At 36.4% G+C, this 72,089-nt stretch overlaps 4 protein-coding genes and 2 long non-coding RNA genes across 6 annotated transcripts in view; 3 read left to right on the top strand and 3 right to left on the bottom strand.

Moving 5' to 3' along the window:
* The window catches only part of LOC120347370 (uncharacterized), a 1,477-nt gene extending 654 nt beyond the window's left edge, over positions 1-823 (bottom strand). Inside the window, exon 1 of the long non-coding RNA XR_005570096.2 lies at positions 733-823. This is a non-coding gene — a long non-coding RNA (uncharacterized LOC120347370). The remainder of the gene's footprint in view (positions 1-732) is intronic.
* A 1,534-nt stretch (positions 824-2,357) lies between these two features.
* LOC120347328 (uncharacterized) lies at positions 2,358-4,159 on the bottom strand. The gene has a single exon (XM_039417249.2). It carries the CDS (start codon positions 4,122-4,124, stop codon positions 2,730-2,732), a length of 1,395 nt encoding a protein of 464 aa, XP_039273183.2. The 5' UTR covers positions 4,125-4,159; the 3' UTR covers positions 2,358-2,729.
* A 19,267-nt stretch (positions 4,160-23,426) lies between these two features.
* On the bottom strand, positions 23,427-26,525 carry LOC144429769 (uncharacterized). Its single transcript, XR_013479070.1, has 3 exons — positions 26,412-26,525; positions 25,805-25,876; positions 23,427-25,716 (listed from the first exon to the last, which is right to left on the bottom strand). It is a non-coding gene; the product is annotated as an uncharacterized LOC144429769 (long non-coding RNA).
* A 17,870-nt stretch (positions 26,526-44,395) lies between these two features.
* Positions 44,396-46,291, top strand: LOC144429800 (angiopoietin-4-like). Its single transcript, XM_078118009.1, has 5 exons — positions 44,396-44,414; positions 44,558-44,782; positions 45,217-45,362; positions 45,918-46,014; positions 46,164-46,291. The coding sequence occupies exons 1-5, from the start codon at positions 44,396-44,398 to the stop codon at positions 46,289-46,291; spliced, it is 615 nt and encodes a 204-aa protein (XP_077974135.1).
* A 2,068-nt stretch (positions 46,292-48,359) lies between these two features.
* Positions 48,360-53,101, top strand: LOC144429799 (ryncolin-1-like). The gene is made up of 6 exons (XM_078118008.1): positions 48,360-48,438; positions 50,443-50,670; positions 51,105-51,250; positions 51,806-51,902; positions 52,054-52,150; positions 52,736-53,101. Exons 1-6 carry the CDS (start codon positions 48,360-48,362, stop codon positions 53,052-53,054), a joined length of 966 nt encoding a protein of 321 aa, XP_077974134.1. The 3' UTR covers positions 53,055-53,101.
* Positions 53,102-59,645: 6,544 nt separating this feature from the next.
* Positions 59,646-71,557, top strand: LOC144429884 (uncharacterized). The gene is made up of 11 exons (XM_078118106.1): positions 59,646-59,820; positions 62,151-62,212; positions 62,493-62,532; positions 62,834-62,959; positions 65,564-65,689; positions 67,076-67,201; positions 67,415-67,540; positions 69,091-69,248; positions 69,796-69,892; positions 70,042-70,138; positions 70,619-71,557. Exons 1-11 carry the CDS (start codon positions 59,751-59,753, stop codon positions 70,932-70,934), a joined length of 1,344 nt encoding a protein of 447 aa, XP_077974232.1. The 5' UTR covers positions 59,646-59,750; the 3' UTR covers positions 70,935-71,557.
* The last annotated feature ends 532 nt before the right edge of the window (positions 71,558-72,089 follow it).

Raw genomic sequence — 72,089 nt, 5'->3', positions numbered from 1 at the left:
AGTTTGTCCAATATTGATAATGCGTCTAGTTTCAAATATCGATTTATCAAGTGACATATTATACTAGATAAAAAGAAGACTAAAACCGACCCACATTCAGCAGCAATCAGCCATTTAACCTTTCAGGCACGACAATAACGAGTTGAAATATAATAAGCCAATCAATTACTGCGTTAAGCTTCTTTTAAAAATATCGGTACTGGGAATGGTTCGATTCTAAAGGTTTCATATACTAAGACTTTTATACTGGAGACCAGATTGCTAAAACACGAGGTAATTATAAAAGGAAAGACTCCTACAAAATAATTGTACTTTTATCGTTGTTCAAAACTCAAAAAGATTGGGACTTTTGGGACCCAGAAATGTTAAGTCGCTTTTCCAGACTTATTTTATTAAGAATATTCAAAACGGTTGACTAAAATACAAGTGAAATGAATAGCATCAAATAAATCAAAGACAAATGATACAGAATATAAAACTAAGGGGCTCCCGAAGTATGCGAACCAAGATGGCGGACATCGGAATGTAACATGTGTATAGGTTAGGGTTAGGCCATAATTTTAGGTATAAATACTACGGGAGGCTCTTGGCTAGTCTTCGAACTGATAATAGGACTAAAATAAGGGAAATTGGAAAGAAATTATCGCCTAACCCTAACCTGTTACCCATGTTACGTTCCGATGTTCGCCATCTTGGTTCGCATACTTCGGGAGCACCAAAACTAATACTCACACAAAACAACTCCATATAACAGAATAGTCCCAAAACGACAGATATACAACCAAGGTAAAACAGTAACTATAAATGCAATACAATACGAGCTGTAGACATGCAAATATCATATTGTTATATCGAACAATTCGAAATACAGTATAAATGGAGACTAATAAATGAATTCAAACCTCAACGCTATCTTAAACTGCCATAACAAGAAATGAAATCCTGAACTGCTACCACCAGAAATGCAATCCTAAAATCTCACCGAGCTTAGAGGGATGATGGTGTAAACTCAATACGTAAAACGATGACACGTGAAAGACAACAAAGGCGACACGTCGGATGCAAGAAAAGCAACACAGTAATGATGACGACGACGAAACAGCGGTAATCATCACGATGACGATATACAATAGAAGGAACCCGAACTAAACTAAAACTTAAGACCGCACAGACTGCCGACAAATAAAATATTCAATTCACGATTTGCGGCTTTCTCAAAGAATTTTTCTTTGGTGCTCCCGAAGTATGTGAACCAAGATGGCGGACACCAGAACGTAGTATGTGTACCAGGTTAGGGTTAGGCCATAATTTCAGGTACAGATACTACGGGAGTCACTTGGCTAGTCACCGAATTTGTAATAGAACTAAAATAAGAAAAATTGGAATAAAATTATAGCCTAACTCTAACCTGGTACACATGCTACGTTTCGGTGCCCGCCATCTTGGTTCACATACTTCGGGAGCACCAATTTGTTTTGTAAAAAAATTTTGCAATATACAAACCGAAATGAGACAAACATGAGTCATATATTCCTGGAAGTGATAACCACGGCCGATCCTGCATCTAGTTCGATTCTTGGAGTCTTCTGACTGACAATTGGAAAAAGCCAAACTGCGCCGTTTTTCCTTTTATGTACGCTGTTTATACGTCAGTTACGCTCCCCACGAATCATGTATACGAAGAATGCTGTCACAGCTTTCGTTTACCACAATATTTGCACATCTTGGCCTGAGCCACCCACTCTAACGTGCAATATTATTTTATTATTCTCTAAGAGACCTAGTTACCTCACAATGGTATGATTGTGAACCTGCCTCAGAACTGTTATCTCCAGGGTTACTACTTAGATTGTCGGTGATTGCCTCATCTAGTTATACCAAGTCGCGTTGAAGTATTTAGTGCTTATTTTATTTAACATATACATCTCGACCTTTTTCTATTATTTCCTGTTAGAATTTTTTAAAAGTGTCGCTGCTCGATAAACAGTATTGATTTTCCGCGTCTCCATCGTGAAATGCGGTTTTTAATAAACTAATTGTAATTTATATGTCTGAAACGTATTTTCAGCGTGGTGAAAAAATAAACTACTGATTACCGACGGTAGACAACATTTTGGTATAATATTGTAGTAATGCTATCTCTATTCCCGTTTAAAAATTTCAATATCAAACTGTTGTTTAGTTTTGCTTTCGAATATGGAATATCGTAAAAGATTAGAAACAGTACACAAAATGTGCTAAGCAAAAAATTTATATTGCTTCACAATAACAATACAAATGACAATTACATTGCTTATTTAATATTTCATAGAAATAATGTATTGCCATTGGATAACAAAATCAAATCAAGATCTTGTTAAATGCTAAACATTGCAACAAATACATCAAAAAGATTGGCATGATGTGAAATAATTTGTAAACTAATGTAGAATGGTCAATTTCTAACAAAACGGAGGGATAAGTGATTCAAACGACTCTATCCGTGTGTATTCAATTAAGTACGGGAATTACGAAGATGTAATTGCTTCAAATCTTACAAATACAGTTTATTGTTAATTGTAACACGTAGGAACTGAACTGAAAACTGCCACTGCCACTGATGATATAATAAACATCACTTTATTGTATACAAATCTCTGGACTAATCGAATTAAAGGGAACATGTGTTCCTAGGTAAAGTCTAATCTACAAATGTTCGTGCTTTAAGCTCAGCTCTGTTTATGATTACTTTAAGATACCACGCATCCCACAGCTTCCATTGCACTATATGTTTCCGTGGAACCAGTGACGCCAGCAGCAATTTCATGATACGTTTGCGTGGCATCAGTGACGCCAGCAGCAATTTCATGATACGTTTGCGTGGCACCAGTGACGCCAGTAGCAATTTCATGATACGTTTGCGAGGCACCAGTGACGCCAGCAGCAATTTCATGATACGTTTCCGTGGCACCAGTGACGCCAGCGGCAATTTCACCATGCGTATTAATTTCTGAAAATCCATTCTGTGATGCGGAATTTTCCTCATTGCCACGGAAAGCATTGATTACGTTGTCAAAGTCAATATCATTATTGTTCTTTGTTAGAACTTTGTGTTTCTGGATACATTTTCCAGGATTCTTTCTTTTCTGATTTCGCTGCGTTTCTGCAAATTTTCGAAGTTGTTCTCGACGTCTATTTTCCAGATATCGCTTCTCCTGTTCAGCTCTTCGAAGTTCGTTCAGACGTATTTCCTCCTGATAGCGCTTGTCATCTTCTGCTTTTCGAAGCTTTCCTAAACGTATTGCTTCCTGATAGCGCTTCTCTTCTTCAGCCTTTTGAAGCTCTTCTTGACGTCTTTGTTCTCGAACTCGCTGTTCTTCTTCAGCTTTTCGAAGCTCTTCTTGACGTATTTGGTCTCGAACTCGCTGCTCTTCTTCGGCTTTTCGAAGCTCTTCTTGATATCTAGCTTGATACTGCTGCTCTTCTTCGGCTCTTTGGAGTTCTGCTATATATCTTTTTTCTTGATATCGCTGTTCTTGAGCAGCTCTTCGTTCCTCCCAATATCTCTGCTCCGACGCTGCCCATCGTTTAATTTTGTCCTGTTGATTTTCGTTTTTATCTAGTATTTTATTTTCCGTCTGATCATTGACCTCATTGGTCTCCGGTACGACGTCATATTCTATAGCTTTTTGTATTTCTGTAATATCATCTGTTTCATTTTCTTCACCTCTCCGAAGTTCTTCTAGATGTCTTCTTTCCCGATATCGCTGCGCTTGAGCAGCTTTTCGTTCCTCCCAATATCTCTGCTCCGATGCTGCCCATCGTGTTAGTTTCTCCTGTTGCCTTTCGTTTTCACGTAAATTTTCTTTTTTATCAGAAGCATCATCAGCCTTTCGGGCAACCTCTTCTTTTATCGTTTTCCTTCGTTCCGCCATAGTTATTTTATCTTGATATTTTTGTTCTTTATTAGCCTTTTGCATTTCCCAATATCTTCTCTCCGATTCTGCCCAACGTTTGAGTTTTTGCTCTCTCGTTTCGATTTTAGTTGCAGACGGCGAATTATTGCCGTATGAATTATTCTCCCCTTTTTGCTCCCATCTACTTTTGATTTCTTTAAATGAACCCTGCTCGATCTCAAAATTCATATTTTCTTCTTGTTTGTTTATGATCACTGACGTCAAGTTAGCCTATGCCCAAATGCTATTTTTAAATATTAATACATTAGCATATTATAAAACTCGTCCAAAATACAAATAGTGAAAATCACACCAAACATCACAAAAAATATCAACGTATGCTTATCATTCACACTTTAAAAAATGGCCTGTATTATTTTATCGTACTAGACGTTGGTACGAATAAACCACACTTGGAAAATATTATGAAATGTCAGCAGTTGCATCGTTTAATTAATATTCGTCAAACACTTTTAAAAATGTATCCATACACTCTGGATAAGATGCAAACCAATATGGGATAATCTAGATTGAAAATTATTTTCTAATTAATGGCTAGCAAAAAACTTTATAGGCATGAGGTTAAATATTTATTAAATAACTTAATGACCTAAAACCATAAAAATTCCAAACACCTGATTTAAATTCTTCGACAAAAATCGCACAACGTCGCTACGCTGTCATTTTAAAGTCAAACTGCTTCATAGTTTAATGTGTCATCCTCAAAACACAGTTAAGCTATATTTTCTTTGATAAATAGATACGGTTGACACTTTTATAAACACGAGGACGACATAATGGCTCTATATCTTTGCAGAGATAGCAATTAGTTTGTGTTCTTTCACTTTAATGTTTATCGACAAACAAGGGTAGCAAGTACTGTTGTCAGAAAATATGTGTGTACACAACGCATATGGAAGTCAAGTTCTCAAGGAAGAAGTACTTCGATTATCGTACTCAATTTATTAAACATCGACAGTATCGACTTCGATTTGCTTAATTTTTTCTGTACTGCCTAAAATACTGCTTTTGTACTGCTCACAACTACAAATCGTTGTAATTGTATTTAATTAATTTTCAAACAATATTTACAAGATCCATGGCATCAAAAATATAAGCATATAATTATAATCAATTTTTCGTTGCTTATAAGTTGTAAAAATAATTATTTTTCATTTAATCCAAAGTAGTAATGAATAGGAAAGAATAATATTTTGATGATTTGAACTAGATTAGTAGATTTGACATTTAACTTTATTCTACTTGCCATGCTATTATAAACAAGAGAAAGCAATGATCAACTATATAGGTACAAAAGTCAAAAAACTGCGGCAAAGGAACCTGCTTTGCGATGAAATTATCATATTTTCAGCGCCCTTTTTGAATATGCTTTGGTTCTAATGACAAATGTGGTGTTTGTTTAATATATCTGATATATTATAAGTGTGCAACACTGGAGTGAGACATTTATCGGGTCTATGTGACGTCAAGTCTACTCAGTGCGATATTTGTTAAGTACTTATCATTTTTATGCTTGCTATAGAAATAGAAATAAATAATGTATGTCGTATTTTATTCAAGAAATATCGCTTGAATTGGATAAAAACGGCAAAATGAGGCAATGTTGCCTGCGGATCATGTATTTTTCCGCTGTCATGATCGCGTATGAATTTTATTGCATTAGTCTGATTTGAATTCTATAAACTTTGACCTTTGAGACTGACGGACATGACATGTTGCATCCACATTGGTAACAACGACCGGTCGAGCATCAGGTTCGCAGAACAAACCGACGGGCTAGTAAGACGGAGGCACTCACGCTTGACAAAATACATCATTTTATAAGCACGAAGTTCAAATTACTACATCAATTAGCCTTACAATGTTACGCTTTTTGCAAGAATAACGTCGCCATTTATTCACAAGTGGCGGCAAATTTACACTTTACAATTTAAGCTACATAACGAAGCTACGCAACAAACTGAAAGAAAAAAGAAAGAAATGACCCGGGCTTGGTTATATCAACAATTTTCAACAATAAGTGCCCAGCTGATCAGTGGACAGTCTATCATGACCATTCAAGTGAAGATGGCTATACTGTGTAATTAATATCGTTTTGCTGCGCTTTAGTTGCAATGAAGATGAAAGCCGACTTTCAAGCATTCATAAATATTTGCGAAAAAAGTTCTGCGTATTTCTAATTCAATATTATTATTCTCGCAAGCTAGTCGTTTCCCATTTTTTAAAATAAACCGAGATTTTGCAAAAAAAGCAGCCAACTTATGAATGTTTTGGAAAATGAATTAAGTGTAAAAAATTGCAAAAATTTTCTGCGAATTTCTATTAACAAAATGATTGTTTTCGCTAGCTAACCGTTTTTATTTTCCAAAATTAGTCGAGGCATTGCGAAAACACGCCCCTAAATTATGACTATTTTAGGAAATCAAGTTTTGTGTTAAGTACTGCTTGAAACGTTGCGCGAATTTCGACCTCCAAAACAACTGCTCTCTCTAGCTAGTCGTTTCCAATTTCTAAAATAATCCGTTTTTTTAAAAACAGCTCACAATTTATGAATCTTTTGGAAAATAAAATAAGTGTGAAGAACTGCTTAAAATTTTCTGCGAATTTCTATTAACAAAATGATTATTCTCGCTAGCTAGTCGTTTTTATTTTTCAATTAGTCAAGGCATTCCGAAAACATGCCCCAAATTATGATTAGTTAGGAAATGGAATTATGTGTAAGTACTGTTTGAAACGTTCCGCGAATGTCTATTTCCTCAAATGTTGTTCTCGTTAGCTAGATTCGAGCCAAAATTTTGCAAGAGCAGCTTCACATTATGAATATTTGGGAAAATTAAATAGGAGATTCTCTTTATTTAAACCTAATGACCCACATCAATTTCCCCCCTTTCCAATGATTGATCAATGCCCAAGCTTAATAATATTAATTGGGGTTTTTTATTAATAATTGTTCATTTTTTCAAAACTGTTGAATCCCGTCAGTCGCCAAACGCCTAAATAGTATTTCACCGTAGTTTCAATACCGTTAATATTCGATTTCACTGAAAGTATTAGTTTGAGCTACAACGCGAGATCTAGACTTGATCTATTAATTTGACAGATTTGTATTCATGTAAACTAAATTAGCCTCCAATCAGTAATGAAGTCTTAAACTTGCTTTTTCAACGGAACAATAGTTACATTCCTAATATTACTATGTTTTATATATAGGACACCAAAGTCCTAGAGACAATGATCCGGGCTTGGTTATATCAATAATATGTCCTCAGCTAATCAGTGGGCAGCCTATCAAGACAATTCAAGTAAATATGACTGTGTATATACCATATAATAATGTATACACATACATACTGCGTGAACAATAGCGTTTTGCTGTGCATTAGTTACAATGTAGAGTAGAGCCGACTATCAAGCATTAAGAAATATTTGCGAAAAAATTCTGCGTCCAAATAATTGCTCTCGCTAGCTAGTTGTTTCCCATTTTCTAAAATGACCCAAGTCTTTGCAAAAACAGCTCACAAATTATGAATGTTTTAGAAAATAAAATAGGTGTAAAGAACTGCTTAAAATGTTCTGCGAATTTATTGTATAAAACGATTGTTCTCGCTAGTTAGCCGTTTTATTTTACAATAGAGAGGCATTGCGAAAACATGCCCTCAAATTATGTTTTTTTTTAGGAAATAAAATTAACTGTTAAATACTGCTTGAAACGTTCCACGAATTTCTATTTCCGCAACCATTGTTCTTGTTAGTTAGACGCACTCCAAAATTTTGCAAGAGCAGCTTCACATTATGAATATTTCGGAAAATAAAATAGGAGATTCTCTTTATTTAACTCAACCTAATGACCCTCGTTAATTTTGCCCTTTTTCATTGATTACCAAATGCCCATGCTTAGTAATAATAGATAGAAACATTTGCTCATATCAAGGTTTTCTATTTATATTCATTTATTTCCTCAATGCTGTTATAAAGCTTCAGTTTAATTACTTTTAATATTTGATTTCACTGTGGGTATTAGTTTGAGCTACAGCAGGGGATTCTATCTAGTCTTGCTGTATTAGTTTGACAGATTTGTAGACGTATAATAATGCAAGGATGTTGTAGCCAGAGATAAATTGAACTATTAAGCAAAATAGGAACTAGTCCAGGGCATCAAATTAATGGGGTACCGAAGGGCAATTCAGACCCCAATAGCAGCCCGTTTGAAAAAAAATTCTTGTTTTTTTAGCTATCGCCACCCATCTATAAATGTTTGTAGGTATGAGATGAGAACTATTTCGAAATAATATAGTGAAAATTAAATTAGAATTCAATCACTAATGAAGTCTGAAACTTGCTCTTTCAATTTCATATAACACGAAAGACTAGTTACATTCCTATTTTCAGTATGTTTAATATAGCACAAAGTCCTAGCTATAGGCAATGACTCGGGCCTGAATATATCAACAATATGTCCCCAGATAATCAGTGGGCTGTCTGTCAAGACCATTCAAGTAAAGATGACTGTGTACATACTATATAATAGTTATACTATACCTAATAGGTAACTATTAATAGTAGTTGATAGCGTTTTGCTAGTTACAATGTGGAGTAGAGTCGACTAAAAAGCATTCAGAAATATTTGCAAAAAACGTTCTGTGAATTTTTACCTCCAAAACATTCGTTCTCGATAGCTAGTCGTTTTCAATTTTCTAAAATAAGTCGAGTCTTTCCATAAAAGCTCACAATTTATGAATGTTTCAGGAAATAAAATCGGTGTAAAGTACTGGTTGAAACGTTCCGCGAGTTTTTACCTCCAAAACAATTGTTTCTGCTAGCTAGTCGTTTTTTATATTATTAAAATGGTCCGAGTGTTTGCAAAAACAGCTCACAAATTGTGAATATTTAAAAAAAAATCAGTGTAGGGTAGCCTACTGCTTGAAACGTTCCGCGAATTTCCATTTCCGCAACTATTGTTCTCATTAGCAAGACTCGCGCCAAAACTTTGCAGGAGCAGCTTCAAATTATCAATAATTCGGAAAAATGAAATAATTCGCTTTATTTAACTGAACCTAATGACTCTCATTAATTTTGCTCTTTTTTAATGATTACCCAATGCCCAAGCCTAATCATAAGTAGAAACATTTGTTCATATAGATGATTCATATTTGTAATAATTTATTTTTTTTATGTTACTTTGTTTCGCTCGTTTTAACTAAACTGCAACAGTGCATTTGATTAAAAAGAAAGAAGCGAACAAGAATTATATATTCTCGATACTTCGAGAAGGGAATATCAGTTTGCTTGGGGGAAAAAACTTGTTGAGGTTCCTGGACCGAACTCAGTACTTTTCGAACTGTTTGTTATATATCAGTGAAATAGCAAAATCTTTTCTATGTCCTATACATAGCTTAAAGCTTTAGCCAATAGGCCATCGCGCAAACATCTTAAAAAAAATAAAACTTGTTCAAATCAGAGGCATTAGTATATCAGAATCAGATTTCATTTTCTTCTGCTAAGAAATTCGGTCACAAATTGGTAACCCAACCTTTGACCAATTTATTTTTTGTCCAGTAATTCAAATTTGACACGATCGCGACAAAGATGACAAAACTTTAAACTCGTACATACGAATAATTAAAAGTTCGAGCTAAAACTTTAGCAAATACCCAGTCTTGGATTTTTCAATAATTTAACTGAAAACATGATGTCGTGTTTATGGAATGTTACATATTTCTGGTAGTAAAATCCTCAAGAGTTTATTTAAACATTACTTTGATAATTAGCCTTTTCTTGAAAATAAAATTCGTGATAGTCAGCGAACCCGTTCTTGACTTGTGATATTCATACGTTGGAACCTGCTGTTAGCAAGTTCGATACATAAGAGAACCCGTTCTTAAGACTTGTAAATTGTTGTATTGTACGACGACACACAGGATTGAATACAGGATCGATCAAAATCTTACAATTTCTATACAATGAAGAGACGTTAATTATGTCTTCAGTGACAGTATTTGTAAGATTTGGAGCAATTAAATCTTCGTAATTGCCGTACTTAATTGAATACACACGGATAGAGTCGTTTGAATCACTTATCACTCCATTCCGTTAGAAATTGACCCTCTTACATTAGTTTACATATTATTTCATATCATGCCAATATGTTTGATGTATTTGTTGCAATGTTTAGCAATTAATAAGATCTTGATTTGATTTGTTATTTAATGGCAAATTACATATACATTATTTACAACATTATATAGAAATACATTATTTCTATTAAATATTACCATTGTTAAGCAATGTAATTGTCATTTGTATTGCTATTGTGAAGCAATATATTTTTTGCTTAGCACATTTTGTGTACTGTTTCTGATCTTTTACGATATTCCTTATTCGAAAGCAAAACTAAACAACAGATGGTATATTGAAATTATTAAACGGGAATAGAGATAGCATTACTACAATAATATACTAAAATGTTGTCTACCGTCAGTAATCAGTAGTTTATTTTTTCACCACGCTGAAAATACGCATCAGACATATAAATTACAAATAAATAGTTCATTAAAAACTGCATTTCACGACGGAGACGCGGAAAACCAATACTGTTTGTCGAGCAGCGACACTTTTAAAAAAGTCGTAACTCGTAATAGAACTAAAATAAGGAAAATTGGAATAAAATTCTGGCCTAACCTTAACCTGGTACGCATATTACTTTCGGGTGTCCCGGGTGTCGGTTACTATCTTGGTTCACATACTTCGGGAATACGCGCAATTTGTCCTTTCAATTTTCAGTCGAAAGACTCCAATAATTGAATTAGATACAGGACCAGCAGGAATATGCGACTCAAGTTTGTCTCATATCGGTTTGTATATTACGTTTTTTTAACTTTGAAAAAGCTGAAAATCGCAAATTGAATTTTTATTTGCTCCATTTAATTTTTTTGAGTTTTGAACAACGATAAAAGAACAATTATTTTGAGTTTACCTCTAACAATATTGGACAAACTGTCTCGATTACCTCTCTCAATTACCTAAATATCTTACTCATTCGAGCCCACATGCGACGACAAGTACTAGGTGCTTAATGAGGTCGTGGATATTTTTCATTTGCTGTTTCAGTTTATTTGCCATTTCAGACTCTTATATGTTCGTTTACCGATACTTACAAATGTTTTATAATATTTCTTTTATTTCCATTGACATGAGGAATTCTGATAAAGCAAAACTTTTAAAATCTGATTTCTGTCAGCAGAAGGGAAAAAGAATTCTTACATTGATAGTTTGAACAGCACATAAAATGGCAGCACAAAATATTGTTGTTATATCTGCATTCAAAAATAGGATAAAAAAATTTTGAAAAATTTTCTTCGCATCCTGCTGCTTATGCAAATTACAACTATTCTTGAATACATATTTAATAAATGCAGTCGTTTCTTTTATATAAATATCTAACTATGTTGACAGGACTGAAGTTGCGTGTTTCAGAATGGCGTTCCAGCAATTTCTAATGGCATTTTCGTTGCATGCAGTAACACCGGTAGCTACTCGAAGAAAATAAATTCCTTCAACTTCTGATGAAATCAAGAAGATATCTTTTGAATCATTGATATGTTTGAGAAGTTGTCTGTTGATCATGTTGCTTTTCTGTAATGAGTAAAATATGGTCGACAATGATATTTGTTACTAAAACAGAAAGAAAACCACTTTAATCATTTTTGAAACTCCGGACATGACACAACAAAAACTAAAAGCATAAGAGATTCATTTCAATATGGTCGGACAGTAATAATTCAAAAAGCCACAGCTTAATCAACATCAAACGCTGAAACATCACAACATAAGTTCCTTTTCAAAGATTGAATAAACGCGAGATTTCATATTAAAAGGTATGCTTCTTGTTGCCGACGATTGTTTATATCGCTTCCTAGATTTAAGGTATTTTCAAGTGGAGTAAATCGGTAAACTTCCACCTTTGTATCGTCTTTGTAAATTATCAATCGAAAACGAAAGACTCCCAGTTTCACCGGAAAAACAACTTCAAACCGATCGTCGGTCTTGACGAAAGATCAGAACAGTTTTGCCATTTCTACGTCTTTTCTCACTCGGTAGCGAAGACCTTCAATTCCAATTAGACGAAAAACAAACCACGGTTTGAGCGAACGAAATCGCCGACCGAATCCAACACCTAAATGCTAAATGCAAACAGTTTTTTAGTTAATGAATATATAATTCAGAAAACACGGAATCGTAATTTCGTAACGTAACAGAGTAAATATGTTTCCTTACCTTTTGTTAAATATAAAACTCAACTAACGCTTTCACATTTTTTGATGTCTTATTATTTGTTTCTGTTTAAGTAAAATGCAGCCAACATTTGGCAGATGTAACTTAGATTGTAATCAAATGAAAATTAATTTAGAACACCCACAAAGTCAATAGATTCAAAATATCCAAAATGTTGTTTTGTCATAAAATTTATTATATCATAGCACCATACCCGGTAATCAATTACGACGTCCTCATCGTCATGTCGAACGTAACTCGGGTCAACTTTAAAAGGTTCTGAGTACATTTTCCTGTCTTTCACCCGAGTGAAAATATCTTTATTATCATAACTCGAATAATGAGTTTTAATTTTGAGAATTTTGCAGCATTCAGAGTTTTTCAAACCGAAAATTTTATTTTCAAAGAGCAGCGGGTAGGCAAAAATTATTAATTTTTGTCCATCGAAACGAATTGTCTAGTAACCACTACAAAAGTATATACTGTACTGTACTGTACATACTACATAACATGGTTTTTTAAATTAGAAACTTGCTGAAACTTCGATAAGCTAGTTTGACGTTTGATATAAATTTGATGCGACATATTAAACTTTCCCACTATATCATCCATGCCAGTGTTTCCCAAACGATTTTTTGTCAGTTCCCCGTTTGGACGACTTTTTAACCAGCAAACGCCCCCCTGACAAAAAAGTCAAAGCAACTTTATTCCTCATTTATCATTAGTCAAATGTGTGACGGTTGAGCCTAGTACAATGCCCTTTAGCTTGATAATATCTGGCTTTATTTCAGTCAAAAACAGTCTTGAGTCTACTCGTCTGACATTGTCATTGCACTAAATACTCGCTCTACCAAAAATGAGCTGACAAAAGCAATAAAAAACTTTTCACCCTATCTCACTCGTGAAGATATTTCAATTTGTTTCTGTTCCCAAAAGTTTGAAACATTGAACATGAGTTTGAAAGTATAAAGCCAATGAAAGTGGTGCATTTTCGCTTCTGAAAATTCAGGGTTATCTGAAAAACGGTAACCAAAAATTTCTTTACTATCTTCAAAAAAATGTTTCATTTTATTCGCGCTTGAACTTCTGTTTGCGTATGATTATACTCAGAAGTTTCGCAAAATATTCAATCACTCACTCAGTTTTCTGTTGAAGCGCACCTTCTTCTATCGGGACATGGAAATGAAAGAGTCCAATCATGAATACAAAATATTACGTGGTTGTGCCGGGAAAAATCTGGACGTTACTTGAGGAATTGATAGAAGTGACCAGCAGTTATTTAAAAGAGTACATCGATACGTGCAGTACATGGTAAAGCTTGCCCTATGTGCTATGTATTATTGTGAAACAATACGGATTAAAAAAAAGTCATATTATCTATTCTACATTGAGCGAGAATTTTCAACACGGATATCACAAGCAAACTAGTTTGAACCAAAACATAGGAGTAAAAGGCATGTAATATCATATTTCTTGTGAGCTCCCGTATTGATGTCAGCTCCCCCCAAATTCCTAGTTTGACAGCCAGCGCCCCCCAATTGACTAAATCGCCATCAGCGCCCCCAAGTTATGGCAATGTCGCCCACTTTGGGAACCGTTGATCTATGCGAATGTATTGAATATTAATTTAAATGTCATATTATATAAAACAAAAACACGACCGGACTCTTTCTAGCTTACTTACCAAAGAACGGAACATTGATTGTTAATTATCAAGCACTTCTGTGGATTACATGTGATAGAATCCGCGTACTAAAAAGAAAAAACAAGAGAGCGATGTTCAAATATATCGGACACGAAAGTCATAACGAAGTTGTATACTATATACAGTATATATCAAATTTTTTACGTTACCGGTAATCTGACCATCTGATAAGTGATCACGGAACCTTGGCACGCATTTTCATATTTTGATGACGTATTCACACAAAACTTTGAAGTGAAATACGACAACAAGAAACTTTAATCAATAAAAATTTAATTTAAAGCCATTATTCCAGTAGTCAAAGAGCGGGCCGCAATCGGAGAAAACCCATAAGTAATCAAAACATCACAAGTTTACTCACTTTAAATATATTCAAGAATAAAAGTTTACCGCTATGATAAGTTTTTTAAGAAAGAATTATAAAGTCTTTTGTTATTTTTTAATGGTTTCCCGAGAAATACTGTGGTATTTTCAATACTTTTCTCGTGTTTGGTTTTGTAATGTCGCTTAAAATTACATTCATTCGTGACGGATATTATTTGTAAACACACCAGACACTGTGGTTTAACGTTGTTGTGGGTAGGGAAATACGTTTCCTTCCAATTTACCTTGGTCACCTATTTTTTATTACACTCATTATATGATGAATTGTTATGATTGACTAAGTTTGGACTCCGGACCCAGGCGACTCTCCACATGAGGAGTTAGTTGACGCGAGCTTAAAGCACGAAATTTAGATAAAGGCGCGACTCATTTCATTGGATTGGTTCAGTTTTTTACTTGTAGGCAACAAGTCCTACTTGTGCAGAATTGGAAACCTTGATGTTGGATTGGCTGGCTAAAGCTATGAATCTTCCTAAAGATTTTCTTCATGAAGGTGTTGGTCCTGGGTGCGGAGTGATTTTAGGTAAGATGAAAATATGATTTTCGTGTACTCAATCCTTGTTTAAATATATAATTATAATAATAAATATCTAAATAAAATATCGTCAAACTTTAAATTTTAAGGAAAAATTCTTCAGTATCATCCGCTATGTATGTGTCATACAGTATGAATATTTAACTATTGTGTGCTGATTTGATATCAAATTTTACAGGATCTTGCAGTGAAGGCACATTGATGAAGCTGTTGTCTGCAAAAAGTAATGCACTGAAGACACTTAGCTTAAAATATCCTGATGTTTCTCAATACGAACTTGCATCAAAGTTAGTTGCATACACTTCAATACACAGTCATTCTTCAGTCGAGAGAGCCTGTGAGTAGAAATTTAAAATTTAAATATTTATTGAAAAGTAAAACATTAAAATATCCAACATCGTGAATCAAAATTCCTTCAAATTTATATAGGTTTATTGGGATTCACACAACTCCATAAAATACCAGTGAATAAGAACGTGTCCATGCGAGGTGATAACTTGCAACGTGCAATAACAGAAGATAGGAATGCCGTTTTATGTGAGAGATCTTCTAATAACAAATAAACATTCTTATGCTAATTTTAGGTCTTTTATTTTGGGTGAAATGGTCGAAACAAATGTGCAAAAAAGAATTGGTTTTTATAAACAAAACAAAACTGTTTTTCTGATATTCAATTTTTATTTATATTTTTTTGAAAAATTGTTGAAGTTGACTGATCTGTTCAGAATCATTCATGTTAGTGATGAAATCGGTTTCATTGTGTCAAATTATAAAACAAATAAACAAATATTTTTGAGGTGTGTGCTACCCTGGAAACAACGTCATGTGTTTCATTCGACAATCTTGACGAAATCGGACAAGTTTGTAAGAAATTTACTTACTTTGTCTCATTTTGGTTTACAATATTTAAAATCTTTTTATAATATATAAAAAGTATAGGAACATTTTTTTCAAACTTAAAATTATACTATCATAGGGGTGGGCAACCTTTTTCGGCTCGCGTGCCAAAATCGGCTAAATTTAATGACAAAATTCTTCCGTGTGCCGACCAAAATTGTCGATAGTTTACTCAGTTGTTATGTCATAATATATTTCTTTGTAGGCATATGTCATGAAAGGACAAAACGAGTTTGAATATATATATAACGGATTTTAAACAAACAATAATGAAAAACAGACACATAGTTTTGTCGGATAATTCAGAGTCTTGAAACTCTTGTGAAGGAGAATGATCTTGTTTCAGTGGCCTCACTCGCGTGTCACACGTGCCTGGAGTTGCCCACCCCTGCACTATAATAAATTTTCATATTAATGGCCAAAATATTTAAAAATAAAAAAGGTTTAATTTTATTTTTTAAATCATTGGAAGGGTTGATATTGCTAATTTCAAAAATAAAGCATTTTCATATAATTTCAGGCCAAGCAGAAGATATAACCTAGTTGCATGTCGATGCCGCCTATGGCGGATGCAGCTTCATATGCCCGGAATTTTGTCATCATATGAAAGGATTGGAGGTATGAAATTATCTTTTGCTTAAATGTTCCATTTGACTAAACTCCAATATTTCGTCGCAAATGTATCAAGGCCAAATCAAAAACAAATTACTTCATTCACTTCTACTTTGCAGATTATTTTATTTGTGGTTAGTTTATTTAGTAAGCTTACAAACCTAAATCAATCAGCAGTCTTTGTTCCCCTGATATGTCTCATAAAATTAAATCAGGGTGGTCAAACCGCGGCCCGCAGAACAATTTTAGCGTGCACTGAACCTTTGGCAGATATTTATATTTATTGAAAGAACATGTTTTAGTTATTTTTGATCACGGAGTTTTAATATTGTATCTATAAACGTCAAGACGGTGTCAATATGAAAATGACGTTCTGTGATAAGTAGAAGGAGAATGAATTGTCTTGTGCAGACAGAACCAATCCAATGAAATGAGTCGCGCCTTTATCTAAATTTCGTGCTTTAAGCTCGCATCAACTAACTCCTCATGTGGAGAGTCGCCTGGGTCCGGAGTCCAAACTTAGTCAAACATAACAATTCATCATATAATGAGTGTAATAAAAAATAGGTGACCAAGGTAAATTGGAAGGAAACGTATTTCCTTACCCACAACAACGTTAAACCACAGTGTCTGGTGTGTTTTCAAATAATATCCGTCACGAATGAATGTAATTTTAAGCGACATTACAAAACCAAACACGAGAAAAGTATTGAAAATACCACAGTATTTCTCGAGAAACCATTAAAAAATAACAAAAGACTTTATAATTCTTTCTTAAAAAACTGATCATAGCGGTAAACTCTTATTCTTGAATATATTTAAAGTGAGTAAACTTGTGATGTTTTGATTACTTATGGGTTTTCTCCGATTGCGGCCCGCTCTTTAACTACTGGAATAATGGCTTTAAACTAAATTTTTATTGATTAAAGTTTCTTGTTGTCGTATTTCACTTCGAAGTTTTGTGTGAATACATCATCAAAATTTAAAATCGCGTGCCAAGGTTACGTGGTCACTTATCAGATGGTCAGACTACGGGTAACGTAAAAAATTTGATATATACTGTATATAGCATACAACTTCGTTATGACTTTTGTGTCCGATATATTTGAACATTGCTCTCTTGTTTTTATTCTTGTTAATACGCAGATTCTATCACATGTAATCCACAGAAGTGTTTGATGATTAACAATCAATTTTCCGTTCTTTGGTAAGTAAGCTAGAAAGAGTCCGGTCGTGTTTTAGTTTTATATAATATGACATTTAAATTAATATTCAATACAAACAACATAATATTGAAACGATCGTTATGTGCACTAAACGTGTCCGAAAACAAATTATATATGTAAATTTAAATTTATATGTATTTATATATTTTATTATTTATTGGACACGTTTAGTGGCCATAACGATCGTTTCAATATTATGTTGTTGTTGTTGTTGTTCTTTGACACGTTTTTAAAAAATCGCTTTTCTCTTCGAATACTGGACCAATTGCTTTGAAATTTTCAGTGGTTAAAGATTAATTTCTTCGCTAGAAGGCTATTACTTTTATTTATTTCAAAATTTGCGTGAATTCTATGAAATTTCATATTTCTTCTAAAATTTTGCTGTATTATTTTTTATCCATGGGAACACGGATTTTAGTCAGTGTCATGACTGGCTGTACGTTTTGATTCTGCAAAATTCTTGCTACTGGAAATTCAGAACTTTTTTGAGGGTACCGGTAGCGTCAAAGGTACCGGTAAAGACTGATTCGCTCTGGACTAACGTGTCCATATATTTGTGCGTAGCTCTCTTGTTCTTCTGTTCTTATTGTTGTTCTTAGTGTCCTTGTTCTTTGACACGTTTTGAAGAAATCGCTTTTCTCTTCGAATACTGGACCAATTGCTTTGAAATTTTCAGTGGTTGAAGATAAAAATTTTCTCCAGAAGGCTGTTACTTTTTTTTTCGCTATGACGTCATAAAAATTATTGCCATCGGTGGCGCTACGTGTCCATATATTTGAGCATAGCTCTCTTGTATTTAAAGAAGACGCAAAGCTATACAAAATATAGTATATGTCCATAATGTTCCACTCAGTTATTGTCTAAGATGATTTACATCGGGAGTCTCAAACTCGCGGCCCGCGGGCAAATTGCGGCTCGCGGGATGATAGTTTGTGGCCCCCGCCTTGGTATTAAAGTTTAATGTTAGTGCGGCCCGCAAGTCACTTAGCTCATTTAGCACGATTAATGCTTTCAAGATAACAGCGTTTCCTAAACTGTGTTCCGCGGAACACTAATGTTCCGCGAGCATTTCCCGAGTGTTGAGTGGAAAGGAATGGCGATCTGAGAATCACGAAGGTTTTGCCCGACTGACCGTTAAAAATTGCGTCACCGTCGGCCTAAATTGGACTAACTAACAGTTATTACAAGATGAAATTTTATAATTTCGCACATCCCTAAACGTGTCGTTGGAAGTGAAGTTTCAGTAAACAGAAAGGTTTGTGATGAGCACAGACAATTTCAAAAAACTGGGATATGCAATATTTCTTTGTTGAGCATAGGAGCATCCAGACATGTTTTATCTGCACAGTTAAAGTTGCAGTGCACAAGGAATACAATTTAAACGAGTTGCTAAGCTTTTATTATTAAAAACCCGATGCGGCCCGGACTCATCCAGACTCTGCCCCAGCGGCCCCCAAGTAAATTGAGTTTGAGACCTATTTACAGTCTCTTACAGAGTCTACAAAAAATTTTTATTTTATTTCACTGTCGCAAACACGTCATCAAAATCTGTTTTTTTTACCAATGTTTCTCTTTCAGCACTTAGAAGTGCAAGATCATTGAGACGATCCTGTCCCATTGATGCACGCGAATACGACAAAATAAGTTTCAATTCGCTGAAAGACCGTTCACAGCTTGCAATTGAAACTGATATTTTTGACAAATTTGTAGAGAAATTCGCAGATTGAGTAAAACGTCGTCTCCAAACGACACAATAAAATTAAGAATAGCCAAAGGAGTTTCAGGTTGACCTTCAGTTCTGTTACTGAGCAGCATTCTGCAATCTTTAATTTCGGTGAAAAGTTCGTGGAAACGAAATACAACCACGTATTACTCAAAACATGTATTAACATCATTCAACCAAATACCGTTGCAATTTGTCTCCAGCACAGAACTAATATCAACTTACATCGGAGTGCGCAGGCAAGACCTTAACGATACAGAACCCCGTGCATTTTGTTACCTAACGTTACCAAATCAATTTTTGCGTTGTTTCCCGGCCAGATTTCTTGGCCATGTAATTACGATGGAAATCTGACCGTGCGCGAGCTATGTGCCTGATGACGTCGGCAGTCGACGTACGGTAAGTGGTCTGACCAAGTGTGCAGTTTGCCATATACTAAGGCTAGATGTCTGACGCCATTGCAATCTTGCTTGTGACTGGGGCAGGGGCAAGCTACTGCGGGACCAAGTCACCCCCATCTACGGGGACAGGATGAGCGCTGTAAGTTCTCCCATCATTTTATGAGTATTAAAACCATTCCATCGGTAACAACCAATCGGCAAAAGCGACAATTTTTAACGATAAGAAAGTGTCTTTAAAACCGGTCCAAGTCAAGGGATTAATAAATATAGACATAGTTTATTTTGAAACCTCTTTCAAAAGGAAAGGCAATATTTACCCAGATAAATACAATGACATATTAACAGAAACTTCGGGAAAGCAGACAAAACCTAAAACAAGGTTTAAAACGTTACTATGAAGAAAGGAAAGGTAATGCAAAGATAAGGACATGCGTCGCTCACTCATAGATATATATTCTGCTAGACTTCTACTGCTTGAACATATATGCAACACGCCGCGGTTTCTTGGAAGCAAAATGCTCAATAACGCGCTGATTAAAGTCATGCATCCCAGAAACAACGTCTCTGTGAATGGATAAAACAGCCAAGGAATTTAATCTATCTTGCTTCATTGTGTTTCTGAGATACGTTTTAATACGCTTCAGCGTGCTGAATGTTCGCTCTGCGTCGGCGGAAGAAATAGGCGTCGTCAAAATGATGTCCAGAAATTTTGCATACGCCGCAAAGGTAGTTACTAGAGTGTTACCTATGAGGAACCCATAGAGCGCGCAAGTTGAAGTGATGTTCAAAAAAGTTTGATTGGTGTATATACATCGCAATTCATTTTTCAATTTACCAACGTTTATCATGTGGTAAAATTTGGAGACAGTAGCCAACAAATGGATGGGAAATTGACGTGCAAATTTTGAAAATTTTTGGGGTTCATCAAAGAGAACGCGGCAAGGTGTTCAGTGCGCAGACGATCGCCTATTTAATTCACCAGAATGTCACAGCATTCCTTTGCAGACAAAATCAAACGCTGCGTTGTTTGCCCGCGGCGTAAAGAAGCACTCCATGTGTCGTCGTATTTTATTGTTTCCCGGATACGAGATACAGCATCGCAGAAGTCTGAAATACACGACTGCACATACGCTCCATCCATTAGCCTTGACTGCAATGCACCGTATAATACATCCACGTAATAGAATATTGTGGAGAAAAAAGCGAGAAAAAATGATAACTCACCATCTTCTAGCAGACGCTTTAGACCTGTCGCCTCCCTCACAGAGCGTTCGTCCCAAACCGGAGAGCTCTGAATGCCATTGAAACACTCAATGAGCTCAGACCTAATTTCGGACACGCCCTGCACCACGCGTGATTGGAAGTTCCAACGTGTTGGTGCACAAGCTGGGAGACGGCGGCTACATATCTTGCGAAGGAGGTCAGAGCGCTTCGGCGAAACGGAAAAAAATGAAGAAAACCCCGAAACATTTGCAAAAAATATACGGACGAGAGGGGTATCAAGACACATATTTTTAATAACGAGGTTAAATTGGTGTGCATAACAATGTAAAAAATGCGCATGAGGAAAATCTTCTTTTATATAAACTTGAACACCATGTTTCGACCCACTCATGACTGCCGCGCCGTCATGAGTTTGAGCTATCAATTTTGACTTCGCGTAGTAAGGCTGTAACACTTCTTTCAATACAGCCGATATCCCGCAAGCCGTGCGATCAACGATTGGTACAAAGCTGTGAAATCTCTCGGTAGGTTTACCATCTTTCACAAACCGAAAAATCACAGCCAGTGGGAAACGCACGTGATGTCAGTTGTCTCGTCAGACTGAATCGAAAGGAACTGGCAATTCTCAATTTCCAGAGCCAAATGTTGTAAAAAATTTTATACATTGAGTCGAGCAAATCATTTTGGATATCCTTAGATGTCCCTTTCGAAACAGTTGCGGCATCAAGATGATCTCTCAATACTGTATCTAGGGATGCGGTGTATTCCACGATATCCAAAAATATCCCTCTATTAGAAGAGCCAGCCCGTTCATCGTGCCCACGGAGGGACAGCTCGTGACAACCAATGAACTTCAAACCATCTATCAATCGACCGAGAACATGACGGTTTTTCTCGACGTTTTGGTTGTGCCGACGAATAGAAACCGCGCGTCCTTCATCCAACTGTGCTGCAAGCCTGCAATATTAACATTGCCGAATGTTCGGTATTTTACTGCATTGTCCAGATGCTCCATAGAAGATTGATGATCCCTGGCACGCTCGGAAAGATGTTTAAGATCTCTAAAACCAAATTTACACCAACGTGAGTCACGGGCGGTAGCAAAAAGTAGGCAATAAAAACAAAAAAGTGCATTTTTGTCCTCGCTGTAACACAACCATTCGTGTTTTTTATACCAAGTTTCTGCGCAGAATGTACGCCGACGCTTTCCTCCGTCATGGGATTGTTCCAGTGAACAATTTTTTGGTTGATAAGGCCCAAGACGTCGTACCTCTAATTTTTGTTCCAGCGGCAGCTGCGAAAACGGAGTGGGAAGTAGTGCATCAACCTTATTCATTATGAGGTCTAAGGCTAAGAAATGCAAAGCCGGAAAGAAGTGAGGAGCTCTCTAACTGATTCAAATAGCGAAACAAGCGACAAAAACGAAGGCGAGGAAACTATCAACTCTTCAAGCAACCAACGAACGAGAAGGAATGCGTGGATATGTTAACACGTTGTTGTAAGAAACGTCGGCATTGTGTCGTCATAATTCCGGGGCTAGCCCCGATCGGCCCCGATGATTTGGTAAAAGAAACAGAAAACAAACGAGACAAACGCGGCGAGTGGAAGATAAAAGAGAAAATACGATATACAATGAGCGACCGGGGCAAAATCGGCGTCGCCCCTTCGACGTTAGGCGAAGGCTTTGCGAGCGAAAAATGAACCATGTCGGGAGAATATGGCTAGTGTAGACAGTCTGTGCAACCGATATTGAGGTATTTTTCGAATATTTTTTATTATACCAAAAAAACAACCGGGGCATTGCCCCGGTTGGCCCTATTGACGCGCCGCCACTGCTTGCATTATCATACGCCTACAAATCCGTCAACCTAATAGAGCAAGAATCTCGCGTCGTAGCTCAAACCAATGACATTAAACAACATGATAGGCAACTCTGACGTCACTCCATAAGACTACAGGCAAAACATTGTATTTCATGATACGCTCCAATGCACATATTTCTCGTCGCCTTTGCGTCCGTTTTCCGCTCGCTTTTGCTACTCGGCGTCTTTTTTACGTGTAGTACCTGCCTTTTTGCGCCTGTAACGAAACAAAATAATCTCTATATCTAAGAAGTTTTGCTTACTTGGAAAGCTGGAATAACAGGCAAGCTGTAAAGAGCAATTCTGGACATCATAGACTTTTTTTTTTATCAGAGAAGATTACAAACGCGATAGCGGAAAGATTTGTGTGGAACATTTTGCAGATAATGACAAAGTTAGTAATTTTAATGTTTGCGCTTAATCATTGAAATTTTATTTAAAGAGGGTGTCATACAAAACTGTGCTGCGATACAATTCCATAACACAAAGTTTGCACCTATCGAACTTGCTTTTGTAGGTGAATTTATTAGACATATTACATATCCAGTTAATCGTAGGTAACATTGCTGGTACATAATGCATCGTAGATAGGTTTGTTTAAATTTAGGAATTTAGCTCATAGCCCACTAATTAATATTATCTTCTATGCAGGAGGTTGCAGGGCTGAATTCAACTTGCAGCCTTACCGATCACCTGACGATGCTCATTTAGTTTGGCTCGAGCAAGTCTTCTTGAAATGCTTGTGTGGATGGAAACTACCTATATTTTTTGCCTTCCTCCGATTTTAGACAAATTTATTCTGAGGGATTTCGCATATAATTCTCACTGATTGTTGGCTGTTTATAATTCCTATTGATTGTGAATTCTGATTATAACAATGAGTTGAAAATTTTTTTACCTAATTTACTGGCACCTTTTTCTTGTCAATACCCCAAGCTGAGGTAATAAACATGACAATACATTTATGTCATCTGGAAGCAAAATATGCACACTAATTAATAGTTTGGCACATTGAGATAATACATCATGATAGAAAATACAAGTTAAAGATATGTATGACCATCACATGGTAATTAAAATTAATAGGGGCTGTGGAGTATGGAAAGTTCAAGACAAAGAAAAGAACAAATGTTCATAGCTCATGAACTCTCAATTTTGCCTCCATTGCTTTGTGAAGGCCAATATATTTCGAGTGGCTGAATTGGTTTACCTTTATGATAGCAACGATTTTGTATTTAATATAGCGAGATTATTTCAATTTAATTGAAGTGATATAATTTCCCAAAGCAATGCTTGAATCGTCTAGAATAGATCAGTGGTGTCAAACTCATGGGTTTTCGAGAGCCGCATTGCATTTTGAAAATTGTAAAAAGAGCCGCAAACAGTTTTTGATAATGTATACTCAAAAGATATTTTTAAGATAGTTTTAGTTTGTGACATATATTGTGATGCAACTAAACAGTTGGATTAGGTTTTATTATTTTCTTCAATTTCAAATGCAATTACATATTAATATTTGCATTCCACTATTATTGCAACATTTGCAAGTTACAGTATTTATTATAAAAAATCGTAAAATTCTATGTACAACCATCAAAATCATTTTTGAACAAGCTTTGAATAAGGAAAGAATAATACATACACTAAAAATAACTTAATCTAAATATATGAACCTAAAATTAACAAAAATACTACAGTATAAACTCAATGTTTTAATAATTACATTTGTCCTGGCGTTTGGCATCTTTTTTGTGTCACCAGCATACTAAGGCCAGTCTGAAATGATTTTATAGTACCAAATCTAACTAACGAGGCCACATGATCATGGGTTTATCTGGATCTTTACGAATGTTTAATTAATTCCAGTAATGCAAAAAAGTTACTTTTATCATTTCATGTATAGATCAGTAAAAAAACAAATGACAGATTTTTTCGACAAGACATTTCGCACTACATTGCGTGGCATAGGATTGCTTGAATTATTATTGATATTGATTTTTAGTAACTAAGTCGTTGTATAATTATATTAATATACAAACACATGGAAATTTTCTGTTCGAAGTTGGTCTTCGAATTTGTCATATTGACTGCTGAGCTTATTGTGTTTTTTGATTGTATTGATGGAAATATGACAAATTAAACAATGTGCTTCAGAATTTTGTGAAGAGCAGAAATGTTACAACTCCCATTTTCTTCGAAAATGTCACATTCTTCATGTACTTTGCGTTTAATTTAATTACTCAAGTGTTTTATTCAAGTATTCTTTTGCTAGCTTGATGTGTATTCTTAATTGGGTCAAAATGTGGACAAAAAAAATTAATATTCCAAAACTACTTTCAGTAAATTGTTTCCTGTGTGAATAATCAATTTCACTTTAGAAGGTTTGAAAAATCTATTACATTTAGATAAAAAAAAAACTTCCAAAATACTATTACAATTATTGTTAAGCGTTCGAGGGCCGCACTGGAAGTTCTCTGGGGCCGCGAGTTTGAGATCCCTGGTCTAGATTGAAGTTGTTCAAAAAATATATGATAGTATTTTATCATGAATGATGATTATACCCCTTCCGGAATTTCTTCTATAGTACTACCAAAAGTTGATGAACCAAATATAACACAGGTTCAGTGAGGTACCCGTAATCCTCATTTCCAAAGCTGTTTTAAGTATGTCTGGCGTGTTTTGTGCCTTTTTACAAATAAGACCGCTTATGCAATCTTACGCTTTGGAATTTTTAGTTATTTTTCTCAAGCCCTGCAGGATGTGGGGGCCATACACAACTCTACCGGAGGGTCAAATGTCTTTGCATGCCTCCATAGGTTGTTTTTCTATTGCAATTTTCAATTGCATTATATTTCTTGGAATCACACTGTCACTGATATGTCGCCAGACTTCTGATATCTCCCCGTCTGCTATAGTTGTCCTGTGAATAAATAATAGGAAATTGAGATTAGACGAATAGTTGAAAGTTTTGCTTTATGTCGGCTTAATTTCTTGATTGATATACTTACTATTTCTGCTATTGCCTCTTGTGCTGCAAGAGTCTCACAATGCGTAGACAGGTTTGTCCACAACTTTCACATCTGAAGAAAGAGAGGAGATTTATTAATTTTCGTTAAGAATAAATAAAGCAGTCTATATGATTCAGAATGGAAAAGCTAATAAATCTAATATCTCATGTTTTATTTAAAAAATATTTTACTGAATTTGGTATATAAACCAACTAATAAAAGGGTTTAGTCAGAAAATTACAAGCATTCGTGGCTCCAAATACTTGAGAAATCAGACTATACAATATAGACCGGTATGAGTGAAATGTTAGGTGAACTTGTTAACACTTTGATTCAATACGCAAATAAAAGTGAATGCGTAATAGTATGTTACAATGAGCAGCAATCAACAATGAGTATATATCCTCACTGATTAAAAAAATCTAACTGGAGGTGCATGAACTATTTGAAACCATAAGGGGTAAGTAAATATGTAATTTCGGCAAATGGGCAACTACGTACCGTACTGAATTAATAACTTCGTAGTATTTGACAAAGGCTGGCTTTCCCACATGTACTTAACAGTGCGATGCCCGGGTGTGATATACAACAATAGTATTCACCTTACCTTTTACCGATTTCTTTTTACCCCAACTTTCAAAAATATCATTAACATCGACAACAACTGTCAAAGCAGGCACGAACACCATTCGTGCTACGCCTTGAAAGCAGCACACATCCGCTCGTCAAGTATGTGCATTGGAGCGTGCTATCCAATACGATCTTCGGACAAAAATGCCGGAGTTGCGCATCATGTTGTTTAATGTCATTGCTCAAACTAATACCCAAAGTGAAATCAAATATGAACACTGATTAGCGGAAGACATATATATTGTTGAATATTGTTAGTATAACCAGGCCCGGGGACTAATGCCATCATGGGCGGATTATGCCCCTTTGGTGCCCCAATCACTAAAGACTTTGGTGCCCCTTATGTGTAATTTAATTATTAAAACAATAAAATACATGAGTGTATTATCCATTAAAAATAGTCACAACTAACAGTAAATAAAACAACCTTTACAAACATTTTCAGGTGTTAACTGTTATATATAGCCTAGTAGCGGCGCGTCAATAGGGCCAACCGGGGCAATGCCCCGGTTGTTTTTTTGGTATAATAAAAAATATTCGAAAAATACCTCAATATCGGTTGCACAGACTGTCTACACTAGCCATATTCTCCCGACATGGTTCATTTTTTCGCTTGCAAAGCCTTCGCCGAACGTCGACGGGGCGACGCCGATTTTGCCCCGGTTGCTCATTGTATATCGTATTCTCTCTTTTATCTTCCACTCGCCGCGTTTGTCTCGTTTGTTTTCTGTTTCTTTTACTAAATCATCGGGGCTAGCCCCGAAATTATGACGACACAAAGCCGACGTTTCTTACAACAACGTGTTGACATTTTCACGCATTCCTTCTCGTTCGTTGGTTGCTTGAAGAGTTGATAGTTTCCTCGCCTTCGTTTTTGTCGCTTGTTTCGCTATTTGAATCAGTTAGAGACCTTTAGTCCATTTGCTTTCGATTTTCCACATTCATTTTGAGCTCCTCACTTCTTTCCGGCTTCGCATTTCTTAGCCTTAGACCTCATAATGAATAAGGTTGATGCACTACTTCGCACTCCGTTTTCGCAGCTGCCGCTGGAACAAAAATTAGAGGTACAACGTCTTGGGCCTTATCAACCAAAAAATTGTTCACTGGGACAATCCCATGACGAAGGAAAGCGTCGGCGAACATTCTGCGCAGAAACATCTGGACAATGCAGTAAAATACCGAATATTCGGCAATGTTAATATTGCAGCACAGTTGGATGAAGGACGCGCGGTTTCTATTCGTCGGCACAACCAAAACGTCGAGAAAAACCGCCATGTTCTCGGTCGATTGATAGATGTTTTGAAGTTCATTGGTTGTCACGAGCTGTCCCTCCGTGGGCACGATGAAAGGGCTGGCTCTTCTAATAGAGGGGTATTTTTGGATATGGTGGAATACACCGCATCCCTAGATACAGTATTGAGAGATCATCTTGATGCCGCAACTGTTTCGAAAGGGACATCTAAGGATATCCAAAATGATTTGCTCGACTCAATGTATAAAATTTATTTACAACATTTGGCTCTGGAAATTGAGAATTGCCAGTTCCTTTCGATTCAGTCTGACGAGACAACTGACATCACGTGCGTTTCCCAACTGGCTGTGATTTTTCGGTTTGTGAAAGATGGTAAACCTACCGAGAGATTTCACAGCTTTGTACCTTCGTTTGATTTTGTCTGCAAAGGAATGCTGTGACATTCTGGTGAATCAAATAGGCGATCGTCTGTGCACTGAACACCTTGCCGCGTTCTCTTTGATGAACCCCAAAAATTTTTCAAAATTTGCACGTCAATTTCCCATCCATTTGTTGGCTACTGTCTCCAAATTTTACCCCATGATAAACGTGGGTAAATTGGAAAATGAATTGCGATGTATATACACCAATCAAACGTTTTTGAACATCTTATCAACTTGAGCGCTCTATGGGTTCCTCATAGATAACACTCTAGTAACTACCTTTGCGGCGTCTGCAAAATTTCTGGACATCATTTTGACGACGCCTATTTCTTCCGCCGACGCAGAGCGAACATTCAGCATGCTGAAGCGTATTAAAACGTATCTCAGAAACACAATGAAGCAAGATAGATTAAATTCCTTGGCTGTTTTATCCATTCACAGAGACGTTATTTCTGGTATGCATGACTTTAATCAGCGCGTTATTGAGCATTTTGCTTCCAAGAAACCGCGGCGTGTTGCATATATGTTCAAGCGGTAGAAGTCTAGCAGCATATATATCTATGAGTGAGCGACGCATGTCCTTATCTTTGCATTACCTTTCCTTTCTTCATAGTAACGTTTTAAACCTTATTTTAGGTTTTGTCTGCTTTCCCGAAGTATCTGTTAATATGTCATTGTATTTATCTGGGTAAATATTGCCTTTCCTTTTGAAAGAGGTTTCAAAATAAACTATGTCTATATTTATTAATCCCTTGACTTGCACCGGTTTTAAAGACACTTTCTTATCGTTAAAAATTGTCGCTTTTGCCGATTGGTTGTTACCGTTGGAATGATTTTTATACTCATAAAATGATGGGAGAACTTACAGCGCTCATCCTGTCCCCGTAGATGGGGGTGGCTTGGTCGCGCAGTAGCTTGCCCCGGTTGTCAAAATGACCACGCGCCGCCACTGAATTATAGCCGATATATATATCGGCAAACACGCATTATCGGCCGATATATCAGTTGAGCTCTAATCCCAAGGGTGTGTGACAATAAAGATTCATGCCTCCAGTCTCAACCTGAATCGAAATACCAAAGAATACAAGTCACAACTGTAGTTTGAAATTTTACCGTTACCCAGTAGTCTACCTTAGGGTGGTTCAAGGTTGCTAGGTTGAAGAACCGCAAAAACTTTTGAGGAGATCTCGCGGGCTGCAAGTCGGAGAAAACCCAAAAGTGATCGAAATATCGCGAGTTTACTTACTTTAATTTTAATAAACGACGAGGGTTTATCGTTCTAATCAGACTATTATTATGTTGCATGGGTTGCGTTCTTTTTGAGAAGATATATAAAGTTGTATTTTCCGCATCTCGCGTTTAATGTCGCTTCAAATTATATTCTTTTGTGACAGATATTACTTGAAATCACACCAGACACTGTATGATGAGCAAGGAAATACGATGTAACCTTTTTCGTGACACTCATTTTATTACGAATTGTTATATTTGAGTAATTTCAAAACTTGGAGCGTGAGCAAGCTTGGTGCCATTGTCAAATAACAACCAAGTCCGTCTAAGTTGGTATTTCGGGAGCTAGCTAAAAAGAAAAATGGATTGCATGGAGTTAAGTCGGCTCTGCGTTTCGTCACTCCTGTCACGTGGCCCACGCTTGAAAACAGAGGAGTGTATTTACTAAAATAAAGGCACAAAGCGTTAGAAAAAAAGGGTTTGAATCTCGGGATCCCAACCCCAGTTGGAATAGCTGAAAAAAACTTAAACATCTTCTGCTATTTAATACAAATATACGCTAAAATTGTTCTGTGGGCCCCAATTTGTCGAGGTGGACTCCAATAGGTCTCCGATGCTCCCCATCCACTGTGGAATTCCTCAAGGTTCTGTTTTGGGCCCGCTTGGTTTCCTGGTCGCAATAAATGATCTGTCGTCCTGCTCCAATTTCTTAACCAAACTTTTCGCCGATGATGTCTGTTTGCTTTACAGGTCAAAAGATTTGAATACGCTCCAAGACAAAGTGAAGCTGTTAAAGCATATTGTAAATGGGATTGGAAGAGAGCAAAATATACAGTTCGCAAGGTTGCATCATGTACATAATGCCTGAGCTTCCCCAGAATCCCTACCGCACAATCCCCTTGCAGTTGGGTTTTTGGATCTGTTAATCAATGATTTCGTATCAAGTTTTGATATGCTTTTTCTTACTTATCGTTATTTAATATATTGATATAACCGTATAACTTGCCTCACACATTTTCAACCATGTACCTATTGCTTTTATTTTAATAATTCCTTTCGTAAGACTAAGAGTACCTATGAGTCATCATAAGAACATATAGGTGGAGCTAAATACTCATGGAGCACAAAATCCTATTTATTACTGCTGTTGATCAATGATATTTAAATCGTCTTCTATTTGATTGATCAAATATTTTTTTGGAACCGGTTTGGCTATGTATTACTTACGCCAGGTTGGTTGGTGAGCTATCTAAATATTAACTCTCATTCTGCTTAATGAACTATTAGGTGTTTTTTTTTAATATTTCCTTATCTGTTATTCATGTTATCTTGCTTTTTAACTTATTGTATTGCTTTTGCGTTTACTTCTCAACTCTTCTTGGACTTAGTGATGACTCCAGCACCGGAAACCCTCGCCACTATATTACGGCAATTCTCTATATAAAGGTGAACAAAACAATGTCCTTGGTTATCGGCACCGTACTCTGTGCGGCCATATCTTTGAAATGTCGTTCCCATGGTTACCTTACTTGACGATGCTCGGAGTCAAGTGTTGTACGTATTTGGTTTGTCTTTCGCAGTCTACTTTTTCTTCATTATAAATTGTTTGACTTTTTCCTCCCTCCTGTTAATATTTCTGTTAGACTAATTCACGGGTGTCGCTGCACGTTAACCAGTTTTGGTTTCTCGAGATTTCTTTCGTCCTGAAATGTCGTATTTGAGTTCCATTATTATATTTATTTGCACAAAGTGTTTTTTTTCTGTATGGTGAAAAAATAAATTACTGATTACTGACCTCTTGTCCGGTTTACAGTCCGTGTGTGGAATAGTTAACTAATTTGTTCCCTTTTGCCAGCGATTACGTGAACCACCCTATCGATCGACCTATGCATAGGGTTACCATATTTTTTTGACTTTAAAGCGGGACGCCTCCTGTAACTTTACAGTTTCCGATTTTATTACGTAGACCTACATTTAAGCCATCCCGGCTGTCTTCATTGACCATAATATATATTGTCATCGAGAGTTCATGCGCATGATCTCTGTCTAAATATCGGGTTCACTTCGAAAAACAGGAAGGAATATACGCTAACGATACAAATGATCCGAATAGATTTTTTTATGTACAGCAAAAGGAATAAAAAATAATGAAATACTCTGTCGTTTTCAAGCATTGAGAATTTACTTATTCGTCCGAGCATGCTTCTCTGTAGATAACATCTTTAAAAAAAAACGTTGTTCAATGTCACATTCACGTGAACGTCCGAACAGGACCAATTAGAATTGATTTATTTTTATTTTTTTCACGGATCAGGACGACAAGTCTGGAACCCAGCCCAAGCGCCTTCATGCCCAGACTATGCCGACGGAAGTTCTATAGCTCATTTTCTTTTCGCAAATCGAAAGAAGAGATCACTGGTTCCACATTATAGTGGTTAACTTCCTTTCATCGCTTCCGCTACATGGGAGATGGTATTATCTTTTATTACGGTCAGTTTTAAAACTAACGTTTGTGGTAGCCAAAGTTTGTGTTACATTTTTGTTGTTGAAATAGGTCTGGAAATTAACACACCTATTCACCTATGTAAGACGTTTTGATCGACTGTGCTTCGTAATCCCGGTATGTTCATAGTAGGTTGTACGTCATTTTGTAAAACCACAATAAGATGTGCGTCATTTTGTAAATCCATAGTAGGTTGTGCGTCATTTGGTAATTCCCTTGGGTTGTTTGAAGTCTCTGCAGGTTGTGAAGCATTTTAGTTGTTATTGCGCTGTAATTCCGATTGAGGTGAGTTGGTTGGATGTATTTGTCTTCGTCGTGGTATAGTCCACGTAGATCCAGAAAGTGTTGGATAATCCTTTCGTTTAGATGGGCAATCTTTTAGAATATGTCCTATTTCTTTGCAGTATCGACAAACGGGTTCGCTCTCACATTCGATTTGTGGCCAGACTTCAAACATCTTCCGCTAGTTGGCACATATAGCTCTCGGGGTAAGTACGTCTTACAACTCTTTCCGTCAATCATCAAATAATCCGGTAACCGGTCCTTTTTGAAATTTTCTATAAAAAAAGGAGTATAACTATTGTAAATAGTCGTACCTCTGTACCAATTACTGGTGGCATTCCTCACTCATCAAATAATCCGGTAACCGGTCCTTTTTGAAATTTTCTATAAAAAAAGAAGCCCGCTCCTCAATGATCTTGGTCTCCTATTTAGTGTGTAATTTCTTGATATCTATTCTGTTAACTGCCAATGACAAATTCATGCCTACAGTCCAATGCCCATAAGTACACTTATTGTTACCATGCCATTTTACATGCCTCAACTGGGATCCAAACTTAATTGGCATCCTTCTGATTACTTTCATTATGGGCAGTCAAGCCTAATGTTGTATTTGTTTTTACTATTTATAATGCTTCGGTAACAGTGATCCAGGTCAATTGTTTTTATCCTTTTGATTAACTTAATTTTTTTTTTGTAAATTTTCCTAGTCTACTTCTATGGTATGATACTCACTTCATTGTGTTGTATTAATACTGCTGAATATTTCGATGTATATTTTCCTCATGTCTATACAATTCCCGTATGTGAATCTTTGACTCCAGCATCAAAACACTTGTTAGTCCAGGTCAACATTTTAGCTTTTACACTACTAGCTTGTTTCTGCCTCAAAGTGTCAATATTTTGTTATTTGCATACTTGATTGGTACGGTATTCTATACTTTTACAACTTGTGTACTCTTAACATCCAGTTTTATTTCAATCTGGACACTTATATGCACACAATCGACTTGTGTTGCACTTTACCGTAGCCGAACTATTTACCTGCCATGACCACACTGCAAGTCTGTTTGGTTCACTTAATAATTTCCATGGTTACCTAGACTGTGGTGCATGGAGTCGATTTTCTTATTTTTAAACGGCGATTGCTTGGTTTTTACCGGGTCGCCTTGACGCATCGATTGCGTTTCTTTATTTATTTATTAAGTAATATATTTTGTTCGATTTAATTATATTTATCACGTTTTTGTTAGACTTCCCCGAGGGTGCCGCCGCTCGATAACCAGAATTGGTTTTCGGCGTCTCCTTTCACCCTGGAATGCGGTCTTTTATATTTCCTTTATTTGTGTATGTATAATTCGTACTTTCAGCTTGGTGAAGAAATAAATTACTGATTACTGATTACTGATTTTGTGTCGGAAAATGTAAAATATTTATCAGGTGATCCAGCGAGGCAATCACGCCTTCTACGTTCTCGTTGATAAAAATTGTTTGTAATTTTGATAATATTCAACAGTGAAAAATTAGCTTTGGTGTTTTCGGCGGAGCCGTATATACACGCTTGGTTTAAATATTTTAGTTTGGCCATGTAGTTACATCCAGTGGTGGGATTCAAATTTTCTGTCAGCCGGTTCCATCACAAAAGTCATATTTTTCGGCCTGTTCTGTTACATGTTTTTTTTAGTAATGCTAACCGGTTCGCTGATATCATGAAATTCCGTGTGACGGTTCTATAGAACCGGTGCGAACCGGCTGAATCCCACCACTGGTTACGTCCCATAATCAGATAATAAACGTATATCATGACCTATATTTTTTAGGAATTATTATCGATGTACAATCAAGATTCGTTCAAATATATAGCTTTTAACAGTGGCCGGCGCTATGTTACTGGCACAATCGGAACTCAAGCTGTGAACGGCAAAATGCGCGATAGCGTAATCAAACTACGAAAATCGCTACGCAAAACAAAGTCGCATGAACGTCAATGCCTAATTGGACTTTACGCCGTTACGCAAACTTGACATTCAAATCATTCACCGATTTTGTTCATAAACCATTGGAATCGAGAGCACATATTCCGCAATAAAACAACGAAACGTCTACGAAAGCTAGAAAAGACATCCGCACATCCTGCATAGATAGGCTTACCATACGTCCCGCTTTAGGCGGGACAGTCCTGCTTTTTAGCGTCTTGTACCGCCGTCCCGACAAGTCAGTCAAAAGTCCCGCTTTTGCGTTCCAGCATAATACACGAACATGTTCTCGTTACTGTTGTTGCTGGTGTAGCGCAACGCTAGCGTACTTACTGAAGGTAAATGCTTTATTTTGTTTGTTTGTTGTTTCCCGCTGACATTGTTAGCAAACGTATCACATGTAAATCAATTCGCTATTTGATTAGGGTTAGCCTCTAGCGCCTGGCCCGTGTCGGCGATAGATCAAATAGCAGAAGAGGAAGAAGAAGAAAAATATGGACTACGCCAACGCCGCCTCAACGATGCCTACACCTGCACCTACAAGCGAAGAAACTTCTGCACCGACTACACGGCCTCGCACACTGTTCCTGCCTACCACCGAAGACATCTACTTCCCTCGACTGTTCGACATCCTGAAAACCAACTCAGCGGGCTCACAACTACGTCGAAAACATCACGGGACTCTTCGAGGGAAGAAAAAGTCAGTGGATATGTACTTTTTCCGCTACCGAAGACTCCAACTCCAGCTGCCGCGAGCGATTTCTTCACGACACAACCGGTTAAATACGAACAGCCGACGGTATAATTACGGTTACTCTTCCAACCGAGGCTCCAACCAATTTCTCTTCGGGGGATCCCCGGAGAAACGTCTAACAAAAAGGCCGTCTCAACAATCGAAAGACTGAACTGCGGACGAGTGAGGAATGCCACCATGAATTGGTACAGAGGTACGACTATTTACAATGGTTATACTTCTTTTTTTATAGAAAATTTCAAAAAGGACCGGTTACCGGATTATTTGATGAGTGAGGAATGCCACCAGTAATTGGTACAGAGGTACGACTATTTACAATAGTTATACTCCTTTTTTTATAGAAAATTTCAAAAAGGACCGGTTACCGGATTATTTGATGATTGACGGAAAGAGTTGTAAGACGTACTTACCCCGAGAGCTATATGTGCCAACTAGCGGAAGATGTTTGAAGTCTGGCCACAAACCGAATGTGAGAGCGAACCCGTTTGTCGATACTGCAAAGAAATAGGACATATTCTAAAAGATTGCCCATCTAAACGAAAGGATTATCCAACACTTTCTGGATCTACGTGGACTATACCACGACGAAGACAAATACATCCAACCAACTCACCTCAATCGGAATTACAGCGCAATAACAACTAAAATGCTTCACAACCTGCAGAGACTTCAAACAACCCAAGGGAATTACCAAATGACGCACAACCTACTATGGATTTACAAAATGACGCACATCTTATTGTGGTTTTACAAAATGACGTACAACCTACTATGAACATACCGGGATTACGAAGCACAGTCGATCAAAACGTCTTACATAGGTGAATAGGTGTGTTAATTTCCAGACCTATTTCAACAACAAAAATGTAACACAAACTTTGGCTACCACAAACGTTAGTTTTAAAACTGACCGTAATAAAAGATAATACCATCTCCCATGTAGCGGAAGCGATGAAAGGAAGTTAACCACTATAATGTGGAACCAGTGATCTCTTCTTTCGATTTGCGAAAAGAAAATGAGCTATAGAACTTCCGTCGGCATAGTCTGGGCATGAAGGCGCTTGGGCTGGGTTCCAGACTTGTCGTCCTGATCCGTGAAAAAAATAAAAATAAATCAATTCTAATTGGTCCTGTTCGGACGTTCACGTGAATGTGACATTGAACAACGTTTTTTTTTTAAAGATGTTATCTACAGAGAAGCATGCTCGGACGAATAAGTAAATTCTCAATGCTTGAAAACGACAGAGTATTTCATTATTTTTTATTCCTTTTGCTGTACATAAAAAAATCTATTCGGATCATTTGTATCGTTAGCGTATATTCCTTCCTGTTTTTCGAAGTGAACCCGATATTTAGACAGAGATCATGCGCATGAACTCTCGATGACAATATATATTATGGTCAATGAAGACAGCCGGGATGGCTTAAATGTAGTTCTACGTAATAAAATCGGAAACTGTAAAGTTACAGGAGGCGTCCCGCTTTAAAGTCAAAAAAATATGGTAACCCTATGCATAGGTCGATCGATAGGGTGGTTCACGTAATCGCTGGCAAAAGGGAACAAATTAGTTAACTATTCCACACACGGACTGTAAACCGGACAAGAGGTCAGTAATCAGTAATTTATTTTTTCACCATACAGAAAAAAAACACTTTGTGCAAATAAATATAATAATGGAACTCAAATACGACATTTCAGGACGAAAGAAATCTCGAGAAACCAAAACTGGTTAACGTGCAGCGACACCCGTGAATTAGTCTAACAGAAATATTAACAGGAGGGAGGAAAAAGTCAAACAATTTATAATGAAGAAAAAGTAGACTGCGAAAGACAAACCAAATACGTACAACACTTGACTCCGAGCATCGTCAAGTAAGGTAACCATGGGAACGACATTTCAAAGATATGGCCGCACAGAGTACGGTGCCGATAACCAAGGACATTGTTTTGTTCACCTTTATATAGAGAATTGCCGTAATATAGTGGCGAGGGTTTCCGGTGCTGGAGTCATCACTAAGTCCAAGAAGAGTTGAGAAGTAAACGCAAAAGCAATACAATAAGTTAAAAAGCAAGATAACATGAATAACAGATAAGGAAATATTAAAAAAAAAAACCTAATAGTTCATTAAGCAGAATGAGAGTTAATATTTAGATAGCTCACCAACCAACCTGGCGTAAGTAATACATAGCCAAACCGGTTCCAAAAAAATATTTAATCAATCAAATAGAAGACGATTTAAATATCATTGATCAACAGCAGTAATAAATAGGATTTTGTGCTCCATGAGTATTTAGCTCCACCTATATGTTCTTATGATGACTCATAGGTACTCTTAGTCTTACGAAAGGAATTATTAAAATAAAAGCAATAGGTACATGGTTGAAAATGTGTGAGGCAAGTTATACGGTTATATCAATATATTAAATAACGATAAGTAAGAAAAAGCATATCAAAACTTGATACGAAATCATTGATTAACAGATCCAAAAACCCAACTGCAAGGGGATTGTGCGGTAGGGATTCTGGGGAAGCTCAGGCATTATGTACATGATGCAACCTTGCGAACTGTATATTTTGCTCTCTTCCAATCCCATTTACAATATGCTTTAACAGCTTCACTTTGTCTTGGAGCGTATTCAAATCTTTTGACCTGTAAAGCAAACAGACATCATCGGCGAAAAGTTTGGTTAAGAAATTGGAGCAGGACGACAGATCATTTATTGCGACCAGGAAACCAAGCGGGCCCAAAACAGAACCTTGAGGAATTCCACAGTGGATGGGGAGCATCGGAGACCTATTGGAGTCCACCTCGACAAATTGGGGCCCACAGAACAATTTTAGCGTATATTTGTATTAAATAGCAGAAGATGTTTAAGTTTTTTTCAGCTATTCCAACTGGGGTTGGGATCCCGAGATTCAAACCCTTTTTTCTAACGCTTTGTGCCTTTATTTTAGTAAATACACTCCTCTGTTTTCAAGCGTGGGCCACGTGACAGGAGTGACGAAACGCAGAGCCGACTTAACTCCATGCAATCCATTTTTCTTTTTAGCTAGCTCCCGAAATACCAACTTAGACGGACTTGGTTGTTATTTGACAATGGCACCAAGCTTGCTCACGCTCCAAGTTTTGAAATTACTCAAATATAACAATTCGTAATAAAATGAGTGTCACGAAAAAGGTTACATCGTATTTCCTTGCTCATCATACAGTGTCTGGTGTGATTTCAAGTAATATCTGTCACAAAAGAATATAATTTGAAGCGACATTAAACGCGAGATGCGGAAAATACAACTTTATATATCTTCTCAAAAAGAACGCAACCCATGCAACATAATAATAGTCTGATTAGAACGATAAACCCTCGTCGTTTATTAAAATTAAAGTAAGTAAACTCGCGATATTTCGATCACTTTTGGGTTTTCTCCGACTTGCAGCCCGCGAGATCTCCTCAAAAGTTTTTGCGGTTCTTCAACCTAGCAACCTTGAACCACCCTAAGGTAGACTACTGGGTAACGGTAAAATTTCAAACTACAGTTGTGACTTGTATTCTTTGGTATTTCGATTCAGGTTGAGACTGGAGGCATGAATCTTTATTGTCACACACCCTTGGGATTAGAGCTCAACTGATATATCGGCCGATAATGCGTGTTTGCCGATATATATATCGGCTATAATTCAGTGGCGGCGCGTGGTCATTTTGACAACCGGGGCAAGCTACTGCGCGACCAAGCCACCCCCATCTACGGGGACAGGATGAGCGCTGTAAGTTCTCCCATCATTTTATGAGTATAAAAATCATTCCAACGGTAACAACCAATCGGCAAAAGCGACAATTTTTAACGATAAGAAAGTGTCTTTAAAACCGGTGCAAGTCAAGGGATTAATAAATATAGACATAGTTTATTTTGAAACCTCTTTCAAAAGGAAAGGCAATATTTACCCAGATAAATACAATGACATATTAACAGATACTTCGGGAAAGCAGACAAAACCTAAAATAAGGTTTAAAACGTTACTATGAAGAAAGGAAAGGTAATGCAAAGATAAGGACATGCGTCGCTCACTCATAGATATATATGCTGCTAGACTTCTACCGCTTGAACATATATGCAACACGCCGCGGTTTCTTGGAAGCAAAATGCTCAATAACGCGCTGATTAAAGTCATGCATACCAGAAATAACGTCTCTGTGAATGGATAAAACAGCCAAGGAATTTAATCTATCTTGCTTCATTGTGTTTCTGAGATACGTTTTAATACGCTTCAGCATGCTGAATGTTCGCTCTGCGTCGGCGGAAGAAATAGGCGTCGTCAAAATGATGTCCAGAAATTTTGCAGACGCCGCAAAGGTAGTTACTAGAGTGTTATCTATGAGGAACCCATAGAGCGCTCAAGTTGATAAGATGTTCAAAAACGTTTGATTGGTGTATATACATCGCAATTCATTTTCCAACTTACCCACGTTTATCATGGGGTAAAATTTGGAGACAGTAGCCAACAAATGGATGGGAAATTGACGTGCAAATTTTGAAAAATTTTTGGGGTTCATCAAAGAGAACGCGGCAAGGTGTTCAGTGCACAGACGATCGCCTATTTGATTCACCAGAATGTCACAGCATTCCTTTGCAGACAAAATCAAACGAAGGTACAAAGCTGTGAAATCTCTCGGTAGGTTTACCATCTTTCACAAACCGAAAAATCACAGCCAGTTGGGAAACGCACGTGATGTCAGTTGTCTCGTCAGACTGAATCGAAAGGAACTGGCAATTCTCAATTTCCAGAGCCAAATGTTGTAAATAAATTTTATACATTGAGTCGAGCAAATCATTTTGGATATCCTTAGATGTCCCTTTCGAAACAGTTGCGGCATCAAGATGATCTCTCAATACTGTATCTAGGGATGCGGTGTATTCCACCATATCCAAAAATACCCCTCTATTAGAAGAGCCAGCCCTTTCATCGTGCCCACGGAGGGACAGCTCGTGACAACCAATGAACTTCAAAACATCTATCAATCGACCGAGAACATGGCGGTTTTTCTCGACGTTTTGGTTGTGCCGACGAATAGAAACCGCGCGTCCTTCATCCAACTGTGCTGCAATATTAACATTGCCGAATATTCGGTATTTTACTGCATTGTCCAGATGTTTCTGCGCAGAATGTTCGCCGACGCTTTCCTTCGTCATGGGATTGTCCCAGTGAACAATTTTTTGGTTGATAAGGCCCAAGACGTTGTACCTCTAATTTTTGTTCCAGCGGCAGCTGCGAAAACGGAGTGCGAAGTAGTGCATCAACCTTATTCATTATGAGGTCTAAGGCTAAGAAATGCGAAGCCGGAAAGAAGTGAGGAGCTCAAAATGAATGTGGAAAATCGAAAGCAAATGGACTAAAGGTCTCTAACTGATTCAAATAGCGAAACAAGCGACAAAAACGAAGGCGAGGAAACTATCAACTCTTCAAGCAACCAACGAACGAGAAGGAGTGCGTGAAAATGTCAACACGTTGTTGTAAGAAACGTCGGCTTTGTGTCGTCATAATTTCGGGGCTAGCCCCGATGATTTAGTAAAAGAAACAGAAAACAAACGAGACAAACGCGGCGAGTGGAAGATAAAAGAGAGAATACGATATACAATGAGCAACCGGGGCAAAATCGGCGTCGCCCCGTCGACGTTCGGCGAAGGCTTTGCAAGCGAAAAAATGAACCATGTCGGGAGAATATGGCTAGTGTAGACAGTCTGTGCAACCGATATTGAGGTATTTTTCGAATATTTTTTATTATACCAAAAAAACAACCGGGGCATTGCCCCGGTTGGCCCTATTGACGCGCCGCTACTAGGCTATATATAACAGTTAACACCTGAAAATGTTTGTAAAGGTTGTTTTATTTACTGTTAGTTGTGACTATTTTTAATGGATAATACACTCATGTATTTTATTGTTTTAATAATTAAATTACACATAAGGGGCACCAAAGTCTTTAGTGATTGGGGCACCAAAGGGGCATAATCCGCCCATGATGGCATTAGTCCCCGGGCCTGGTTATACTAACAATATTCAACAATATATATGTCTTCCGCTAATCAGTGTTCATATTTGATTTCACTTTGGGTATTAGTTTGAGCTACGACGCGAGATTCTTGCTCTATTAGGTTGACGGATTTGTAGGCGTATGATAATGCAAGCAGTGGCGGCGCGTCAATAGGGCCAACCGGGGCAATGCCCCGGTTGTTTTTTTGGTATAATAAAAAATATTCGAAAAATACCTCAATATCGGTTGCACAGACTGTCTACACTAGCCATATTCTCCCGACATGGTTCATTTTTCGCTCGCAAAGCCTTCGCCGAACGTCGAAGGGGCGACGCCGATTTTGCCCCGGTCGCTCATTGTATATCGTATTTTCTCTTTTATCTTCCACTCGCCGCGTTTGTCTCGTTTGTTTTCTGTTTCTTTTACCAAATCATCGGGGCCGATCGGGGCTAGCCCCGGAATTATGACGACACAATGCCGACGTTTCTTACAACAACGTGTTAACATATCCACGCATTCCTTCTCGTTCGTTGGTTGCTTGAAGAGTTGATAGTTTCCTCGCCTTCGTTTTTGTCGCTTGTTTCGCTATTTGAATCAGTTAGAGAGCTCCTCACTTCTTTCCGGCTTTGCATTTCTTAGCCTTAGACCTCATAATGAATAAGGTTGATGCACTACTTCCCACTCCGTTTTCGCAGCTGCCGCTGGAACAAAAATTAGAGGTACGACGTCTTGGGCCTTATCAACCAAAAAATTGTTCACTGGAACAATCCCATGACGGAGGAAAGCGTCGGCGTACATTCTGCGCAGAAACTTGGTATAAAAAACACGAATGGTTGTGTTACAGCGAGGACAAAAATGCACTTTTTTGTTTTTATTGCCTACTTTTTGCTACCGCCCGTGACTCACGTTGGTGTAAATTTGGTTTTAGAGATCTTAAACATCTTTCCGAGCGTGCCAGGGATCATCAATCTTCTATGGAGCATCTGGACAATGCAGTAAAATACCGAACATTCGGCAATGTTAATATTGCAGGCTTGCAGCACAGTTGGATGGAGGACGCGCGGTTTCTATTCGTCGGCACAACCAAAACGTCGAGAAAAACCGTCATGTTATCGGTCGATTGATAGATGGTTTGAAGTTCATTGGTTGTCACGAGCTGTCCCTCCGTGGGCACGATGAACGGGCTGGCTCTTCTAATAGAGGGATATTTTTGGATATCGTGGAATACACCGCATCCCTAGATACAGTATTGAGAGATCATCTTGATGCCGCAACTGTTTCGAAAGGGACATCTAAGGATATCCAAAATGATTTGCTCGACTCAATGTATAAAATTTTTTACAACATTTGGCTCTGGAAATTGAGAATTGCCAGTTCCTTTCGATTCAGTCTGACGAGACAACTGACATCACGTGCGTTTCCCACTGGCTGTGATTTTTCGGTTTGTGAAAGATGGTAAACCTACCGAGAGATTTCACAGCTTTGTACCAATCGTTGATCGCACGGCTTGCGGGATATCGGCTGTATTGAAAGAAGTGTTACAGCCTTACTACGCGAAGTCAAAATTGATAGCTCAAACTTATGACGGCGCGGCAGTCATGAGTGGGTCGAAACATGGTGTTCAAGTTTATATAAAAGAAGATTTTCCTCATGCGCATTTTTTACATTGTTATGCACACCAATTTAACCTCGTTATTAAAAATATGTGTCTTGATACCCCTCTCGTCCGTATATTTTTTGCAAATGTTTCGGGGTTTTCTTCATTTTTTTCCGTTTCGCCGAAGCGCTCTGACCTCCTTCGCAAGATATGTAGCCGCCGTCTCCCAGCTTGTGCACCAACACGTTGGAACTTCCAATCACGCGTGGTGCAGGGCGTGTCCGAAATTAGGTCTGAGCTCATTGAGTGTTTCAATGGCATTCAGAGCTCTCCGGTTTGGGACGAACTCTCTGTGAGGGAGGCGACAGGTCTAAAGCGTCTGCTAGAAGATGGTGAGTTATCATTTTTGCTCGCTTTTTTCTCCACAATATTCTATTACGTGGATGTATTATACGGTGCATTGCAGTCAAGGCTAATGGATGGAGCGTATGTGCAGTCGTGTATTTCAGACTTCTGCGATGCTGTATCTCGTATCCGGGAAACAATAAAATACGACGACACATGGAGTGCTTCTTTACGCCGCGGGCAAACAACGCAGCGTTTGATTTTGTCTGCAAAGGAATACTGTGACATTCTGGTGAATCAAATAGGCGATCGTCTGCGCACTGAACACCTTGCCGCGTTCTCTTTGATGAACCCCAAAAATTTTCAAAATTTGCACGTCAATTTCCCATCCATTTGTTGGCTACTGTCTCCAAATTTTACCACATGATAAACGTTGGTAAATTGAAAAATGAATTGCGATGTATATACACCAATCAAACTTTTTTGAACATCACTTCAACTTGCGCGCTCTATGGGTTCCTCATAGGTAACACTCTAGTAACTACCTTTGCGGCGTATGCAAAATTTCTGGACATCATTTTGACGACGCCTATTTCTTCCGCCGACGCAGAGCGAACATTCAGCACGCTGAAGCGTATTAAAACGTATCTCAGAAACACAATGAAGCAAGATAGATTAAATTCCTTGGCTGTTTTATCCATTCACAGAGACCTCATCGTTCAAACTAGCGTCATCACATGTATCTGGTCGACATCGATGTTTTTTATTTCTCGAAGGACCGCGCGTTTTGCTCAACAAAATCGAAAGCTATTGTGCTATCATTGGTCGAGGAAAATTATAGGAATAAATTTGCAACCCAGATATTATCTTTCGTGTAGGCTTCGATCATCCTCATCGCCATCGTAAAATAAAAAAGTGTACCGTACAATATCTTTGCTACTGGCTTTTTTGCGTTAAATAAAACTTATGAAATAAAGTCACTGCGTAAAAATGCGTGCGTATTGTGTTCAGATATTCACAATAGCTTTGTGCAATCAAAGCGTTTGCTTCAGCGACGCTTAAATTCCAACGTAAAAACTCTTATGTATATATATATGTATTTAGGTTTGCGGCCCGAAATGAATTTCCTCGTGTGAAAGTGACCCGCGGCACTAAAAAGGTTGGACATGCCTTATTTAAAATAACTCTCAACTTGTATACGAATTTCATTTTTATGCATCACATCATATTTATGTATGAAGAAAGAGGACCAGCGAGTACATGTTAGCAATTAACAAAGTGTGCCGCTATCTTTGGTCTCTGAGTCATTTTCATATGATTTTATGAAAATGCCAAATTTTTGACATATATGAGAAGACAATGGGTGTATGGGTGTTCTGAGATATCATGGATTAAAAACTTTGAACCTCTTAAAACTTCACGATAGCTGCCCAATACTCTACTACAGTGGTTCATAAACTTTTTAAACCGCGCTCCTTTTTCGAATTTGTCAAGTCTGGCGCCCCACCTTAAAAGTAACTAGCTAACAATAAGTTTCGAATAACAATAAGGAGAAAGTATGTTTTATCCAATATGTTTACGTGGATGGAACGTAAATATCCAAAATAAAAAATGCAAATATCTAAAATAAGGCGGGCAAGATCAAAACTTGACGAATATTTTAATTTTAATTACTTTTACGACCTCTCAAAAACTGTCTACTCTTATTGCTTATTACCGCCCTCTTATTGACAGGTCAAAAGGGTCAACGAGGTCTAAAGGGAGATCCCTGTCAATGCAATATCTTCGATGAAGAGGAAGTGACGCATTTGAGATCTGAACTGTCAAAATTACAAAGGCAATTTGATAAATTGAACGGAAATGATCGCCAATACCAACTGCTCGACGAATTGAATAGAAATAATAGCCAACTTCAATTGCAATTTGATGAATTGAAAGGAAATAATAGCCAATTGCAACGTAGGTATCGTGTACAATTTCGACAAGCATACGATTTTATTGTGAACTCTAGGTGTTAATGATTTAACAAGCTTTCCAAACTGAGCTTTCCAAACTTTCGAAAACAAGTTAACATTTGAAGTTTTTCTGGTTTACTCTCGATCTTATGTTTCATCTTGAAGAGCGAATTAGCTTTTTTTTTGCTCAGAATTACTAAATTGTTCAAATCACTTTATGACTTCAGTTATTTAGACTAATACTTCCGTTCCCAAAAGTGAACAATATTACATAATAAATATGTATAATTTCGGTAATTATGCAATTAAAGCAATATAAATCAATTTATAATATTGTGCAGTAGTTTCCATTGCGTGTAACATGAAGCTTCATCGCTGGTAGCAAGCGACTCGAAATGAATGAGCTGGCAATAAATGTTGATACTAAAATATGTACAGAAAACGTAAAACGATTACTGCCTGCGGATTGCTCGGAATATCGACTTGGAAGAAGAGTTGCCGCTGAAAAAGCAACAATTGATATTACGTTATATGGAGAGATTGCAAGTGTTAATTGCATTTTTGATGAATCGAACGCATGGACAGTAAGAATATTAAATTATTTGCTAATTGTTTGAACATGCTCCTCCAAACTAACTTTAGGAAAAAACTGAAACCTCGGTTTGAAAAGTGGACTTACGTTTGTGTAACTACTTGATATTGACTATGAAATCAATTTTCATAACATCATAAAAAAAAATTTGTTCGATAGCCATTCAAGATAATGTACAATAACAAACGACAAAAAGCTTTTGCTAGCTAGACCTCTCATCCTTAAATTAACGCGAATCTCGAGATCAGATTTAATTTACATGTGAAATTTCTTTAACTGAAAATTTCGACTTTTTTTCGAATTGAATTAGGTAAGGCGCGTCATTGATGATTGAAGGAGCCCAGAATCTCCTACTTAGCTATTGCGGAAAACAAAAAATATGGCTGAGATGTATATATGCCATTAATTACATCTGATATACAAAAAATAGCTGTTACAAAATTCATTTTTTAAATCCATTATAATCAGTTATTTTAACTAATGTTTTATGATATGAATATTTTTGTGTTTTTATCAAAAAATAAACTCTTTCCATATTTTCTCGAAGGTTATTCAACGTAGAATGGATGGAAGTGTCGATTTTTACAGAGGATGGGAGGATTACAAAAATGGCTTTGGAAATCCTGATGGAGAGTTATGGCTGGGTAAAAATCTTATTTTGTAAACATTTTATGCCCGAAATATCATAATAAAATTGGCATAAAACAATTATTGTATGAAAAAAATATTTGAATGCTTGAAGTTTAACTATTGTTTTTTATTGTATTTTTTAAATTTGGTATTTTTTTATCAGGTCTAGATAAGCTCCACAAAATGACTTCAAGAAAAAGCTATAGTTTACGAATTGATCTTTTAAACTGGGAAGGAGAAAGAAGATATGCAGCTTACAGGTCTCATGCTATTTTATTATTAATAAAATAAGGTATATAAATCGTGTGTATCTGAACTGTTTTTTCATGACTGAACATGCACGCAAAACATATTAAATATTCGCTTACCCCCGGTGACACTTGATATTCGGTATATGCTTCAATAGATAGTTATTTATTTAAGTATAATATAAGTCGTGTTATCGGTGCGTGTGCAAAGCGCGTCATATTGATAAAGTATGTATTTCAGGAAATATAAATTATTTTATTAAAACAAATAAGCTATTTCTGAATTAGAGATCGTGAATATTGTACATGACATACAATTTCCGAATGTTTGGTTTTTAGGATAGATGGATATAGTCAAGTTGGAAATTTGCGTCGGTCCTATGACGTCACGGACTGACGTCATACAAAATAATTTAGATCCGGCTACGGCTAAAAAATTGAGCTATAGGAAATTATTTACTCTTAATGGCATAACAATATCTTCAAGAATTTTTTTTATGTTTTTCTTAAAATTAAAAATGACTTACGCAATTTTGTTATTAGCGTGACGATATAATATTGATGGCGTAATTGGTGAACATAAAACAATTTTTGTACAAATTATTATTTTATATTTTTAACATGTTCACTACCTTCCGAAGATTTGCAAACATAGAGGTGAAGTGCTTGCTGTGGAACGGAGACGCAATGCGACAATTGTTTTGCAATCGAAAATTATTTCAACCGATGCATTTCAAATTTACGCTTCGAGAAATTGATAAAAAAAAAAACTTTAAAACAGTGGTCGGCAAACTTTATGTACTTGCGGGCCAAATATATACATTTCTGGTAGCGTGTGGCCCCAGGTATTTTTGCCTGCGAACAATCGCCACATTAAACTCCAAATTATGGCGCACTTTCTACTTTCTATTGCTGTGTTAAAAGCCTACCACAATGAGACGTGTATGTGGCTCTTTTTAATATATTATCAAACAATACAGTGTTTTTATTTACTTATTATCAATGTGAATGATGAAGTTGTTTCTGTGTCATGGCTAAAGCGTAAAAATCAAATGGCAACTTCTTTGCCCATCGATCGATACGTCATCCAAATGACGATCTGACAAGCGAGTTCGAAATTTATTCTTAGTGTAATGCATTTTGAGTAAAGCTACTATCAACAATATGTGCTTACAAATATGCACATTTTACATTTTGCACTGACGCACATACGATCAGTCGGCCAGCCCCGGGTCGAATTTCGTATTTGCAATGACATGTTTCGTAATGAGGTTCAACATATCCGGCGTTTACAAGTGAATGATATAGAACTGACTCTACTTATTACAAAACAAACGCCGTACGTCAGCACTTGTTATCACATAATTCCGTGTGGAGGCAATGATAAATTTAAGATTAATTCTTGTTTTATGCATTTAAAGTCGAGTCGTTCGAGGGGCGCAAAAAAAATAGTTCATGGGCCGCATTCGGCCCGAGGATCGCAGTTTGCCGACCCCTGCTTTAAAACTATGATTTTTGTTTATTGCAAAACACCTATTAATTTGCGACCAACGACTTCCTATTTTCCTTACTCGACACAGCGCTTTAGTTGCCATTTCTTTGTGGAGAACCTTTTTCTTAATTTTTTTTTTTTGAAAACATAGAATATATGAATGTAGTATATACCAAAGAGAAACAGTTGATTCTATGCTATTTTCGAGAGCAAGGATTTTTTTCCCAAATTTCTTGGAATATTTTATAAAGAATTTAGTAAAAAAATGATACGCTTATTTAAATGAAAGTTCAGCGTGAACGAATCATTTGATTTGAAAAATGTGTAGTTTAGTTTTAGCGAAAAGGCTGTGTTTATTGTGAAAGCTTTTCATAATATATCAGTGAGGGTTAGCTAATTCAGGACCTCGGGAATCCGTTATATCTAGATCATTAAATTTTGGTAATAATTATTTTATTACTTGCAGACAATCTATAAAATGAATATGCTGGTTCTATACACGTTTATAATCAGCATAGTTGCATCATTGGTATTGTCGCAAGACGTCAAAGGTGTGAATTTATCTCCACCATTCAGCTGTACAACCACCACCACTATAAGTTTATGTAAACCTGAAAATATGGCAACTACGGCTTCCTCCCAAGGGATCGCTAGTACAAGAGTACAACAAGGAAGACCGGGAAAAATTGGCCCTGTTGGTAAGAAAATGGAATCGCAATTATATAGGAATGATTTTCTATCAAAGTAAACGTGTGTTCTCCATTTCCCGGTGTGAATGGACTGACATGAATAATTTGGCAGAACATTGGAAAATGCCTTTTTTGAAAATACTTGTACAATACATTTTGAAATAAACGTGATAAATTTCAACTGGGTTTTTCAATTTGCTATTTTTTTTTTTTTTTCAAATTTACAGATACAAATACTTGGGTGTAAACGCGGGCCGCGCATTTATATATCCTAGGCTTTCTAGTAGTTGGGGACACAAAAGTTTTATTTATTGATCTTGTGACATGCGTTGTTTTTATACACGCTAGCTGTTAAAGCATTGTAAAGTCATAGGCATTGATAAAAAATTGGACTCGGGAATAGAATTCGCAACGCAAAGGGATTGAAATTACTTGCACGTACTGAATTAATTCAAAAACTCGTTTCGCGGCACGCACATCATTCTCAAAACTGGCACAAATTTTCTTTGAGTGCCGCATTTGGCCCGCGGCCCGCAGGTTGCACACCCTTGCAGTATATAATCGGAAAAGTAAAGATAACAGAATTCTAATATCTAGCCCTAGGTCAATAATTTTCAGTATCCATGGCAAGCTTCATATACGCCGTAGTAGGTAAAAATATTGTTCAGAAAAAACACTCGTGGCAGCATTATATAATTCAAACGATATATTCGGCGAGACGGTATACGCATGACGAAGAAAAAAAATTTGCGAACTAGATATAAATTTTTTGATTATTTTTGTTATGCGATTGTTATGCGCAATTTACTGTTTAAAACAGGGTCGCCCAATCCGTAGCCCGTGGGCCACAAGTGGCCGGCAGAAAAGTTCCGAGTGGCCCGCTCAGTAGTTTTCGAAATTGAATAAACCAAACATAACCTGACGTCCCCCACAAATTTAACACCTCCAATAACAAAAATAAGTAAATTATTATTAAAATAATTATACCTCATCGTTCAAACTAGCGTCATCACATGTATCTGGTCGACATCGATGTTTTTTATTTCTCGAAGGACCGCGCGTTTTGCTCAACAAAATCGAAAGCTATTGTGCTATCATTGGTCGAGGAAAATTATAGGAATAAATTTGCAACCCAGATATTATCTTTCGTGTAGGCTTCGATCATCCTCATCGCCATCGTAAAATAAAAAAGTGTACCGTACAATATCTTTGCTACTGGCTTTTTTGCGTTAAATAAAACTTATGAAATGAGGTCACTGCGTAAAAATACGTGTATATTGTGTTGAGATATTCAAAATAGATTTGTGCAATAAAAGCGTTTGCTTCAGCGACGCTTAAATTCCAACGTAAAAACTGGTATGTATATATATATATATTTAGGTTTGCGGCCCGAAATGAATTTCCTCGTGTGAAAGTGACCCGCGGCACTAAAAAGGTTGGACATGCCTTTTTCAAAATAACTTTCAACTTGTATACGAATTTCATTTTTATGCATCACATCATATTTATGTATGAAGAAAGAGGACCAGCGAGTACATGTTAGCGATTAACAAATTGTGCCGCTATCTTTGCTCTGAGTCATTTTCATATCATTTTATAAAAATGCCAAATTTTTGACATATATGAGAAGACAATGGGTGTATGGGTGTTCTGAGATACCATGGCATGGGTTAAAAACTTTGAACCCCCATAAAACTTTACGATAGCTGCCGAATACTCTACTACAGTGGTTCATAAACTTTTTAAACCGCGCCCCTTTCTTGAATTTGTCAAGTCTCGCGCCCCACCTTAAAAGTAACTAGCTAACAATAAGCTTCGAATAACAGTAAGGAGAAAGTAAGTTTTATCCAATATGTTTACGTGGATGGAACGTAAATATCCAAAATAAAAAATGCAATATTTAAAATAAGGCGGGAAAGATCAAAACTTCACGAATATTTTTATTTTAATTACTTTTACGACCTCTCAAAAACTGTCTACTCTTATTGCTTATTACCACCCTCCTATTGACAGGTCAAAAGGGTCAACGAGGTCGAAATGGAGATCCCTGTCAATGCCATATCGTCGATGAAGAGGAAGTGACGCATTTGAGATCTGAACTGTCAAAATTACAAATGCAATTTGATAAATTGAACGGAAACGATCGCCAATACCAACTGCAATTCGACGAATTGAATAAAAATAATAGCCAACTTCAATTGCAATTTGATGAATTGAAAGGAAATAATAGCCAATTGCAACGTTGGTATCGTGTACAATTTCGACAAGCATACGATTTTATTGTGAACTATAGGTGTTAATGATTCAACAAGCTTTCCAAACTGAGCTCTCCAAACTTTCGAAAACAAGTTAACATTTGAAGTTTTTCTGGTTTACTCTCGATCTTATGTTTCATCTTGAAGAGCGAATTAGCTTTTTTTTTGCTCAGAATTACTAAATTGTTTAAATCACTTTATGACTTCAGTTATTTAGACTAATACTTCCGTTCCCAAAAGTGAACAATATTACATAATAAATATGTATAATTTCGGTAATTATGCAATTAAAGCAATATAAATCAATTCATAATATTGTGCAGTAGTTCCCATTGCGTGTAACATGAAGCTTCGTCGCTGGTAGCAAGCGACTCGAAATGAATGAGCTGGCAATAAATGTTGATACTAAAATATGTACAGAAAACGTAAAACGATTACTGCCTGCGGATTGCTCGGAATATCGACTTGGAAGAAGAGTTGCCGCTGAAAAAGCAACAATTGATATTACGTTATATGGAGAGATTGCAAGTGTTAATTGCATTTTTGATGAATCGAACGCATGGACAGTAAGAATATTAAATTATTTGCTAATTGTTTGAACATGCTCCTCCAAACTAACTTTAGGAAAAAACTGAAACCTCGGTTTGAAAAGTGGACTTACGTTTGTGTAACTACTTGATATTGACTATGAAATCAAATTTCATAACATCATGAAAAACAATTTGTTCGATAGCCATTCAAGATTATGTACAATAACAAACGATAAAAAGCTTGTGCTAGCTAGACCTCTCATCCTTAAATTAACGCGAATCTCGAGATCAGATTTAATTTACATGTGAAATTTCTTTAACTAAAAATTTCGACTTTTTTTTTAATTGAATTAGGTAAGGCGCGTCATTGATGATTGAAGGAGCCCAGAATCTCTTACTTAGCTATTGCGGAAAACAAAAAATATGGCTGAGATGTATATGGCCATTAATTACATCTGATATACAAAAAATAGCTGTTACAAAATTAATTTTTTAAATTCATTATAATTAGTTATTTTAACTAATGTTTTATGATATGACAATTTTTGTGTTTTTATTGAAAAAATAAACTTTTTCCATATTTTCTCGAAGATTATTCAACGTAGAATGGATGGAAGTGTCGATTTTAACAGAGGATGGGAGGATTACAAAAATGGCTTCGGAAATCCTGATGGAGAGTTATGGCTGGGTAAAAATCCTATTTTGTAAACATTTTATGCCTGAAATATCATAATAAAATTGGCATAAACCAAGTTATTGTATGAAAAAAATATTTGTATGCTTAAATTTTAACCATTGTTTTTTAAGGTATTTTTTAAATTTGGTATTTTTTTTATCAGGTCTAAATAAGCTCCACAAAATGACTTCAGGAAAAAGCTATAGTTTACGAATTGATCTTTTAAACTGGGAAGGCGAAAGAAGATATGCAGCTTACAGGTCTCATGTTATTTTATCTCAAGAATATTATTTTTCACTTCTGAACATGTGCGCAAAGCATATTTAATATTCACTCACTTCCGATATCGTAACTCTTGATTTTTGGTGTATGCTTCAATATATAGGTATTCAAATATAGTATAAGTCTTATTTTCGGTGGATGTGCAAAGCGCGTTTTATTGATAAAGTATATATTTCAGGAAATAAAAGTTATGTTTTTAAAACAAAGAAACTGTTTTGGAATTGAAGATCGTAGATATTTTGAATTACGCAAATTTTCCGAATGTTTGGTTGTCAGAACTGATGAATGTATTCAAGTTGCAAAAATACGTATGTCCTATGACGTTACGGGCCGGCGTCATACAAATGAATTTAGATCCGACTGTGGCTAAAATGAACTATGGGAAATTATTTGCTCTTAATGGCATAATTAAGGAATTTTTTTTTATATTTTCTTCAAAACCGATAAAAATAACTTACTCAATTTTGTTATCAGTGTGACGATATTATTTATATTGATGACCTGATTGGCAAACATAAACATTTTTTGCAAAATTTATTATTTTATATTTTTAATATGTTCAGTACCTTCCGAATTGGAGACGAAGATTCAAATTATCGTCTCACTGTATCGGGATACTCCGGAAATGCAAACGATGGGATGAGTTATCACAACGCTAAACCATTCACTACCCTTGATAGAGATAATGATGAACGCGACAGTAGTAACTGCGCTGTGGAATTTCACGGAGCATGGTGGTATAGCAGTTGTTATCATGCAAATCTGAATGGAAAATATTACAAAAGTTCGTCAGGACCTGGAAACAATGGGGTATCTTGGTCACTTTGGGGTGGGTCTTCTTATTCCCTCAAATATGTTGAAATGAAGATTACGCTAAATTAGCATGAATTTGTTATTATTAATCAGAATCGAATGAATTCCCAACATCAGTAAACAGTTCACTTGAGGCGAAATATGATTGCTAGAGAAAACATCTAAAATTTTTCAGGATTTTATCATGAAAGTTGCTTCAAATCAACTCTGAAACTGTGAGATTGTAGCAGTTTAAGCAAGGGCATATGAATTAGGTAATTTCATATCTATATCGGTTTGAATTGGTAACTTAATTACAAAGATGGTGACTATTCTAACTAATGAATATTGAAGTCTTAAAATTGAATGCATATACATCACCCGGGTAGGAGTCAAATAACTATCCGCATTTCTGCATGTCCATTGCTATCAAAAGCCGTCAAAAAAGAAAGCATGATTTGGTATTTGTGTGGATGCATGTTTCGATATCATACTCCAGAATTGTTTGTAAAGTTGTTTCAGCTATCGTAAAGATTTAAGCGGTTCAAAGTTTCTATCTTATGATTTCAGGACACCCATGTTCTTCTCATATATGCTCAAATTAGCATTTTAAAAAAACGATATGATTATGGCTTATAGAAAAGATAGCGGCACACTTCGTCAATCGCTGACATATATTCAAGCTGGTTCTCTTTCTTCTGATGCGTGAAACATAAATATTAAATTCTTGTATAAGCAAATTGTTGTCTTGGACATGCGTATACCATATCCCCGAATATATATATGGTTTGAGTGATATAATGCTGCCACGAGTGTTTTTACTGAACATTTTTACCTACTACTTCAACGAATAGGCGGCTCGGATACTGAAAAATTTTGACTTAGTGCCAGTGTTGCAATGAATTCTGTGATCTATATATTTCCGATTATCTACTGCAGGAGTGTGCCGCGGGCCAATTGCGGCCCTCAAAGAAAAATTGTGCGACCCGTTGAGAAGTGCCAGTTTGGATTATGTGCATCCCGCGATACGAGTTTTTGAATTAATTTAGTATGTGCGAGTCATTTTTCATCCCTTTGCGTTGTGAAGCCTATACGCCCGAGTCTAATTTATTATCTATGTCTATGACTTTACAATTCCTTAACAGCAAGCTTCTGCAAACAAAGCATGTCACAAGATCAACAACCAAAACTTTTGTGCAACTACTGCATAAAGGTCGAGTTTTTAAACATTATATGATGAAGGTTATTTGGCATTGTGGAACGATTTTCGTCTAACTTTGTCTCCGGCAGTAGTATTAAGATTGCATAATATTCTACTGGAAGTCATATACAAAATTAAGATGCATTTAAAAAATACCGCAATTCGTTTTTCATTCCATTCGAGCGAGCAGAAATTGATTTTAAAAAAATCGCAATGTGGAAAACCCAGTCGAAATGTATTATGTTCATTTCAAAATGTATTATATATACATGTATTTTCAAAATTGGAATTTTCCAATGTTTTGCCAAGTTATCTATGCCAGTCCATTCACACTACGAAGTGAAAAAAAAAACGATTTCTTCGATATTTTGATATATCATTCTAACTTATTCAGATTCCGTTTCTTACCAACAGGGCCAATTTTTCCTGGTCTTGTACTAAGGATGCATGGGAAGAAGCCGTTTCTGCCATATTTCCAGGTTTACATAAACTCGTAGTTGTAGAAGTTGTACAGGTCAATGGTGGAGATAAATTCATACATCCATATATTTTATGTCTTCGAATAATAAAAAATTGATAAGGTTTTTCACAAAACAATGAAAGTAAAGCGCTGTATCGAGTTAAAAGTAAGAGCTATGAACCTGTTGATCGAAAAAGACTAAGTTCTCTTGCCTCATTTTAAATGTATCATTTCGAATTAATTTTTGATTTCTCAGGTTTACAAACGCAATTACCTCTTTCATAATCTGATATTTATTCTAGAATTGAGAACGTTGCGTCTCCGTTTTCTTATTATGAGAAGCACTCCACTTTTATTTTTTGTAAAGGTTTCGCAATTTCTAATTGCAAAAAATTCAAAGTCAATAAATCTTGCACAAAATGCAGTTTGCTGTAAACAACCTCAAACCTTGAACGTTTGTTGATAAAATAATAGATACATATTTCAAATAATCTTCATTTGTGCAACACAAACAACGACGCAAAAAACTTTCCCTCACTCACATTTTCAAATTTTCAAGAATTACCAATAAATTACTTATTTTGTGCTAAACTGTATCGCACTGTTGTCTATTACATAGGTTCTCAAAGTGCTCCGTACGGAGCCCCAGGGCTCCGCGAGAGAAATCCAGGGGCTCCGTGAGCTATTCGATTACTTTTCAAAATAATGACTTGGCTAATTTTGTAACTGCTCAAAGAAGCAATAACAGCTTTGATAAAATTTGACAACAATATAGCCTCGAAAAATGGCAAAGATGCGGAATTAAAAAATCACATTATTTATAAGCTGGAGCGCAGCCAGGATTCTTAAGAGGTGGGATTTGAATCGGAAATTTCCGCGCAACATTCTTTGCGATTATAAAAAAACGGATAACGAGATTTCTGTTGCGTAAAATATTCAATGCATGGCCGTTAAAGTGTCTTGTCGTAATATTTCAATTGTACTCATAGTTACTCACGTTTCATTCGAGATTACTATCAGGATTACTGAAATGAAAGAATACTATTCTAAAATAACATAGAATACGTGATAAACTGCCAACTATAAATAAATTGGAGTCGTATTTTTGCGATATTGGAATTTGTCAAACTTGATTTGTTCTTTTGCACTTGAGATTATAATTAAGCAAGATATCGCCGTTTAAAAACTCACAAGATCTGGGCAAAATACGAACGAATAAAATTTATTTTAATGCATGCGGCTCCGTCGGTAGAATAAAAAAAGATAAATCGCGCACACAGTTGACTGTGTTTCGATTTCGCAGTTACTATACGATGAATAACCGAAGAAAACCTAACATAACACCAAATTTTGTGATTTACAATGCCTATAAAAGCGTTTTTAATCTGACGTGAGTCTGCTAAAACCAAACATATAGTGTGATCTTTTATTTTAAGTTTTAATATTTTAGAATGCCGTTTTTCAATCAAGAAATTTGCGTTGCGGATTTACCTCTTTATTATTAATTATCATTTTTAGCACTTCGTCGCCGATGACTATATGGTAACATGTTTTTCACATAAAACTCATAATTCCCCACGAGAACAAAAAAGCAATTATCGTCGTCATCGTGGAACAATACATGTATATGCCAAAGAAAATTTTTGATTTAGGGAGAATAAACACCGGCGTAAAGATGTTTAAAAACATGCCATGCTGACGAAAACTATCGGTGATTGTGACAAAATGCAATCGCGCACGTTATTAGCGGCCTTCCGAAAATGTCAAAAGGGAAAAGATTCGACCCCTAGTTTAATATGTTTGTCAAGTGTCAAATTTACAGCTTTAGTAAGAGTATATATAATTTATCTTTGAAATTGAGATTTATTTATGACTTGCATTAACCCTATTAAAAAAGGTTCATCATTTAAATTAAGTAAAGTACGTTTAACTTGCTCAGGAATATTAATCTGAAAGTAACAATTTTAACATTTATTTTGGGGCTCCGTGAATAATAGTCAACCTTTTCAAGGGCTCCGCAACACAAAAAGTTTGAGAACCCCTGGTCTATTAAGTCATAATCATTACATCTTTTTTCGATCATAAACAGCTAAATGCGAGAAATATTAGTATACTTAGCCATGTATACACTTTAGTTCAGGGTGGTCCAAACCCAGGCTGGCGGGCTACATGTGGCTCGCCGCTTCATTCTCTGTGGCCCGCGTCGCATTTGCGGCTAGGTAAACAAAAAATCGCATTTGGTGTTGTTTTGTCATAAAAATAACCAGAAAAATCTTTTTACATATTGTTACATCACTTGTGTCGCCGAATTGACAAGTGTTATTGTCAGCTGAGTCAACTGACGAAGTTGAATAATGTGTCTGGCGAGTTTGAATTGTTAACTGGCTTTCTATAGTTTTGGTCGGGAATATATGCTAACAATATTGGCATCATAGAAAACTAAAAATCGAATGAGGAATCTATTAGCCTAGGTCAACTATGCCTGATAACTAAATATTCATGTTATGGTCAAACAAAATAATCCTAGCCGGGTGGTTTTTGCAACTTGCCTAAACAGTATTACAAAAAATGCTGCCTATATGTCAGAAAATTCAATAATTACCCTCATGTATCTCAAATTTGGTAAAATTCAGTAATCAATCAATCTGCAGTTATTTTGTAAACATAACTTGAAAAGAAAGCTGACCAATTCAAACATATATTTTACTGAATATGGGAGGGAAACTATGACACTTCCTCCGTTATGAAGAGTTCAAAAGTTCACATAGCATTGTTTAATCGTGGATAATTCTCCAAGCTTCAAGGTGTTCGGTGGTTGGTGCTTCGTGCTAAGTTTGAGTATCTTGTAATCGCAGTTTCCAAACTCCGAGGTGTTTGGTGGTTCCAATAAGGGATGATCATGTGCGAGAGGATTGCTGAACCCCTCACTATCACGTAACCGCTTTTCGATTACGGCTTCCTCACCATCTAGTCTGTGTATCTGAAACAAATAACTGCTCAACTATTTCTGAATCCAACATGAACGGGTATATAGGCCACTGAGGGGGTTCACTATATGATTTAAATGTCTCATTGGCATTCTACTCCCACGTGATAAATATTAAAAGGTAGCAACCACTTGAATCCCCCTTTGACCACTTGACCCCCACAATAGCTGTGTCAAAGTCAACTCTAACCGTGAGTTGTGTGGTAAATTTACTTTTTTCGTTGACAGCTATCATGCGTTGAGAGCGTGGATTCTAAAAGTTGGAATAAAGTTTAATAGCGTTCATGGTAATTACTCAATAATGAATCAGGCAATGATCACACACACGGAAGCTAGAAATATGAGTGATTATGCAACATCTCCGTTCATTCTCACACGATTTTTTTTTTATATTTTTTCTATATTTTGGATATGTCAGAAATACTGCAACGTCATTCGGTACTCCGATTTCAAAATTGATTGGTTGACCAGGGGTGGGCAATTGCTTTTCCGAGTGGGCTAATTACATGTTATGAACTTAGTTACTGGGCCAAGGACTGAAAACTCGATAGGAAAAACTATGAATAAAAAACAGTTTATTTACAACAGCTAGGCTAACGTTTATATAATAAGCATAATGTAACAATCGGGATTATTATGACGCAATTTTCATCGATATTTTCAACGGAAAAATCATATTCATAAAAACTATTTAAGCATTCGCAAGTGGGCCGGATGAAACACTTCGGTGGACCACGGGCCGTAATTGGCACACCCATGTATCAAACACACGCGAACAATATTTTTGTCAGAAATCTACCTTGTGTGGGAATTACAAGGAGGGAATCTAACCCGAATCCAACTATATCAGATTATAGCTGCGGTTCTTAACTCTTCAGAAATTTACTTAGATTGCTAGGTTTACCCACAATGCATCCAGTAAAGCTCATTTCTTGGAAAAAGAAATAACAACTTACTTCATTGTATTCATTTTATGTGACGGCTGCCTTTATTTATTGGCAACTATAGCTGTTCAATGTCTGATTGAGCGCAGTGATTTTCCCGCACTACTCTCATATAGGGTGAACGCCCCCTTAAAATTTCAAACACCCCGCAAGTGATGGGTCGTAACTTCGGCAAAATTTAATTCTAATTATGATAGGTTTTTATAGTATTTTGACTTTCAATCCCCCCTTTTATTTACCACTGCTATGAAAGGTCGCTTATAATCTTTTTAAGTGGTAGAAAGTGTGAATTGGGATAAAATTGACACGATAATTCGCACACAAAGAAGATTTCTCACATAAATGTTGTATGACCGCGCTTGCTTGATTCGTCACAAAGCCAATTTAATTTAAATTCATAGCACCAAAATTATGCGGCAATTTTTCGACTTATGGTAAATATTTATTTAAATGGGGGGGGGGGTGTAACGTTGAGTGTCTGTAACTACAGTTAAACTACACAGCAATGCTAATGTCTCCTTGATAGCGCGATGGCCGAGTCGTTGGAGCGTTGTTTCACATGTCGGGTTCAAATTCCATACCCACTTCCTAACCCAGAGTGTGATAAATTGGGGAGGCAATTCTGAGGAGGAAAAATTATTCATTTTATCGTCATTGGAAGTCTGCGATTCCGACTCTTTGAGTTACAAATCACGTGATATAGCGTAAACCTTGCATATTTTCGAAGGAGAAAAATCTAACCTGTTTCATGTTCAAGAATCGCGATATTACAATGCATTTTTACCTGGGATATGCCAGTTTTTGAAAGGGCTTTGATTAAAATTATAAACAGAATATCTTACTGATATATTTAGTGTTAAATTCACGTTGCGCTGTTCGGAAAAAAAGTGAATGATTGACGTGAACTTCCGCGATTTTTTTAAAGGATAATGATCTCATATAATCACTAATGTATTTCGGGAATGCGACACTTCGAAATCATGGTGTTACTCATGAACAATACAACGGAAATTTGGTTCAACGATAGCTGGAATTGCACAGGAAGTTTAAATAACATTGGTTACTCTTTTCCGAGTAGTGAGTGAGCTTGCATAGGATAAATTCCGATGCGAATAGGCCAAAGCTTCATTCTAACCTACGTTGTTCGGGAATCGAGTTTCATTGAAGAAAAGTTGACGAAATTCTTGGATTCGAAATGAAGTTTCCGATTCGACATAGTTTCATCAGACTAATACTGTTGATGGAGGCTTGTTTATTGATTAAAGGTCAGTATAACCGTGCATGCTTTGTTGGGTTTGCTTGTTTGCCTGTGTTTTGCTTTTTGGGGGCGCACTATACTATAATTAATTTTCTTTAGATATTTGCTACGACGCTGGCGAGGTAATCCTTACTTTACGTAGTAGTTTTGCATCAGTAAATCAGGCAGGATAATTGAGCTGCTCTAAATGAAGCTGCACAGTGCATATTTGTGCATAAATAAAAATTTTGTGCCAAAATTTCATAATGTTAGCGCTGTTTTTTTAACAGGCTATTATTAATTGCTGGTTTCACTAAAGCAAGAAAATAAAATAAATATTTAAAAATCTCCCCGGCGATTTTAAACTATAAAATTTAGTGATTTGTACATTGGGTTAGTTCTTTAGAAAGTATATAAAGCAGGGGTGTGCAACCTTTCATACAGGAGGGGGAAAATACAAATAACAGGGTGAAACCGCGGGCCGCACCGGGCTGTTTGCTTTGAACAAGCTAGATGTTATAGACATAGATAATAAATTGATTGGACTCAGGAATACCATTTGCAAAGCAAAGGGATTGGAATTACACCCACGTACTAAATTTAAAAACCGTTAAATTAAAATTCGTTTCTTGGGCTGCACAGTGAACATTCAAATTCAAAATTAACACTTCTCCGCGGGCAGCACATTTTTTCCTTGTGGGCCGCATTTGGCCTGCGGGTCCGAGGTTGCACACTCTTGATATAAAGAATCCCCAAAATCAGGTCATTGATATTTAAACAGCTTGAACGTTTCATACTCTTCCTGGTATAGAATCCAGAAATGTAGCGTAACCGTGAACTGAAACAGTTCTTTTGACATATTTCGAATCTGTTTTCTCGCGTCACAGCTGCCATATTTGTATCAGAAGAAATATTTATTTATTCCGGCGTAGGGGAGGCCACTATGACGGTGTAATAATATGTCGAACCTCGGTTTCTCGATGAAGGTTAAATCGACATTTGAATATCAAATAATGATTTTTCATATGATAGATTTTTTCTCGAATACCTCGTTTATTGTGTCACGTATTGGATGCTTTGCTGTACCGTCAACAAGGTTGGGTTTACCGGGCAAAGTAGGCTGAAGCCTAGGGGCTTCAAATCTTGGGGGCCTCAGCATTCAACTTTGAACTGTTATTTATTTTCAAGTCGTTTTTATATTGTAAAAGATTGTTCTAGAATAAAACCGGTTTAGCATTTTATTATGCTTATATTAATCAAGTGAATTCTCGTCCCAAATATTTACTGTTTTAAAAATTAAAAACAGTGAAATATTGAATTTGTTAAAATTGGAATACGATACTCCGGTTTCATGGCGTTTTGTTGCGGTCAGAATTTCTTAATCAACTATCTAATCTACTTGGGCGATTCGCGTGGTAGTTTGTCAGTAGCTAAAAAACCACGCAATTTATTCATGATGTCATAATATATTTTTATTGTTTGAGAGGAGCCTCACGAACGGCGCAGCCTAGGCTCATTATCGTCTAAATCCCACCCTGAACGTAGATCTTACTGAATGACCCCTTCTTCATTGTAAAACTATTTTGGTTTTGAAATCTCCGATGAGAGGATTTCATCATTTGAAACGTTTTGTTTTTTAAACTTAAATTTTAAATATCGTCATATACACTCAAATATTCAAAGTGAAAAATCGCGATTAGGGGGCGTGGTGGCCCATTGGTGAAGCGTTTGGCTCGGATATTTTGTCATTGCGGGGTGAAAATCTCATTTTAACTTCATACCCACGACTTCACCCGGAGTGATGTAAATTGAGTAAGCAATGCCGAATCAACAAGATGACTGCCTATCCAAAATACAGCAGTTGATTACGTATAAGTGATCGCTCGCTTTTTTCACTTCTGAACCGATCAGTGTACATGACGATATGAGAGCTTGAGCCTTGTTTGGGTAGGAAAGCGTATAAAGGAAGCATCAAACTTTGTGGAATTCAACCTTCCTGAGTTTATTGCTTGCAAAAAAATTGAAACGATTTTCAGAAACCAGAAATTGAATCGCGGTGATCGGTCAGAACTTCGCCCATGCCCACAAGACCGCTAAACATTGTAAGGTTCCCCAATGGCGGGCGTTATAATTCAAATTTGATTCGACCAATCATCATCGAGGAAAATAGTGCGTTCGCATGACGTGGGTAGCAGTATGAAATTAAATAGAGAATGAGCGAATGCGCGCCCTAAGGTAATAGGTACTGATTTAGTCTCGATATGGAAAAATTCAGTAATACAACTTTCGTTTATCTGTTATAAACTTAGTCTAAAACGGTCATTCTGCTCTATTTTTAATTTCAATATTCTCTTGCAGGAGAGGATTGCAGGATGGCCATGGTTTGCGACGGGAAACCTACCTGGAAAGATGTTAATAAGGTGATAGCGTTAGTAGTAATTTTTATATTGGAGGTATTATTTGCAGGAATTGAACTGTTCTGTTTGAAATCTGAAAAAAATGAGGAACTTTAATTTTTTAGCAATTTTTTTCATCGATCTATGAGTACCGGAGGTTTGAAACTTATTTTAATCGATACCTCATCCCAGATTTTAAGTTTTCCATTTAATTCATGGGAACACTTTTTCACGGGAACACTTACCCAGCAGCTAAAGCTTCCATGTCCATATATTTAAACATTTCTCCTTTGTTCTATTTCAGATACGACAGTGCACAAAGGAAGAAAAGGAAGCTTTGGACGGTTCGTGTCACAATATGGTTTTCATCGAAATACTTTTGCTAGTTTTTCCATATTTGTCAAACGGTCTGATAGCAAAATTGCCCCCGAACAATCGTTTTATTAAAAAAATTTCAATCATTTTATATTTTTATCGCGCCATTTTTAACAATCAAATCATGACGTGTAGTTTAGCAATACCCATCTCATATTCTTATTTTTAATCAGATAGAGATGGGTACATCTTCCAACAAAAAAACTCACTGATAATGGATTGTGAAACTGAGGGCTCAATTTAATATCTTTTTATATTTATTTTTTGCAGCTTTAACAGAACAAGTAGACGACACCAAAAAGATGTTCAATCAATTACGAAAAACGTTGGAAGATTCAAATACGAACTCTGTGCCGCCCTCTGTTGTTGGTGTCAAAGAAACGACCACTCCCCAGGGTAAGAAACTCTAAGTCTTTTGCCATCGCATGTATTAGAATAGATATCCAAAAATTGCTTCTCAGTCATAGTAATTATTAATACGCGATTATGCGAAAACGATGAAAAAGAAAAATTATGCACTTTCATTCACTGTCTCATTCTTTCCTTAACACTTTCGATGCCAAGATCAGTTTTTTCAATTTTACCGTTCCGTGCCAAGGTGAAAACGAGAGAGTTCTCTCCTATTCATTCTCTCTCGTATTTAGTTTTTGATTCATCGGGAAAGGGGCGAACCCAGCGGTGTCATCAGTTATCGTTCATTCCGACACTTCAGTCGTAGGTGAAAGAACTCACCTACACACGCGTATCTTGTCGGAATTGCTCTCTCATGCTATTATAACATAAGTTGATGATAACTTGTCTTGATCTCTCATTGCGATAAAGATTCAATTCGAACATTTTATTCAGCAATCAGAATCATTTTATTATACGAAAATATCAAATTTGAACAAAGAAAACAAAATCGTTTACTAGCATAAAAATATATCCTTCATTCGCTATATATTCCAATAACATTAATAATGGCCAATTATTGTCACTCACAAGGATAACATATTGCAAAATAAACAAAGTAGTCACATTGCATATTCATACAACTGTAACACATATGTATCTCTATGACCTCGTCACCATTACAATACGTCGAAAGTATTGAAATCGGCCTCTTATCTTGCCATAGTAGTGCGAGTAATTGTTCTTTTCGTATTGAGATGATTTCCCCTTTCTTTAGTTTTGTTTTTATTTCTGCTGGAAGTCCCTTCCGGTTTGCCGTGACTGTTCCCGTTATCGGTGTTTTCCTTCGCTGCAATTCCTCGGCTAATGCGACATAGTTATAGAGTCTAAATTAAAAATGAATATAATAAAAATTGGTTGTGATAAAACAGTTTATGCAATTGATTGATATATCCGACAATGATTCGTTATCTAAAATAGAACGCAGTATGGCGCCGAGACGTAAATTATCTAATTTGTCTTATCAATACCGAATAATCAACATACCTATCAACAAATACGTGATATCCTCTATCCAGATGACTTTCCATTAGTTGCAAAACTAAATTCGAAGTTTTTGTGACGCCGGGTGGAAGTTGTTCCAAGTTTGGATTACCATAATCTATTTTTACATTGAAAATGTATCCAGTTGTTGAATCAGCAATCGATCTAGCAATGATGCCCCATTTAACCGGTTTGTTTGGCATATATCTTCTGAATGAAACTCTTCCTTTATATGCAATCATGGTTTCATCGGTTCAGTCAGTAAACGATTCGTGGGTTCAGTCAGTAAACGATGAAATTCGAAGTCTTTACTTGCCTCGGCAAACATTTCATTCAATCTGGTATTTATAGCGAGCAAATACTTATTTGTGTTGATATTTGAACTAATATTGGCGTGCAAATGAAGTATTTCCAAATGCAATTTCAATATTCATTATACGCATCCGGTGTCTCTAAGTTGACATAATAAAAAGGTTTAAAGCTTCATCGAAATTCATCAGTTGATCTGTCAAGAACACGATTTTCCGAAATTGTCATCTCACGCAATTTGCTACGCAAGTCGTCTCGACTGCACGTAGTCCCGTCTTCGTGGCGCCAGACACGTGATCGCTATTGCGTAGCTACGTAATCAGTACGCCATGGCTGCTTATTGAACTTGTTCATCCGACACAAAGTCGTAGGATTGCATATTTTGCTATAATTATGGTTATACAATAGCTACGGAAGTAATTCAATATGAGCTGAAAGCATACGAGGGGCTCTGTGTTATTGGTAATATATTTCCCACTAAATTACTATATCTCGGATCATATCTCACTGACAAGTAGAAAAATATATGTTCCGAATAATATCAATTTCTCACTTTATTATTTCAAAATGTAACATATCACCTCTCAGGACGATAAAATTTGCTTTCGTTGCAGATGTCCGTCAATCCGTTACCCAAAAATGATAAAAAATTAAAAAAACGTTCAAAAATACCAACATTTTGAATCATTTCATCGTCCTGCCAATAAGACGACGATCATGCATATAAAAATATTCGAATTATTTCACGGTTTAGTAATGTTTTTCTACATCTTCGTAACATGATTGATAATATTATCATCTCTCCTCACACCTTTCAATCATTTCACCGTAAAAAGTTGAAACCGTGTGTTGGCGTCAGTCGGTCTCGTACAAATTTTTGATGATAATTTGCGGCTAATATGTACCTCGGCCATGCTAAATAAGTTGATAATTTACTTCATGGCAGACCCTCCTTCCATCTTGGTATTTCTTGAATGACGCGATTGGCTGACGACGTCATTCTTTCCCCCTAACTTGACAACAAGAGAGAGAGAGAGAGAAGAAAAAAAAGACGGCAAATACCTGAACTCGACCTTCTTCTATCTATTAAACTTTTTCCGTTTCGAATGACGTATATATACGTCATTTTGCATTGATGGCACGGAACGGTTGGCGCCAAATGACGTATATATACGTCCTTGGCATCGAAAGTGTTAAAGTAACTAAAACTATAAATCTTGCTTTAAACTTGTAATATAAACTAGCTTTTTCACACAGGAAACCAAAACAAGGAAACTTCTTCGTCCCAAACTTCAACCGTCTCTGCCACATCCCCGTGGTCAACAAAGGATGCCTTTCTCTCTACTGTGCTCCCACAAACTACAAAAGTCGAACACAGTACAGGTTGGTATGGCCTTCTCTTTCTCGTTTTTCACTCGGACAATATTTCTCCCCTAAACGCTTTTTAGGACGAGTCAAATATCTTAATTCTGAATTCCCAGCACCTGAAGTCCAGAACAGGAAAAATTGCGATGGTTTCGAGCAAAGTAGATCATTATGTATTAGTAATTGTCTTGTCTAGCGCTTTGTTTGAAGTGAGATGGGAAGACGAATGGCAAAATCACTAAATGTTTTAGAGTAAAGATTACAGAGTACAGAGTAAAATTGCCCCCAGATTAGGGTTGCCATACCGTCCGGAAAATTCCGGACATGTCCTGAATTTAGGGTTAAATTTTGCGTCCGGAAAGAATTTGAAAAATGCTCAAATGTCCGGAATCCGGAATTTTACTGCATCTGTAATCGTACTGTGCACACTGCTAATACAGAACATTGTTATTTCGTTCCGTGCGCATATTTTTACTACGAGGTCATGAAAATAGCCAAGCACTGTCCGGAATTTTGCTTTTTCAAATTTGGTGACCCTACTCCAGATGGCGTCCATAGTCTGACAGTTGCCTCGCTTTATGCCCTTTGAGGCTGTCGTTTTGACGTGCTACTCTCACTCTCAAAAACTCTCTCAAAATTAATAATAAAGTATAGAAACAATTTTGGGTTCAAAGGTCAAACGTCTATTCTGCTCCAGTTCAACGTATTTTTTATCCAATAATTTGACTCGGATGTACTGAACAGTATTTAAAGTCACAAAAACACTCTCAAAATTAATGACAAAGTATAAACATAATGGTTGGGGGTCAAAGGTCAAACGTCCATTCTGCTCTAATTCAACGTATTTTTTAGTCAATAATTTTACTCGGATTTACTGAGCAATTTGACAGTATCTGAAGTTAGTCATTTGCAATTTTGCGGGCTTTTAATTTAAGTTTGAGAATGAATCTAATTTCTGTAAGTAGTTTTCAAAACTTTCTCCAAGACCTGATTGACCACACGAAAGGCTGTGACGGGTTGTAGTTTTCACCGTCCAGGATCTTAATCTGACATCTGCACAATCAGACAATGGGCGACCTACGGCTTGCGGGCCAAATCAGACCTGTTGGGTAATTTAATCTGGCCCGTCTAATGCTGCCACAACCAAAATAGGATAGGATTTACATATTTACCTCGGGGAGAGGAAAGCCGGCTTAACCACGGCCTCTCGTCCTGGTACCGTACCAGGGTTGCCAGATCCCAGCAATCAAAAAAAGCCATACCAACACATAAAAAAAAAAACAGAAAAAGCCAACAACGACCAAAGAAAGAGAGGGGTACATATCTTCCAACAAAAAATTCACTGATAATGAATTGTGAAACCGAAGGCTCAATTTAATATATTTTTATATTTATTTTTCGCAGCTTTAACAGAACAAGTAGACGAGACGAAAAATATGCTCTATCAATTACGAAAAACTTCGGAAGATTTAAACACGAACTCAGTGCCGCCCTCTGTTGTTGGTGTCAAAGAAACGACCACTCTCCAGGGTAAGAAAATCTAAGTCTTTCGCCATCGCATGCATTAGAATATATATCCAAAAAGTCTTCCTCAGTCATAGTAATTATTAATACGGCGATTATGCGAAAACGATGAAAAGGAAAAATTTTGCACTGCCATTCACTGTCTCATTCTTTCCTTAAAGTACCTAAAACTATAAATCTTGCTTTAAACTTGTAATATAAACTAGCTTTTTCACACAGGATACAAAGACAAGGAAACTTCTTCTGCCCAAGCTTCAACCGTTCCTGCCACATCCCCGTGGTCAACAAAGGAAGCCTTTCTTTCTACTGTACTCCCACAAACTACAAAAGTCGAACACAGTACAGGTTGGTATGGCTTTCTCGTTTTTCACTCGGACAATATTTTTCCCCTAAACGCTTTTTAGGACGAGTCAAATATCTTAATTTTGAATTCCCAGCACCTGAAGTCCAGAACAGGCAAAAATTCTGATGGTTTCGAGCAAAGTAGATCCTTATGTATTAGTAATTGTCTTGTCTAGCGCTTTGTTTGAAGTGAGATGGGAAGACGAATCGCAAAATCATTAAATGTATTGACTTGATTATAAGATAAGATATCAACGTGTTCGCCTAAGATTATTCTTGAAAAATGATTTTCTTTATCCCCGCAAGGCGCCCTAATATAGGACAGAGTAAAATTGACTCCAGACGGCGTCCATAGTCTGACAGTTGCCTCGCTTTATGCCCTTTGGGGCTGTCGTTTTGACGTGCTACTCTCACTCTCAAAAACTCTATCAAAATTAATAAAAAGTATAGAAATAATTTTGTGGTCAAAGGTCAAACGTCAATTCTGCTCCAGTTCAACGTATTTTTTATCCAATAATTTTACTCGGATGTACTGAGCAGTCTGACAGTATCTGAAGTTAGTCATTTGCAATTTTTCCAGAATCTACATTCGACACAATACAATCAGTCAAACTGACATCTAGCCTATATTAAAAAGTTTTAAAAAAAAATATCAAGCGGACAGCATTATTTTACCATTCAATATATACAATACAGAGTGCCGCTTCAGTATGTGATATACCTACATGTTTCTACTTAACACTCTCCATGTCACGATCAGTTTTTTATTTTTTTTTTTACCGTTCCGTGCCAAAGTGAAAACGAGAGAGTTCTCTCCTATTTAGTCTCTCTCGTATTGAGTTTTTAATTGATCGGGAAAGGGGCGAAGCTAGTAGTGTCATCAGTTTTCGTTCATTCCGACACATCAGTCGTAGGTGAAAGAACTCACTTACGCAGGCGTATCTTGCCGGAATTGCTCTCTCATGCTAAATTTCTCCGAGACCTTATCAATAATACAACAAATATTTTGAAATATTGACTATTTTCAACGCCTATATTTATTTACATTGAGTGACATTTCAAATGAAATAAAAAATCTTCCTTCTTCACAATATGCTTGATAATATGATCTATCAAATCCTTGAGTCATTTTACGTGAAAAAGTTGAAACCAGGTGTGCTGGCGCCAATCGGACACAAAACATTTTTTTATATTTTTATTTACGGCCATTTAGGATGTACATCGGCCATGCTAGATAAGTTGATAGTTTAGTGCATGGTAGGCGCTAACTTCACCAAACCATAATTCGAATGAGGCAATATATTGACTACGTCAGTGATCCTATAACGTTTTTGACATGAAAAATTCCTCGATTGGATTATTGTAAGCACCACCACACAGCACAGAGTTGCTTAGAGTTGATAAAATTGTTCAAATCACCTAATGGCTTCAGTTATTTATACTAATATTTCGTTCCAACGTAGCAAATATGTATATGTTTGGCAATAATGCAATTAATACAATAAAATTAATTTTTTAATATTTTGCTTTTTAATATTACCAAAAATATACAGAAAACTTACTATACAAAGCTGCAGATTGCTCGGAATACAGAGAAAATTTATCTCGACTTGGACGAAGAGTTTCTGCAGGAAAAGAAACAATTAATATTACGTTAGATGGAGAGATTGCAAATGTTAATTGCGATTTTGATGAATCGAACGCATGGACAGTAAGAATATTAAATTATTTGATCATTGTCTGAACAGGTTCCTCCGAACTAAATTTAGAAGAAGACTGAAACCTCGATTTGAAAAGTGGACATACGTTTGTGTAACTACTTGATATTGACTAAATCAGATTTCATAGCATCATAAAAAAAAAATTGCTCGATAGCCATTCAAGATTATGAATAATAAGAAACCGCAATAGGCTTGTGCTAGCCCTCTCATCCTTGAATTAACGCGAATCTTGAGATCAGATTTAATTTACATGTGAAATTTCTTTAACTGAAAATTTCGACTTTTTTCGTATTGAATTAGGTAAGGCGCGTCATTGATGATTGAAGGAGCCCAGAATCTTTTACTTAGCTATTGCGGAAAACAAAAAAATATGTCTGAGATGTATATGGCCATTTATTACATCTGATATACAAAAAATAGCTGTTACAAAATTCCTTTTTTAAATCCATTATAATTAGTTATTTTAACCAATGTTTTATGATATGACAATTTTTGTGTTTTTATTGAAAAAATAAACTTTTCCATATTTTCTCGAAGGTTATTCAACGTAGAATGGATGGAAGTGTCGATTTTTACAGAGGATGGGAGGATTACAAAAATGGCTTCGGAAATCCTGATGGAGAGTTATGGCTGGGTAAAAAGCTTATTTTGTAAACATTTTATGCCTGAAATATCATAATAAAATTGGCATAAAACAATTATCGTATGAAAAAAATATTTGAATGCTTGAAGTTTAACTATTGTTTTTTATTGTATTTTTTAAATTTGGTATTTTTTTATCAGGTCTAGATAAGCTCCACAAAATGACTTCAAGAAAAAGCTATAGTTTACGAATTGATCTTTTAAACTGGGAAGGCGAAAGAAGATATGCAGCTTACAGGTCTCATGTTATTTTATCTTAAGAATACTATTTTTCACTTCTGAACATGCGCGCAAAGCATATTTAATATTCACTCACTTCCGATGTCGTGACTCTTCATTTTTGGTGTATGCTTCAATATATAGGTATTCAGATATAGTATAAGTCCTATTTTCGGTGGATGTGCAAAGCGCGTCATATTGATAAAGTCTATATTTCGGGAAATAAAAACTATGTTATTAAAACAAAGAAACTGTTTCGGTATTGTCAAACACATGAATTTAGATCCGACTGTGGCTAAAATGAACTATGGGAAAATATTTACTCCTAATGGCATAACAATATCTTCAGGAATTTTTTTTTATATTTTTCTCAAACCCGATAAAAATGACTTACGCAATTTTGTTATTAGCGTGACGATATTATTTAAATTGATGACCTGATTGGCAAACATAAACATTTTTTGCACAATTAATTATTTTATATTTTTAATATGTTCAGTACCTTCCGAATTGGAGACGAAGATTCAAATTATCGTCTCACTGTATCGGGATACTCCGGAAATGCAAAGGATGGGATGAATTATCACAACGCTAAACCATTCACTACCCTTGATAGAGATAATGATGAACGCGACAGTAACTGCGCTGTAACATATCACGGAGCATGGTTGTATAACAGTTGTTATCATGCAAATCTGAATGGAAAATATTACAAAAGTTTGTCAGGGTCTACAGGCAATGGGGTATCTTGGTCACCTTGGGGTGGGGATGCTTATTCCCTCAAATTTGTCGAAATGAAGATTAAGCCAAATTAGCAAGCAGTTTGTTATTATTGACCAAAATCAGATAAATTCCTAACATTAGTAAATAGTTAACTCTATACCTTTTCTATTATGACTCGTACTAAAAAATCATCTTTTCAAGTTTCAACGCCTTATAAATGACTGAATTTGGTGATAGCAATACATTTTAGAAATAAACTTTTTAACATGGTGAAACATCTGTTCTGTGGAGCAGTTGTCCAACTGAGCTTGACACTCAAAGAATATAAAATTTACAAATTCGGAAATTTTTAAACTCAGAATCTTTATACATTTGAAATATTATTGAGTACTCCTGTAGTATGTGGACCAAGATGGCGGACACCGGAACGTAATATGTGTACCAAGGTAGGATTAGACCATAATTTAAGGTACAAATACTACGAGAGTCACTTGGCTAGTCCCCGAACTCGTAATAGAACTGAAATAAAGAAAATTGAAATAAAATATATGACCTAACCTCAACCTGGTACACATACTACGTTCCGGTGTCCGCGAGCTTGGTTCACATACTACGGGAGTACCAATAATTGTATATACCTTTGTATATTTACTTTTTATTCGTGTATTTCATTTTCATTTGTCTATTGGTATCATTAAAAGTTTTAAACTGCGAACAGTGATTTATTTCTCAGTGGGAAGTCACGCTGTCGAGATACACTCACTCAAGGGAGCTGTGACGAAAAAGAATTGTTAGGGAAAACATCCAAAATTGTTCAGGGTTTCATCATGAAAGTTGCTTCAAATTAACTCTAAAACTGCAAGCAATACTAAAACGTAGTCCCCAAAATAGAGAATAGAGAGAAACATAGAAACGGGTTGAGTCTCGGGGTTGAAAACCCAGAGAATATAGCAACGCCGAATTGAAAATCATCGTCTCCTGTACACTTTGCTTTTTGAATATTGAAATTTATGTAGTGTTAAATTCATTGATGACAGTAGGACAAACTATAGGAACATATGGATTATTACAATCTCTGCATACTTGAAGCCTGATCAGAGAATAAATAATCGTGTTTTCTCACTAATATTCTTCTACGAGATGAAATTGTTCATGTAGTACTTTTATGTTTCATGTTTAAACCCTATTTGAAGTTTTGGCAACTTTCCTGAATTTCCGTACCGTCTGTTTTTTTTTGTTGGTTATCA

This window comes from Styela clava, chromosome 11 (assembly GCF_964204865.1).
Source record: "Styela clava chromosome 11, kaStyClav1.hap1.2, whole genome shotgun sequence".
NCBI lineage: Eukaryota > Metazoa > Chordata > Ascidiacea > Stolidobranchia > Styelidae > Styela > Styela clava.
This window is presented reverse-complemented; position numbering and strand designations above follow the sequence as displayed.

Coding starts and splice junctions, on each gene's coding strand:
- LOC144429800 (XM_078118009.1), top strand. Junction 45,363..45,917: donor ATGAATCGAACGCATGGACA/GTAAGAATATTA, acceptor ATTTTCTCGAAG/GTTATTCAACGTAGAATGGA. Junction 46,015..46,163: donor TGATGGAGAGTTATGGCTGG/GTAAAAATCTTA, acceptor TTTTTTTATCAG/GTCTAGATAAGCTCCACAAA.
- LOC144429799 (XM_078118008.1), top strand. CDS start 48,360: ATGGCAACTACGGCTTCCTCCCAAGGGATCGCTAGTACAAGAGTACAA. Junction 50,671..51,104: donor AAATAATAGCCAATTGCAAC/GTTGGTATCGTG, acceptor AAATATGTACAG/AAAACGTAAAACGATTACTG. Junction 51,251..51,805: donor ATGAATCGAACGCATGGACA/GTAAGAATATTA, acceptor ATTTTCTCGAAG/ATTATTCAACGTAGAATGGA.
- LOC144429884 (XM_078118106.1), top strand. CDS start 59,751: ATGAAGTTTCCGATTCGACATAGTTTCATCAGACTAATACTGTTGATG. Junction 59,821..62,150: donor GGCTTGTTTATTGATTAAAG/GTCAGTATAACC, acceptor ATTCTCTTGCAG/GAGAGGATTGCAGGATGGCC. Junction 67,202..67,414: donor AGAAACGACCACTCTCCAGG/GTAAGAAAATCT, acceptor TTTTTCACACAG/GATACAAAGACAAGGAAACT.
- LOC120347328 (XM_039417249.2), bottom strand. CDS start 4,124: ATGAATTTTGAGATCGAGCAGGGTTCATTTAAAGAAATCAAAAGTAGA.